Source organism: Ictalurus furcatus, chromosome 18 (assembly GCF_023375685.1).
Source record: "Ictalurus furcatus strain D&B chromosome 18, Billie_1.0, whole genome shotgun sequence".
Lineage (NCBI taxonomy): Eukaryota > Metazoa > Chordata > Actinopteri > Siluriformes > Ictaluridae > Ictalurus > Ictalurus furcatus.
In genome coordinates this window covers 2168377-2240465 of record NC_071272.1, presented here as the reverse complement: position 1 = coordinate 2240465, position 72089 = coordinate 2168377, and the positions used below count along the sequence as shown (strand labels likewise).

Here is a 72089-nt window from a genome sequence, read left to right as displayed (position 1 = left end):
GTTGTCTTAACATTGTTTGTGTCACTGCAGGATAATAGTGCTCTAAATGGCAGTTTTCAGAAACACTAGCAAAGCTCTTCACTGTGTAGCTGTACACACACACACACACACACACACACTGCTCTAAGTTTCTCTATTCTATTCTCCCAGTAGGAGGGAATGATGTTGATGGAGTTCTATAATGGAGTTTGTTAACTGAAGCAGCAGAAGAACATACTGTACAGCACACACATACACACACACTTACAGTAAAATCCACTATCAAGCACAAAACAGTACTAACCTTTACTGCAGACACACACACACACACACACCATTAGATTCCACCACCATCAGCACAAACAGTAAACTTCACTGCCATCCATATACACCCAGACACATGCTAAACTGTGCCAAACTGTGCCATCATCATACTCAGACACACACTCACACACACCTTTAAAATCTACCACCTGCTCTTCTAAAGCGGCTGTGGTTCAGGTGGTAGCGCGGGTTGTCCACTAATCGTAGGGTTGGCGGTTCACGTGACTCCACATGCCGAAGCGTCCTTGGGCGAGACACCGAACCCCAAGTTGCTCCCGATGGCAAGTTAGCGCCTTGAATGGCAGCTCTGCTACCACTGGTGTGTGAGTGTGTGAGTGAATGGGGGAATGAGATAAAAGCGCCATTTAAAATGTATGTATTGTCATCACACAGATGCACTGTGAATCTCTACCACCAATAAAACTACACTTTACTGCCATCAACCTGTTTATAATGCACGCAGACACAGAAATACACACACCACCAAATCCCTTTGCCACAGCTTCTATTGACAGTTATATAGTTCATCGAGCCATTAAACTCTACTGCTATCACACATACACAAACATAAGCACACGTGTCTTACTACCATTGTAAGAACCTTCCACTTATATGAGGAAATAATTAATGCTAAGCCTACACCTCACCTTATTCTTAACTTCTGGAACCACAAGGAAATCTTCTTACATCCTCAATATCCATCCATCCATCAATTTTCTGTACCACTTATCCTAAATAGGGTTGCAGGGAGCCTATCCCGGGGGACACCCTGGACAGGGTGCCAACCCATCGGCACATAGCTTTATTTATGGACTTTAATGTTGTGGATTCTTTATATTTGCAGGTTTCTTGAGTTAACACTGATGTCTGGTGAAAATTTCATGTGAATAGCCTGATTGGAAATATATTTAATGAAAAAAATGTCGATGCGTTCGATACTTATTTCCCCCCACTGTGTAAGAATAGAAGATATTAGAGCAAAGGGAAGAAAAACAAAAATACCTCAACAGTAACAACAAAAAGAGACTAGAAAAAATGTGCATCAACCACTGGCATGTGTCAGACCTACAAAGCTATGTGAACCAGATAACTTCATAAGATAATCAACTCTTGCAGATGTCTCTTAGGCTGTGATGCTGAATCTCTCTCTCTCTCTCTCTTTCTCTTTCTCTCTCTTTCTCGCTCTCTCTCTCACACACACACACACAGTAAACATGCCTCTCAGTGTGCTGTGCCCAGATTTCTGGCAAAACACTGAAGTGTCTGGCTGAGAAGATGTAGCTTGGGGATGATTTCTGTGATATTGTTGCTGTAGTACCAGACAACTTCTTCAGGGAACATTATTGAGGGAATGTAGAATTGAATCTTCCTTGCACAGCATATTTTATCCATCTCATATTGAGCATAAACAACCTGGTGGAAGAATGAAGGAAAATGACAAATATAATGCCAAGGCTTTGAAATGATCTGTTTATGTTAGGATATCGACACACTGGTGTAACTGAGCCCAATTGCAAATCTATATTTCTGAAGGAGTCATTTCTCTACTTGCATGATGCCTTTTCTAACTTTTTAGAGTTTTCCTGTCTTGGGAAAGCTCTGGGTTATACATGTTCGCTGAGAAGGGAACCAGACGTTGCGTCAGCTTTACGCTGTGGGAAGCGCCCTCGCACGTGACCGGTATCTGAAGCTTGTGTAACATCATGCCTATTCATAGGCCTGCCGTGATCGGGTGACGTGGCAGTTAAGCGTGTCGCGTGATATAAAAACGGCACCCGTGAACCACGCCGTCAGAATCTGAAGCGAAGACGCGATTTACAGTCATGCCGCAGTATGACAGAGCTGTGCAAAGTCTCGTTCCGTTCTCAGGGAACAGGGTTACATGTGTAACCCAGACGTTCCTTTTCAAAGGGAACTCAACGTTATGCGAGCTTTACGCTGTGGGAACAAGAATACCTACTTCATCATACTGAGGGCATGGTCTGTTCAAGAGGGTCACTGCAAAACACTTGAGCCCGGGTGGAATGTATATCCAGGTTGTGATATCAAACGAATGTGTGTGGTGTAGACCACCCCGCCACAGCACACACATCCTGTAAGGATACCCCTTTGGACAAAGCATTCGAGGAGGCGTGCCCCCTAGTGGAATGAGCCCTTATGCTTAGAGGCATAGCGAGACCACACGCCTCATAAGCAATAGAGGTGGTGGTCATAGTAGTTGCAGTAGTAGTAACATGACAATGTGTCCCTGTCAAAAGATAATTTCCTCATTTTCTGTCTCTCAATACTGCTCTTCACCAGGTAACCCGTTACTGATGAATCCAGGTCGCTCCGTGTCATATTCGAGCCCCATGTGTTTTCCTGACTCGGTGGATAAAGAGCTCATTTTCCACCCATTACCTGACGTCAAGGTCAAAGTTCACAGCTCCTTCATGATGTCGTTGGGTGTGACTGAAGGAATGGACCCTCGCTCAAAAGCTCCACACCTTACATTTCCTCATGATGGTATGATCGAGGGCAGAAGCAGGAAGGCAGACTTTCCGGTAGCTCCACCCACTAGCATGCCAATACTCAAGACCAGTGGGAACTTTGGGCACAATGGAGGGAGACTTGTGCTGCCACACACAGGTGTGTTTGTGTGTGTGTGTGTGTGTGTGTTTGAGGCATCAGAGAAATGTGTGCACATGTACACTGCTCATATGTACAGTATACATGTACAGTATATTGGTACAAATGACACGTGTGTGTGTGTGTGTGTGTGTGTGTGTGTGTGTGTGTGTGTGTGTGTATACATGGGTTTGCAGGTGTGAGTTTGCTGATTCCTCATGGGGCAATTCCCGAGGACACAAGCTGGGAAATGTATATGAGCATCAATCAGGAAATCACTTGGTAGGAACACACACACACACACACACACACACACACACACACACACAAGTTAACTGCTGTTTTATTATTTAAATCCCATTAAGCTGGCATCTCTCTATTAGAGTTTGTATTTGGGGGGATAATACTCATTCAGGGATCTAGAGCAATCAAGTCTGACAGGTAGGTAATGTCGTATGTGTGTGTGTGTGTGTGTGTGTGTGTGTGTGTTCAAGTTCAAAAATGTAAGTTCAGTGATGGACATTTGTTCATTTATTCATTCAGCTTCATTAACTGCTATATCGTGGGCAGGGTTGTGGTGGATCTGGATCCTGTCCCTAGAACCTCCGGATATAATGCGAGAATAGATCCTGAATGAGACCCATTCAATCGCAGGGCACCATGGACACACACACACACACACACACACACACACACACACATTCACGCACTCATTCGCACCTAGGGTAATTAAGCGTAGTCTGTCATGTTTTGGGAGAAGCTAGCTTGCTAACAAAATGCTAATCAAACACAACGTCCTGTAATTATCAAGGAGAAGATGTTTCAGGTGTTATGGTTGGATGGTTAGATTTTTCAGGTGTGTTTGATTAGGGGTGGAGCTAAACTCTGCAAGACTCCAATATTACCCATCCCTGGTTAGAAGCTAATTTCACAGTTTCAGTGGCCTCTTCCAGTATACTGTCTGGTATTTGTGTAAATAAAACGATGCATTTGTTTTGGGGGCTCTAATGGACTGGAGATGGTGGATTTGAAATGTAATTAATATTAATGTGATGTATTAATGTGTTCATCTGCAGTTCCATTAATGTTTGTTATATAATATGATTAAAGAGAATAAATATATACTGTAAATACTCCAAAAAAAATTCACCAGAATTGAATGCTTTGGTGCTGTTTTGTGCAAAACATTACTTCCTGTGGGCGTGCCTCTACGCCCCATAGAAATTTTGAAGTATTTTTGTCAAGTACTTGAGGGCCCTTGCTCCAAACCCTGGTGCTGTAAAGCAGCAGTGCTATCCACTGCACCACTATGCCACCCTCTGGAATTGTTTCAGTGTATTTTTATTTATTTATTTATCTTCTTCATTATTTAAAACAAGTCCATAAATCTTTCTGATGCGTCAAGATTTTGTACTCAAATCCCCTGAGTTCAGATAGACACCCTAACACGCCCAGCCCGCCGCCTGTCGATCAAACCGTATCCATTCAGCATAGCCGTCATTCAAATTTTTATCATCTGAAGCGGCGGGATTGTGAACGGTAGGCACTTCATTCAAAGAGGAACGTCTCTAGAAACGCGAAAGTGTCATGTAGAGAAAATGAGAAAAAAAAGAGAAAGTATTAAGAATAAAATAGAGGGAGAGAATTTTTTTTGGGGGGGGGGGGAGGGGGAATAGAGAACAAGAGAGAAAGAGAATAAAAGGGACTTGGAAAGTGTAAAAGCAGCAGATGGTATGCAATGCTCTTGAGACTCAATTGCTTTGCCTGCATGTTTGTGGAGTAATTATATAATAGATTTGCATATTTGCATTCATTATCATAATTAACACTGTTCATATGCAATAATCAGTTAGATATTGCACACACACTCACAGAGGGAGAGAGAATACTAGAGTTTAGATGTGAAATTATTGCCTGTCAGCTAAATGACATGATTATATGAGGCCATATATTTGCATGCTTGTTTTTTTTTTTTTGTGATATACTGTATGTATGCGAACACAAAGAGATAATTGTTGTCATCTCCTAGCGAGAGAGAGAGAGAGAGAGAGAGATGCAATTTAAGACTACATAATTATTGCTTAGTTCATAGTGAACTAATAAAACATTAATTTATTATAACTGAGTAATTACCCAGTACTCATTAGTAGTTAATTGTAGTGACTTGGTTGTTAATATAGTATTATCCATTTACTGCTGCCTAGTCCCTATATACTGTCAAAAGTAGAGCGAATCTCTTTACATGGTCTCCAAAAGCACAAATACTAATTGCATTACTGAAGTTGTTTCGGTTCATTTACCATCAGTAAAATGGACTATAACTGACCTTGAGCATTGTTTAGCAGTGTATGCAAGCGTACTCTTTTTTACGTGTGTGTGTGTGTGTGTACATCTCTGAACAAGAGAAAATATTAGTGATGGTTGTAGTACATTCTTCACATCGCAGTAATTAACAAACATTTCTTTATCAAACTCAAGGACAACACACACACACACACACACACACACACAAACTTAAATATTGACTAAATATCGACTTGCAAATGTATTGACCTTCAAACATAGTAATTAAGCTAAGTAAGTTATTAAGGATGCCTTTGTTCTAGTCTTCAGCAAATTGAAAATCTAAAGACAAACCCGATGTTTTCTGCAGATAACTGTGCGTCATCTTATCATATAGCTGCGATCAAAATGATTCGACCCCCAGTGCAAATCAGGTTTATTGTCAAAATGGACAGATTTTCAGCTGTTTGCGATGAACAGATCGAACAAAAGCGATTGAAATGGTTCGACACGGCGAATGCTTCAAGTGGTTTCCTCAAATTCAACTGAAAATGCGACTTATAATGACTTCTCCAGTCTCGGAATTATGTATATTAACAACAATAAATACTATGGTCAGGTACTATGGTCTCTCTTTTTCTGCTTCCTGTCTTCAGCGTTCTCTCTGATGATGAGGTTCTTTTGGGTCCAGAGGTCTCATTTGGTCCACCAGGTGTAATCGTGTCATGTCCCGTCGCCATGACAATATCACACTGTGCAGATGTCTCAGAGGACTGGAGTGTAAGACTTAAGAGACAAACACATGGAGACAACTGGGAGGTCAGTGAATCATCATTATTATTATTATTATTGTAATGATGATAATAATAATAATAATAATAATTATTATTATTATTATTATTATTATTATTATTATTATTGTTGTTGTTGTTGTTGTTGTTATTTATTATTATTACTATTAATAATAATTATTATTATTAATTGTTATTATTGCTATTTGCTATTTATTATTGTTATTGTTATTGTTGTTGTTGTTGTTGTTGTTAGTAATAATAATAATAATAATAATAATATCAATAATAATAATAAATAGCAAATAGCAATAATAACAATTAATAATAATAACAATTAATAAAGTTATTATTGTTGTTGTTATTATTATTATTATTGTTGTTGTTATTTATTGTTATTGTTATTATTGTTATTATTATTATTATTAATTGTTATTATTGCTATTTACTATTTATTATTATTATTATTGTTATTATTAATAGTTATTATAATTTTTTGTTATTATTATTACTGTTGTTATTGTTGTTATTAATTGTTATTATTGTTATTTACTATTTATTACTATTAATGTTATTATTAATTGTTATTATTAATATTTACTCTTTATTATTGTTATTATTATTATTATTATTATTATTATTATTATAGTAGAAGAAAGTATGTCGTGTTTTTTTCATGTAATTTCAGTTAGTAAGGCTAAATAAGGCTATGATTTACAAGCGGGCAAGACTTACTCTGGTCATCAGACTCTAGTTATTGCCTTCGAAGCTAGTGAAGTAAGTTTGAGTATATATATTTGTAAGAAAGAGTTTGGTAGGAGGATCATCTTTTTGCCTAAAGGACACACTCTCACTTCTAAATAGCTCTGGGCCAGCCTGCCTTTGTTTTTTTTGTTGTTGTTGTTTTTTTACGTATTCTCATGAGTGTTCTTTATTTCTGAAAACATTTATGACGATATATACTTTACGTAATAAGACATGATTTTTATCTGTCATTTTCTTATTATAATGTTATCGAGAAGAATTTATACGTATACTGTCTTTTACAGTAAAATGTGCTATTTGTGTACAAAATATGTCCCGTGTGCATTAATACCCCTTTTTTAATATTTGATATAATAATCCAATACTTTATTTTCACAGGATGTGACGTGGATGAAAGAGGACAGCTCTTCATGTTACTGCGTGCTGGAGTCACAGCGCTGCTTTGTGCTTGTGGATCAGCCGGGCCGCTACGCTCTGGTCGGAATGCCGATCAGCGAATCTGCAGTGAAAAGACTTCGTATCGCGGTGTTCGGAAGCTCAGAGGGCGATGTTTACACGCTCCGCGTTTACTGCATGGATGACACACCACATGTCTTCCAGGTGACATGCAAAAACACAAACACTTTCAGTCAACCTATTCTTACAGTATTTAGGTGTGTACATCAAGTTTTTATTATTATTATTATTTTATTCTGCCTGTCAATAACTAGCATAGCAGCCCTGTATCCTAACAAGAAACCCAAGACTTAACCAGAACACCGGCAAACTGAAATATAAACTGAATAAATGAAGCACTCAGACATTTCCGCCGTGCCTTAAATTCAGCATAGATTTCAGGTGACGGAAATCCGCCATAGTCATGTAGATGTCGGTGGGAATTCAGTATCAGAGTCAGAAAAAGTTACCACGTTACCTACTGGCTATTCATGCGTTGGACAGAACTCCACTAAATCCGTTGTGTGTGGCATTTGTTATACACCGTACCTTTAAAAGCTTGACAGAAAGCTTGAATCAAAGGTAAAGTTATGCGGCTATTTCTTTCAAGGCTGTGAGTATGTAAGGCTCAAAGCCAGATGTGCTCGAGGCCGGGTGTAATTAAAACATTCTAGCACAAAAACATGTTTTGTTTTTTTTTTTTTAAAAAAAAATGTTTTTAGTGAACACTTAAAAAAAAAAAAAAAAAAAAAAAAATGGAGCTTGTTCTTTACACATCCCTCTTTTTATTAAAGCCAGTTAGCAGTCACATGGTATATCGGACATATCCTTTCTGTATTTAATAAGAACATCATTTATTTACTTTCACATTGTCATTTCTTTATATTATGGTTGTTACTCTATGTGCATTTCATATTGAGTCCTGAGATTTTTGACGGCTCTGGCTGAACTTTTCACCACTTCACAGACGCTTTTAAACTACAGTGTGCGCCTCACGCAGAGGTAATGTCGTAGGCACTCCCAGGTGCGGTCTGTTTGATGAGCTCCAACTATGGAAAATGAATGAACATTAATTTCAGAAGCACTGCGAGAACATTTTGCGGCGTTCTGTATCTGTACCGCGCCTGATCGCATACGTACTGGCCCTCGGCCTCCTTCAATCGACCTGTATTTCCTTGTTTCTCACCTCCCTGCTTTTCACCACACTTCTCTCCTACTTACTTTCTCCTAACACTCCCCTCTCTCGCTCACTCACTCGATCGCTCGCTCGCTCACGCTTCCTCATTCGAGCGTACACTCTCCTTTCACTTCCAATTAACCTTATGTTCTATCCCTCTCTCGCTTTTCTCTGGCGTGTAGGAGGTGTTGTGGTCGGAGCACGCTCAGTGCGGTCGTCTCCTGGGAGAGCCGAGCACTCTGTTCTTCAGTAGGAGTTCCTCGAACCTGCAGATCTCCATCCAGGATGTTTCACCACACTTCCTTTGGAACATCAAACCCTTTGCCACCTGCCAGGTCCCACCTCAATCGATGCATATTCATTACGCCACGGAGTGTGCTCGATATTAATATGCAGATCAGTACGCAAATATTCATGAGCTTCAGGTAGTACGGGACGCTAGAGGGACATTTTTTTTTTTTAAACTTGGAATTAATATGCAGAGATCATGCAAATAAGTCAGAGAAACACAATAATAGGTACACAAAGAATTTTTACACATACGGAAGCCCTAAGCGGCCATGCATTAATCTTGAGATTATTTTAATAATAACTTTTCTTTGTCGTTTCCTCGTGTTCTCGACTTGATTTTTTTTTCCGTGATGTCGACACGGCGATGAGTTGAAAACGACTTTCGTTGTGTCGAGATCACGAGAAAATTGAGTCATGATATGATCATGAACAATTAGGGAAACGCATCTGAGAAACTTACACAGGAAATGAATGGACACCTGTTGCTTGGTCTCTTGCTTGTATGAGAAAATGTTATACACACGTCCGTTAAGACACTGGAACGTGCACTTACCATAACCTCGCTCAACAAAACCAAACATACATACACACACTAGCCATTTGATCAGGTACACTTACAGTACACATGGATGCATTTTCTTAGTGAACCCCATCCATCGGTGCAAAGGGACCACCACGGGACCACTGCTGACCAGATATTATCTGGGTAGTGAACCGTTCTCAGCACAGCAGTACAGAATTATTGGCTTTTTAAGCACTTCCTGTCCCCTTTATTACACAATTATTATTATTGTTCTTCCTCAAGCCTGTAGCTCATCTTTCACATGCACAATGTGTGTAAATTACAATTCACCAGTGGATCTAACTGCAGGGGGGAAAAAAAACAAAAAAACATCCACAGGCCAGATGTTTTTTGGCTTGGTGTAGGGTTTCTCAATCTCCACCAGGCCGTCCACTTATACCAGGGTCTCACACACACGACTATGCCAATACCATCCCAATGACATTTTTGCATTGAAAATATCTGGTCAGTGGTCAGTCCATTTCCATCGATGACCGGGGCAGAAATTGTCTGAAGTAGCAACTGTACAGCTACGTTGTTTGGTAGGTGAACCTTATAAAATGTCCTTTAATCCGAGATCTCTCGACATTTCATACATCTCTCTCTCTCTTTCTCTTTCTCTCTCTGCAGGAGTTCTCTTTCACTCGGGTCTGGTGCAGTACTGCATCTCCTTTGCGTTGTGCCTTCTCTCTGCAGTGCCACAACCCAGCGGCCAATCAGCTCTCGTGTAAGATCAGCGTGCGGCAGATCAAAGGTCATGCGCAAATCCTGCAGATCTGTACCACTGTTTCCGAGGTGTGCAGCATACACACACACACACACACACACACACACACACACACACAGAAGCACAAACAAGAGAAATGGTTCCACACAGTCGTACAAACACGAAAATATATGGACATTCAGTAAACAGTGTCATATTCAGAGTCGAGTTACATGCGCGTAATGAGAACTTCATGCATGAATCGTGCACATCAGTATGTTTAGGCCTCGTACATAACTACGTATGAATTTGACCACCCAAAATCGTGAATTAAAGTCATAGAATGTCATTTTAGTCGATCGAGAACTTCTTAAGGCAATGATCAGATGGTCAGGTGGACACGATTATGGTTGAAAGGAAAGTCTTCTGGAAGGTAGATCTCCAGGAACGGTGTCTGTGACCACTGCTGTATATTATACGTATATAAACAGTAGATACACTGTTTTAATCCTATACCTGAGCTTCAAGCTTTCGGCTGCTGTAAAAAAAAAAAAAGAAAAAAAAGTGCTGGATCAAGTGCTATTTTATAAGCTGCAGAATAATAAGGGTGGAGGCTTTTATTTTGTTAAATCAAACCGAATTTGCAGTGATCAATGTGAGGAGTACACCCAGGACTATTCATGCATACATACATACTGGCGATATTCCAGACTCCTATTAGATGTTCAGTTCGCATTTCTGTCAGGATTAAAGGCAAGCGCGTCTGATTAAAGGCAGTGCGGAAAAACCTGATCCTGGAAACCTGTACTCTGGAAAAATTCGGCAACTTCATTTTAATCATTTGAACGGGACACACCTGAAGAAGCATAAGCGATATGAAGATCTATCCATGTTAAATAGTCAGCTTTGAAGGCATCCCACTGAGAAGCCCTCACGGCTAGGAAAAAAAAAAAAAAAAGATTCTTCTATTTCTTAATAAATAAACATACAAAATGTCCATTCAAAAATATATTCAGTTGTACTTTGTTTTCTGTCCACTCCAGCAAGGAAATACACGTTTTGTCATTTCTGTGTGTTTATTTCTTGAGAAATAGAAGAGTGACTCTCGAATGTGACTTTATTCTCAAAATATTACAACTTTATTCTCGTAATCTGTATTTATTTTTATTTATTTTTTTTACATGGCACTAAAGCGCTGTCGTAATTATCTGTTCTGTCCTTTGACAAAAAAAAAAAAATTCATAAATTCTTTCCAGAGCCAAAAGGAGGTGCCATTTTTCTCAAAGTCAGATTCTACCATTTCCTCTCAGAAGGGGGAAAAAGCTTTTAAAATCCCCCTCTCCATACGGCAAAGGATCTGTGCCACCTTCGACACAGCCAATGCCAAAGGCAAAGACTGGCAGCTCCTAGCTCAGAAACTGCACATAAACAGGTGAGACACACACACACACACACACACACACACACACACACACACAAAGTGGCCACATTAAATCGTGAATGGCTGTATCCTAATCACTTACTGTCATCTTCAGTGTCCTGAAGAAAGGAGGCCAGATTAATATCAGCCAAATATTAATTCAGAATCAGGGGCACACATCCAGTGGCTTAATTTATTTTAAAATCTGTTTCCATCCCCCATGGAAAGTCCTCACAAGGATTTATTCCAGACTCCGGAGTCCTGTGCAGTGAAAATATTGCAGAAATGTTCTTTGCTCAGTATATACAGTGCATCGTTTGATTTCTCTGACTGTCTTTGTGAATCTTCTTTATCTTCATTAGGAAAAAAATAATGAGGTCTCTATACGAATTATAGATCCGCCGCTGTATAAATCTGCCACTTGCTCACATGATGTATGAAATAAAATAAAAAATGCAAAATTTCATACCAAAAATGAAAAAAAAAAAAAAAAAAACTACACCCACTGTAAATTTATTCATCTTCCTGACAGTGCGCGTAAAATCCGAAAGTCTATTTCAAAAGGAAAGACACCAGTCACCGGTATTTTTCCATCCGCTGTAACTTTTCAGCCAAACTAGGTTGTCAAATCAAAACGGTTGAAGACGGAATGTCGGCCTGTTTTTCTTTGAAAACCGCACACATCTACACACGTGCTTTTAAATATTGGAGGATTTTGCTGGATTTTCCACCCATCCAGCGCTGCAGGCAGCGTGTAATGAGACATGCTTCCTTGTTAAGCGGATTTCAGCAATTATCTCTCCAGGAGGTGTGTGAGGTGATTTATCCTGAGAGAGGTTGTAATGCTGAGAAGAGTGCAGCACCGCCTCCTGCTGGACAGAGAGACACATTACAAGCGTTTTATTTATTTATTTATTTATTTATTTATTTATTTAGCTTGTGCCAGATTTTGTCTTGGCTTAATGATGAGGAACTGAGTGTTGATAGTAAATTTAGGGAGCAGTTTATTTCACAGTATGGACGGTACCTAATGTAGTCAGATTTTAGCAGTTACTAGTCATTTTCTCATACTTACCTATTAAGTATTAGCTACTTTCCAGACTGTAAAATATAATGCAATCACAGAGAGTAAGCCCAGCCAAGGAACCTCATTTACGCTCATGACCGTAATATTTTGGTCACTTCTCATGACCATAGTTGGTTAACAGAAAGCTTCATCTGAAAACTGAGCTACTGCTTCACCTCCACCGGTCAGTACAGGGACTTTAACGCTGCTGCTGCTGCTGCTGACCCAATCGGTTTGTCGATCTCGCTCTCTCTTTTTCGAACACTTTGTGAATGAGGTACTTAAACTGTTCCAGCAGGAGCAAGGTCTTCCACCTCACTTGAAAGGAAAATTCCAGACATTTTTCAAGTAGAGAACCATGGCCTCTGTGAGGAGTGTGAGGTGCTGACTTCACACTTAGCAGGAAAAATGCTTGTGTGAAAATCGTTATTCTACATCAAGACGTGCTAAAAAACATCTCCATCTGAAATAACATGGATGTTACCTTAGATCGACTTCAAAAGAATAGAAATTTCCGGCTGAACTGAGAGCATGTCTTCTCAGTTAAGGAGTTCCTCAGTACTCCTTCCATCTCTCAGCAATATACCCAATAGGAGTCAACGCTCTCCCACTCTTGCTCAAGAGAGCGATATGTATGTTCTTGTCTCCTCTGAAGGCTCCTAATCTTTTTCTATGGCCTCTCAGAGCTTTTGCTTCTGCAATTGATTTTGCTGTTTCTCTCTCCCCGATACCTTTCATTTGAATCAAGAGAGTTTTCTGTGAGAACAAGGCCTCCTTCAACATGATTGCTTCCCTGATTACTGGTGTCCACCAAAGCATCCTAAGTAAACGGTAAATCGCGCACTTATATAGCGCTGTTATCCAAAGCGCTTCACACGGTGTCTCATTCACCCGTTCACACGCACACACTCACACCAGTGGTAGCAGAGCTGCCATGCAAGGCGCTAACCTGCCATCGGGAGCAACTTGGGGTTCGGTGTCTTGCCCAAGGACGCTTCGGCATGTGGAGTGGGCCGGGAATCGAACCGCCAACCCTACGATTAGTGGACGACCCGCTCTACCACCTGAGCCACAGCCGCCCCTTCCTAAATTTTCCTCCTTACAGCCACCGACAGCCTTACACCAATGGCTTCTTGCTGCTACCTCTGTGACCGAGGACCTGAACATGGTCCATTCAGATTCAATGTCTCTGACTTCACTCATTTCAATGGAGTCTTTTTAGAATACAAGCACAAAATCGCTCAGTGACATTTGACCCAACATGCTCTGATACCAATGACACTAATGAGCAACTTTGTGTCCAAACACAATGTTTGTTCTTGGCAATCCATGGCTTGCAAAGAACGAACAATTCTCCAAAAGGGTTCTAGATCCGGGTGTCTATTTCTCCCAATCCCACCCCTCTAAGTATCTCCATCATTCCCAGCATGAGCACTAAAACCTCCCAATAGCACTATGGAGTCAGTAAGACATATCCCCTGAAGCACCTGGTTCACCTTCTCCAAAAAATCGAATACTCTGAACTGCTTTTTGGTGAATACACATAATCAACAGTCAGACGTTTCTTTCTTGAGGAGTCAAAATCTTACTGTCCTCTTGTTTGGACTGGGGAGTATCCTCACACCCTGAGACATGTACTGTCAGACTGCCAGAATACCAATCAAGAAGCTTGGTACCAGAGCACATGCTGTGTGTGGATGCAAGGCTGACAATATCTAGTCCGTACCATTCTATTTCACACATTGACTCAGGCCTTTTTGCTACAAGAGAAGTGGCATTGCATGTTCCCAAAGCCAGATTTGGACTGGGAGCATTAAGCTCTCAGTGACACAGTATCATGACGAGGTCATGATCCACGAAGAGGCTCATTTTAATGCTAAATTGTGTTGCTGTTGTGTTCTAATGCTTTAAAATCAGTTTCTTAACACGATTAGCACAAGTGTTGACCTTTCTTCTCCTTTATGCAAGAGCCATGATTATTTATGTCCATCCTGAAGCTCATCATTCATTCATTGTCTCATGAGTTTTGTCCCTGGTATCTCTCATCTCTCTGGTTGGAGTACAATGTGCTAACGAATATGACCTTATTGTTTATTATAATTCTCATTCTACAGGAATCTGGGTTACTTTGCACGGCAATCAAGTCCCTCAGCGGCGATTCTGTGCTTGTGGGAGGTTCAACATCAGGAACGTGGAGATCTGGACTCTCTGGCCAGTGCCTTGGAGGAAATCGGACGTGTCCAGGGCAAACAGTCTGGCATTATATGTAATCAGGACCACCCCAAACAGCAGAGCATCATAGGTAACATGGACGAAACCAAACACCCAGCCAATTCCCTCACCTTCAACTATTCAAAAAACTCATCTAACATCACTATCATGTTGGACAAGTCGGAAAAAGTGGATGATATTCTTATCATGGACCGGTCAAGACACGATACAGGCAAAACTCCAACGACTGACTCCACTATTGGTCTTTACAACAAAGACTTAGACTCAGACCACACCTAGGAAATGTTATGCAGAAAACAAGCAGCCAATAGCAACGTCTACTGAAGAAAAGGGTGGAGACCAGGAGTCGCTCTTCTCTCTGTTGGACTGTGGGGAAAAGAAAAGTGTTGAGAAATTCAAGGTTAAGGAGATAAAGCGACGCAGCGTTTGTGTTTGTCTGTGTGCGTGAGAGAGAGACACACACACACACGTGAAAAGGTTAAGTAACTTTTCACACTGGATTTATAGGTCTGGACGATACAGGAGCCTGAATTGTGGCAAAGAAATTACTCAATAAATCAGAACTGGAATTGTTGAGGACCCCTAAAAGGGGTGGAGTCAGACTTTTGAACTCCTGCCCCCTTTCACATCCATCTCTGACACCCCCTAGTGGCTTGCGAAATATCGCCGCGCCATCATTCCAAATATTTGAAACCGTCTTGTTTGACTTTTTTGCTCTTTCTTTCATTCACAATCGAGACAGAAACGACAGATGAAATGGATGGAGAGATGAGCAGATAAGACAAGCGGACAGAGCATTATAACATGCACTCACGTACATTCCTATATAGTAAGCAGGAACTTTAACCTGCTATGATGTCTGAAGATGGACACGCACTAGAGTATGGACTTTATATATGGAGTATTATGGAGAGACAGAGAAATGGCAGTATGTGAAATTAAGAGATTTTTTTTATTTATTAAGAGATTAATAAAAACAGAAGAGAGATTAAAAAGAAGAAAATGTCCTATGCCGTTAAAAAAAGGAGTTGTGATATGAGACTACATCGAAATCATGCATTCGCACACTTTATGTCCGTTAAAACTAGTAGATGGTCAGATGTTCCTGATTGGCAGGTCAGCTAGGACCTGTAGTACTTTATGCCAGTGGTGTAAAGATGTGTGTGTTGTGGTGCAAAGGGTATATGTTTTTGGATCAGTGTTATTTCTGCATACCCAGGTCTCTTAATTTCTGAAACAAAAATGCACAAACCAGTATGGAGGACCACAGTAAAGAAATAAATTACTATGATAAATAGAACATCTTGAAAATGACCTGATCCTTTGATCAATTTGTCATACAGAGAAATTATACGTATATAACGCAGATTCACAAAGGCTTCAGGAAAAGGAAGAAGCTACTGAATGTGGCATAACCAAACTGAATAAAATATTCCTGACTTAAATAAGAATGATATTTTTTTGCCAAATAAATAACTAACAATTTTTTAATTATAATACTTACATTTGTTGAGTAATATCTAATAAAAGTTTACCAGTTATTTGTTTATTTTTCCCCGATATGCAGTACCACTACAGCCCACTGTGGGGCTCCAAAATCTTTGTTGCTGATTGCTGTACACTATTATAAGGCAAAAAATGAAGGGGGGGGCAAACGAATATGCAGAACACCATAAATAAAAATTTAATTATTTTAATACATGTTCTCTTTGTGTGTGTGTGTGTGTGTGTGTGTGTGGATCAGATTTTCACACAAGTCCTAAAAGTAGACAAAGAGAACACAATTAAACGAATGAGACAAAAACATTATACATGCCCATTTATTTATTAAAGAAAATGATCTAATATTACATATCTGTGAGTAGCAAAAGAAATTAGAGTCAGACGCTTTCGATCCATGGAATGACCGTCAGTTATGAGTGAGCGCCCTGTTGTATTTAAAGAACATCGATCTATCGGAGTCTGATCTCCACAGCGCTTGTTGTTTCCTGCATAATCCTCACAAATGTTTGTGGAAGTGTATCATGGCATGAACAGTGTAGATTTTGAGGACTAGAGAGTTGTTGATGCTCATCAGGCTGGAAAAGGTTACAAAACCATCCCTAAAGAATTTGGACTCCACTACTCTACAGTCAGACGGATCATTATTAGTCAAGATCATTATTACTTTCCCCAGGAGGGGTCGACCAACAGAGATCACTCGGAGAGCAAGACCACATATAGTCCACAAGGTCACAAAGGAACCCAGGGTTGAACTTCTAAGCAACTAACGGCCTCTCTCACATTGACTAATGTTAATGTTCACGAGTTCATCATCAGGAGAACACTGAACAACGATGGTGTGTATGGCAGGGTTGCAAGGAGAAAGCCACTGCTCTCGAAAAAGAACACTGTTGCCTGTCTAAAGTTTATTAACAATCACATGGACAAGCCAGAAGTCTATTGGAAAACTGTTTTGTCGGTGGATGAGACCAAAATATCATTTTTGGTTTAAATAAGAAGCGTTATGTTTGGAGAAAGGAAAACACTGCGGTCCAGCATAACAACCGTATCCCATCTGTGAAACATGGTGGTGGTAGTGTCATGGTTTGAGGCTGTTTTACTGCATCTGGGCCAGGACGGCTTGCCATTACTGATGGAGCAATGTTGTGGAAAGACCTGAAACAAGCAGTTCATGTGAGGAAACCCACCAACATCCAAGAGTTGAAGCTGTTCTGTACGGAGGAACGGGCTAAAATTCCTAAAAAGCCGACGTGCAGGACCGATCAAAGGTTACCTGGAACGTTAAGTTTGCACTTAAGGCTGCACAAGAGGGTCACACCAGATACTGAACGCAAAGGTTGACGTACTTTTCGTAATATTTTCCTCAATAAGTAAATGGCCAAGTATAATATTATCTGTCTCTTTTGTTTAATTGTGTTCTCTTTGTCTGCTCTTAGGACTTGTGTCCTAAGCATCTGATGGTGTTTTAGGTCATATTTATGAAGAAATGTCGGAAATTCTAAAGGGTTCACAAACTTTAAAGCGCCACCGTATATATAAATGCAGGAAACGAAACAGAAATAAATGCAAAAATAAATAAATCAATCAATCAATTGGGAACAATTCAATTAAGAAAGCATAAACATGTTTTTTTTGTTGTTGTTGTTGTTTTTTTTTAAAAGAGTATTTTTTAACAAAAATTTCTTACTATTATTACTTTGTTTATTAAGTCGTTTACTATCTTTGTTGTAAATTTGGTCCTCCATGCATGCATGCATGCGTGCACGCACACACACACACACACACACACACACACACACACACACACACAGAAACACAAGTCAAGTGTCATTGTTATATTCATCTTATATTCTTTTATTCTTACAGACTTTATCTAAGGAATAAAATGTATAAGATTTTACTCCCATTGAAACGACTTAAATGTGTGATCATTAATAATTAATGATCAGATCACTACGATCAGTCTTGAAATAGAACTACATGGAGTAACACATACTTAAAACTTGAAGAGGAAAAAAAATCGAATCATGCTTGAATTGCAAAATAAATGCCAATACCTTCCAACTGTCATGAAAAACATCCCTGTGGTACTTCCTGCGGCCGGTCGGGGTCCGTTTGTGTTTTGTCAGCATTAACATTTTTTTCCTCATGCTATCGCACTGCTAATGTGCCTGAATTATTGATTTGCAGGTGGTTTGTTGTTGTTGTTGTTGTTGTTTTTTGTTGTAAATACTGCAATTACACCCGCTACAATAAAAGATCCGAGCCACTTGTACGAAAACAAATCAGCGCTCATTAACAATTAGCATTATTTGCCAAAAGGAAGATGCTGTGAATTCGGCGAACAATGCGAACAGAGGGTAGATTTGTTTGTGTTTACGTTATTTCATAAGCGTTAGAATGAAAACTGCTATGATTTGAATAAATAGGAAAGCAAATTGTGTAAAATGTAAGTGTGAGAATCTGTTTGGAAAATGTGTAAAAAAAAAAAAAAAAAAAAAAAAAAAGGATTGTGATGGTTTGAAGATGGTAAATGGATTGACCCCAAACTGGCTAAATGTGGATTTTGAATACAGCCTAGCACGATGGGTAGGAGGTGATGCTTGTGAAGGTGAACACCCTGCAGTTTTGACTGAAAAGGTGCCATGTATCTTTTGAAAGATACCATGTATGCACAGAATTTTTGTATGCAGTGTGTGTGTGTGTGTGTGTGTGTGTGCGCGCGTGTCTCAGGTGTCCGATTGTCCATCTGTGTGGTGAAAGAAAGCAAGCTAGAGCTGAGTGTTGTTTAATTCAGGTAAGAACAAGTGTGTGTGTGTGTGTGTGTGTGTGTGTGTGTGACGCCACATGTATTCTCCGTCATCTGTCCATTCTCCATAGGAAAGAAACTCTGTGTGGGTTCAGTATGAATAAAGAAATATTTGTTTAACAACAGAAAGCTACTGTTTTGTTGTTGTTGTTTGTTTGTTTTTGTTTGTTTGTTTTTCATCCTTCAAATGACTGTGAATTCAGAATATTACATCTATGACCTACGTAGTTTCACCATCATGGAGGGATTAACGCTTTTTTTATTTTACGCTGTAAAGTTTTGGGGGAGGAAATTTCTTAAGAACTTGTCTAAATAAGCATCTTTGTTGACGTTTAAAAAAAAATAGATCACGTCTGAAACTAGGACACGACAAACGTGTCATACGGCCGGATTTGTATGAAATTAGAAGAGATGATTTTATTCATGACTAATTAGCCTGTACTTATAAAGTAAATAAGCTGAAGTTTCTTCTTGTTTCTTCGGGTGTGTATATATACGCCACACACCACCAAGTGCAACAGAAAACATGTTATTGACTTTTATTTATTTATTTATTCATTCGTTCGTTCGTTCGTTCATCTTCAGGAACCGCTTTATCTTTGTCTGGCAGGAAAACACTCTGGATAGGATGCCAGTCTATGCCATGGCATCACGCTCGCACATATTCACACGCTTGTTCGAACCTTTTAGCGTAACCAATCTGCCTAGTGGCATGTTTTTGTACAGGTGGGAGGGAACCCACATGGACACGTGTAGAATATGGGACTATGTCAAATATTGAGATGGTTACAATCAACAGTTCGCGACGACGATGATGTATTGGAAATTGTGAATATGCGTAGTCTTAGTTTAGTTAGATATCTTCATTTTTTTTGATGGGAATCTTCTCAAAACATTTAGGAAGCTATTTTAGTAGCACAACTAACCTCTAGTATTAGGCTTGTTTATTTTCCTGCGTCCTGGAGGCTGGTGCAGATCAAACGCGAAAGATGGCATATTATACACGCTAAATGGCTCATTCGAGTGCCCGTAGTGTTTGTTAGCAATAAAAGAAAATGTGCAGATTTTTTTTTTAATTAGATTTTTCCTTTTTTTTTTTTTTTTTTGAGGTTTTTTGTTTGTTTGTTTGTTTGTTTGTTTGTGACGTGAAGAAATATTGTCATTCTCCAGTAAGGCAAAAGGGTTTGGTGAATGAACTGGAGGCTCATGGGTCACAAAAGGTAGCATTATAAACATATGGCTAAATATTACAAACTTAAATAGCATAGAGGAAATATAAATACAGTCAGGTCCTAAAGTATTTGGACAGCGACACGATCTTGATCATTTCGCCTCTGTACACCGTCACAGTGGATCTGAAATGAAGCAGTCGAGATGTTTTTGAATTGTAGACGTTCAGATTTAATTCAAGGGGTTAACCGTTTAGGAATTACAGCCAGTTCCTCCATTTTCTCTGGCCAACTCAATAATTGGACAAACTAACATAATCATAAATGTTAATGCTCGGATGCAGATTCTTCGCAGTCAATGACTGGCTGAAATCTGGAACCCAAGGGTTGCTTTGCCAGGCGTTTACGGCAGCTTCCATCAGTTGTCGCTTGTTTGTGGTTCTTTCTGCCTTCAGTTTTGTCTTCAGTAAGTGAAAAGCATACTTAAATGTCCAAAGACCTCAACCCAGTTAAGAACATTTCATTTCTTTGATTCAGGAAGGTCAGTGTGAATGGTTTTTCCACGCCGTACACATATACCTCGTTCACATGAGCACGCCTCACACACAGTTCTAATGGTTGTTGTCTTTTTAACCACTCACTCGCGATTGATAGTGCTATCATTATTTCTTTCAGCCAATTAAAAACCTACTTACTTATATTAGAAAAGACCTGAACCATGCTGTCCTGCTGCTGGGATGACTGCGCTAACTCAATTAAATATGGCTCTTTCACTCTCTTCTTCTACCCCCTCCCTCCCTTTCCTCTCTCACCTCCTTTTCTCTTTTACTCTCTCTCTCTCTCTCTCTCTCTGCCAGATGAAAGGTCTCTCAGACACCCACTCCATTCGCATACCATTCAGTCCAGCACACACAAGACGCCTGTGTACTGCTGAGAGTGAGACAGAGAGAGATAGAGAGAGAGAGAGAGCGCTGTCAAGGAGTGTGAAACAGAAAGGTCACAGCTCAATGTGCAACAGTGGTTTTCAGAAAACGACAGATGGGAGAAGAGAGAGAGAGAGAGAGAGAGAGAGAGAGAGAGAGAGAGAGAGAGAACAGCATAACACCCAGACAGACAGATAGAGGCATAAAGTGAGATGGTGTGAGAGACTGACAAAAAGAGAGCAAAAGCAGAGTCATGTGAGGCTCATGAGAGTCTGAAGAAAGGCCTAAATACTTCACACACACACACACACACACACACACACAAAGAAAGAGCACTGCTTTGGACATGTTTTGGAATTTACTTCCTCTGTAGCTTGGATACAAGTACATGCTTCACTTTCATCCATTTTATCACTGATCTACACGAAGAGTCTCTTCTCTTTCTTTCTTTCTTGTTGCTCTTTTTCAATTCAATCGGTGGCATTCCGGCAGCTAATATAGATACATTTTGTTTAAAAAAAAAACAAAAAAAACCACCGTTTTGACCTTTTCATTCGTTCTCCTTTTCTCCTTCTTTGACTCTCTCCTATTCATTTGATTTGTGGAATGCACGCTCCCATGATCTCAGTGGAAATGTGACTCAGAATAAAGAGCGAGAAGAAAGAAAGAAAGAAAGAAAGAAAGAAAGAACAAAAACCTGTGAGAAAGTATGCTGCACTGCATCAGTGTGCAGTGCGGTACAAGCAAACAAACTGCGGATAAACAGATTAAATTCTTGGAGATGCTGAAAAAGAGAGAGGAGAGAGAAGGAGAGAGAAAGAGAGAGTCAGACAGACAGACAGACCGACAGAGAGAGCGAGTATTATCAAGGAGCAGGATCTGTTTTGAACCCCTGTTTCAAAATTCAATTTGTCATAATTTGGTAAACATAAGAATGCTTCAGAGTGAGCGAAGGAGACAGAGAGAGAAAGTCTCATATGTGTGAGAGAGAGAGAGAGAGAGAAAGAGAGAGAGGGAGAGATTGAACATGTGTGCACCACACACACACACACACTCGGCGGGTCGCATGCTTTGAATTACTGTACATTTGTACCAAGTGCCAACTGCTATAGACCAGACCCACCAAGAGTCTCTCTCTCTTTCTCTTTCTCTCTCTCTCTCTCTCTCTCTCTCTCTCTCTCTGTCACACACACATTCCATTGTAAGTATAAAGTCACACACATGCACAAGTAATTATGTACGCATAGCGATCCAGCAGTCTCCGTCTCTCTCTGTCTCTCTCCTTATTTGTTCTCTGTCTATGTCTGTCTTCTTAGTTCATTACATTGGCACCTAGGAAACTCTCTCTCTCTCTCTCTCTCTCTCTCTCTCTCTCTCTCTCTCTCTCGATCGCTCCCTCCCCCCTCCCTCCCTCCGTCTCACTCTCTCTCTCTCTCTTGCTCTCAAAGTATGTATCTGTTTCAACTATCTATTAACTTTTAATAGTTATTTGGCTAGAAATATGATTTGAATTCAACTTTTTTTTCGAATGAACCATGGAATATAATATCTGCAAGGAAACTTGCTCTAATGTTTCAAATTTGTTTTATCCAGAAATATTTTTTGGATGCTGATAGCTTGGCTTATGTTCTCTTAGAAAAGCTTAAAGGTAAAACCCAGAAAGGTTCTTAGTTTGTCTTTCTGGGGAAAACCTTTCAATGGTGCTATGGAGAAGCCTACACCAACGACAGAGAGGATTCCAGTGAGAACCGCTGTAGGAAACAAACCCTCGGTCGATCACATTTTCGTATTTTTCTACTTCTTTTATTTTTTGCCACCTTTTTGTCTGTTTGGTCATTTGCATATTCCCACCCACCAGCTAGCCTACTACACTACTACAGACGATAAAGGATACCGTCATCCTCCGAGACATCTGAAGCCAGTAATAGTGATGGAAAGATCGGATCATTTCACTGACTTGGATCTTTGAATCTCGTTCGGCAAAATGAACGAATCTTTAATCGAGTCGTTTTGTTCATTTGAGCGGAATTAAATGAATATGTTTTTCAAAATTTTCATTTTCGCCAAATTCCCCCAACACGTCTACTTGCGCAAACTTCGATCACATTCCGAATAGGGAACGATTATGAGGATAAATTATCCATCCATTTTCTGTACCGCGATCCTACACAGGGTCACGGGGAGCCTGGCGCCTATCCCATGGGACTTGGGGCACGAGGCGGGGGACACCCTGGATGGGGTGCCTATCCCATCATGGGGCACAATCAAACACGCATTCACTCAATTTGGAAATGCCGGTCAGCCTACAACGCATGTTGTTGAATTGGGGAGGAAACCGGAGTACCCGGAGGAAACCCTCAGTGCACGGGAAGAACATGCAAACTCCACGCACACAGGGCGGAGGCGGGAATTAAACCCCCAACTCTGGAGGTGCAAGGCGAACATACTAACCACTAAGCCACCGTGCCCCCCAGGACAAATTATGAGAAACAGAAATGATTAATTCACCACTCAACTGGGTCTTCTGGTCCGAGTCGTTCATTCTCTTGTCACGTGACGCTCTGTACAGGAAACAAAAATGAGTCCCTAATCCAGTCAGAGTATTATGTTCATGTGTCACGTGACCTCTACTCGGCTCAGCATCTACAGTCAATTATACTAATGTAATTGTATAATTATAAATGTAATTCCTAAATGTAGTAAATGTCATTCCTAAATAAATGTATTTATTTAGGAATTATCATAAAATTATCAAAAGACGTGCAATAAACATTTTCCCTTTTTTTTTTCCCGTCCAGCTTGTTTGTAAGGAAGGTTGGGAATTATGAGCTTATTTCTGTATCCAATACAGAATATATGCAGCTGTCACGTCACGAGACAAATGACCGAAAAGACTCGGACACGAGTAGGGACTCGGGAGGTGAACTGATCGTTTCTGTTTCCTGTACGGAGCCTATGCGGTTTTCACATGAATGAATCACTCTCTGAGACGACTCTTTTTTTTTTCCCCGAGTCATATAAAAGATTCGTTCAAAATGAACAAATCGTTCATGAATGACCCATCACTAGAGAGTAACCAAGGAAAGCACTATCTGCCCTCTTCCTCATACACAAGCTCATGAACACCCATGATTTGCTAGTGTTGCTCTGATTGACAGGAGAGGGTGTACCTCCATCCGTCCAACCGAAAGAAAGAAGCAAATTAAGCTCTCTCGGACTCCCAGCCGTGGATTGCTGTGGCATTGTCAGGATTTGAGCTCTCATACCCAATAGGGTGAATGCTTTTATATATATATATATATATATATATATATATATATATATATATATATATATATATTTTCACTGAACCCTTGAACCCAGGAAATGGGGGCAGGGTCATCCTGGAAGAGACCACGCCCACTGGAATAGACATTTTTCATAATAGAATAAAGGTGATCAATGAGAAGAACTCAAACTAACTGTGCTGGCAAAATGCCTTTCACGGCATAACAAAGAAAATTAGTTGTATGTGTAATTAATAAGACATGATAATAATACATGCTTCAAGCACACACACACACACACACACACACACATACACACACTACAAAACTGTAACACTGTAGTGAATACACTGTAACATTATAACACAAGGATGTTTTCTTAATCACCCTGTCTATAAAATTCCTTCCCCCAATTCCACGATGCTTTGTGTGGGAAGATGGGTGTGTGTGTGTGTGTGTGTGTGTGTGTGTGTGTGTGTGTGTGTTTGTGTGTGTGTGGTGTCTGGTGACTGATCAGCCCACATATCTAAGTGTGTTTGTTAGCAAGGCTCCGGCCAGGATCCATGCTGTGTCACACAAAATCACACACACACACACATACACACACACACACACACACACACATACCTCTTAAACCTTTTACTACAGTTTCCTGCTCTCCACTCATTCTCTCCACTCCCTTGTTATTATCTCCTGCTGTCGTTTCTTTCGCCCACACAAGCATGTCAGCTTCTAATGTAGCTAATCTTTTGGCATTGTGTGTGTGTGTGTGTGTGTGTGTGTGTGAGTGAGTAACTTGAGAGACGCTGGACACAGTGACCCATGTTCAGCAGTTCTCTATAAAGACCTCAGGCCTCAGTCTTACAGCCTGCAGGAGGATGGACACACACATGCGCGCACACACACACACACACACACACACACACACACACAGACTGAATAGGGGTCAAGGCCAGTGAAAGAGATATTGCAATGCTGTTGAGTCTGCTCCCTACTGATAGGAGCTAATGTGTGGGTCTCACATGCATAAACACACACACACACACACACACACATTTTATGTCTGAAAATGTTCCAGACTAGATGAAGCCAATTCTACAATCACCTGCGAATTGTATAAGACCATGCTTCTGCGTTAACGAAACATTATTACTTTATCACGTCGTACGAAATGCACAGGGTTGTGTTTTTCGATCCCGCTCCGCGGTAATTCTGATCAATCCCGCCTAATCTCACAGCTGTCCTTCAAAAAACGAAATACAATTTAAATACAGATCCTTGCGCTGTGGCACAGTGAATGCTCTAGTAACCAGCGCTGTGCAAAAAGCAGGCGTTGAAAACAAAATCCCACTCTGCTAGTTTAGAGTCAGATTGACTCAGAAGCTGACTCATTTATTTAGTTATTTTTTTTGGATGCGACTGACGAGCTGGCCATTCACCTCCCTGGTCATCAGCCTGGAAAATCCACCCACAAGCTACTGTAGACATCCTCCATGCAAGGATGCTTAACGAACTATAAGGAATCCAGTGATGGACACGAGCTTCCATGCTGCGCGCTCTCACGTATTTATTTTTGTTATTAATAGTACAGCTGGAAATGTCGTTTGTATCCTGTGTGTGGCTGTTTAACGCCGTAAAAATACCGGCACCCTCGATCAGTTTTTGCTTTAACTATGGGAAAGATGACACGGCTCTCAAGGATCAAAAGTCGAAGCGGCAGCATGGCTTTCGTAGGACCAATTTGTTCCTCCACGCTTGTGCAGTACTGCACTGTAAAACCGGATAAGTTCGTTGAACTCAAAAAATTCGAGGAAACTAATTACCTCAGAATTTTTTACGTTGATAAATCGATCTCTTTAAGCCGAATATACTTAAATATAACAAGTTTGAGTGAAATTTCCGTTATATTTAAGTGCATTTGGCTTAAAGAGATTGCTTTATGAACTTCTAAAAAATTCTGAGGTCATTAGTTTAATTTATTACTGTTTGCTGCCCTTTATAGTATTTTTTTTTTTAATGCAGAAACATTTAATTTCATTATTTATTTTTTTTAAAGCAACTTTGATCTACAAGTGCCTAAGACTTTTGCACAGTACTGTATGTCTGTGATGTAGATGGCAAAGTTCACGATTAAAAGCCTATCGCGTTTGTATTAAAGCCCGATGTGTGCTTGCGTTTGTCCTTGTATGTATGTCGATCGCCGTTTCAAGTCAGGCCGCGGTAGATTTTTCCTGCTTTGATCATTAGATGAACGTCTAGTGGTTCTTCGAATAGGTGGCCGCATAACACAATGACATTTTGAAATGCCCAGGAAACTAAAAAATGGCGTTCAAAAGCCTAGCATCTGCGCCTGTAACGTCATAGGAAAATTCGATGCAGATCATACGCAGATAGGAAACACGTCCCTGTCCTTTTGCCATCCAAACTCCACCCTTCTTACCACGACATTGTTTACACTGTGCTAGTAGCTGCAGCATACAATGCTATTTAAAAAGGCAAAAAGCCACGTTGGAGAAATCCGACTCGGACTGGTTCGGACGCACAAGATGAGACGTCTGTCCGCCAACATCGAGTGACCGTTGACATGACTGAATCCGAATGCCGCGTTGTATCGATCTGTACTGTAGGTAATCCGGATTTGTTGAAGTAGACACGAGTGGGATTGGGCCATCTCAGTCTTGTTTGGTCATATCAATTTGCCATTTCATTGACAAATCAGTCCAAGCTAATTCCTCGTGGAAAACCCTTCTCACGGTCAAATCTACTATATATATTTCTGAAAACTATGCTACAGGTTTCTCATTAGCATTTCTTTCAACCAGATCTTAAGTTGTAGCATTGTAAAATGTATTAACTTCCAAAAAAATCAATCTCCTTATGGGAAAAACAACAACAACAACAACAACAACAACAACGATAAACATTAATGCGAAGTGTTAAAGGATTAGTATGATGAGTATGATTTGTAAGGTTTGCATTTCTTATTAAAGCTGTACAGGGGCTTTGGGTGCATTCATCTACTTTTTACATAGAAATTTATTCATTTGAAAATGTATCCTTATAAGTAACATAACTGGGAGTGGAAGTAACGAACTATGTGTACTTTTGTTTAAACTGCTTGAATAAATGATTCACTGTAACGGTACTTTTTGAGTGCAATTAAATCATAGTATTTTTTTACTTTTATTCAACCTAAATATGTTTTTTTGGGTTGTTTTTTTTTTTTCCCCGACCTAAATATGTTTCATTTTGATCACATAGTAAAACTATTAAAAATGCATTTAACCCCAGAAGTCTGTACGCCAATTAAAATGACCGTATGACGCAATTTTAAATACTTTCATTCCGTTACCCGCTGAACGTCTACACTTCGGGCGCGGAATCCTTAAACATCTGGAGCAATGTCTGAGACAGTGGAGACAGATAAGCATCCCTGACCCAATTTATGAGGTATCTTCAGTTTTGAAATGATTCAAAGGAAACAGTATGCAGTATAACCATTAGCAAATCTTGCGAGCCAAAAACAACATCCAACCGGTGGGAACATGTACAGGTAAGCCATGAGCTATACTTTAAGACATTTCAGGTGGTTAAACTTCCATCCATCCATCCATCTTCTACCGCTTACTCCTTTTCAGGGTCACGGGGAAACCTGGTGCCTATCCCAGGGAGCATCGGGCACAAGGCGGGGTACACCCTGGACAGGGTGCCAATCCATCGCAGGGCACACTCACATACACACTCACACACCCATTCATACACTACGGACACTTTGGACACGCCAATCAGCCTACCATGCATGTCTTTGGACTGGCGGAGGAAACCGGAGTACCCGGAGGAAACCCCCGCAGCACGGGGAGAACATTCAAACTCCGCACACACAGAGTCACGGGAATCGAACCCGCAACCCTGGCGGTGTGAGGCGAACGTGCTAGTGGTTAAACTTATAAACGAAAAAATGTCTTAAAAATGTCCGTAAACTCGACTCGAAGATGACTTTTTTAACTCAAAAAGTTACGTTTGACAATTGTTTTTTTCTAGTCGAGACGACGGATTACTTTGAGTTTTAATTTGGGGAAATTTATAAACTTCAGTTCAATATCCAAAACCCGTCATGACAAGTGGAGTTAAAGAGAAGAAGTAAGTTCGCATAACTTAATGGGGCTATCATGTTTTACACTGTCTGAGTGTGCTAGACTCTCTAGCCAGATTTTCTGATGTTTTAAAACTCTGTATTAAACTTAAGATGCCACTTTAATGTTCAGTAGTACATCCTGTAGGTAAAGCTCAGGATAATGTTTAAGGGGCATTCTTTGCTAGATAGCAAAGTTCGATTTAAAGTGAGTTAGCCTGCTAGCTTTATATTTGTTATATGCTGTTAATTGAGATGGTGTTCAGTCACATGGTTGGTTAACATAATAATTCAAAAAATGCCTTTCTAAGATACGGAACATTTTCAAATTCCAGACAAGTAAAAAAAAAAAAGTCATTTGTAAATTATTATGTTAACTAACCATGTGACTGAACACCATCTCAATTAACAGCATATAAGAAATATTTTTCTTGATCAATACTTTAACTTTAACTCAACTGAATGATTACTACAGTCGAAGGACTTTGTGCACTCAAGTCAGTGTGCATAACAAAAACCTGTCGGTGAAATAATGTATTCATGGAACTTTTTTTCTTTGACCCTGATGTATTCTTCCAGCTCATTTCAACTGGAGTGTGTTTTCGTATCTACCTGTACTTGTGCGCATTTTGCTTGACGCGTAAGACACCTTCAGTGAAAATGGCAGCGGGATAAAACCTGGCTGAGGTGTAAAAGTTGTCATACGGATAAAGTGAAAATGTAACAACGTGCGATGGAAAGAAATGAAGCGTGTACTCCTGTGTCCCCGTGACTGTGTGCGCTTGGCGGACGCTCATCTGATGATGTCAGCGTTTGCTCCTCTGTAGAAGACTGAACACAATGTAGTGGATGGAAACGCATGACCTTTCGCATTACTTTACCACGGCGTTTTTAAAAAGTCGCAAGACGTCTGGAAGGAAACATGCACGCGGTGAGAGAAAGCCAGAGTTTAGGGACGATTATTAAATGAAATGTTGATGTTGACGTGCTCAGTTTGAGAATAACAGCTGAACAAACGACGTGACACAGGAAAAAACATGTATGAATCACCGGCAGCAGCTCAGGAATAACAATCCACTCGCTCTCGGAAAATGGCTTCCTCTTTTGGCCATGGCTTCTTCACTTTTCTGGACAGCCACCTGCTTTCACTAATAACAAACACACTCTGTTTCTTAGAAGGAAAAAGCAAAATGAAAAACGAATCCCTTAAAGAAGGGTCAACCGGGTGTTAATTTTTGTTTGACTCAAATAATTTGTTTTTTTAATATGTCCCCTAGTGCAACCGGCTCAATTTTATGAACGAACGATTCACTAACCCCGTAACAATACTCTGTGAACGCACTGCAAAGTGTGTATGCTTTTAATAATGAGTTTGAACATTGAAAATGCTGGGAATTTCGTTCCTGATTATGGACCATCTTTATTAAAAAAATAAAAATAAATAAAAAATACAATCAAAGTCAATCACGTAACTTAATTTCTGGATGATTGACTCCTGTTTTGTCTACAATCCCTTCACTTTTTAAAAAAAAAAAAAAAATCATTTTAGTTTGTCCTGTAGGATCTTATTTGGTTCTTGAAGGATTCCAATAAGAAACTTGTACAGGATTCTACATAGAATTTCGATCCTATTTTGGAACCGTTCCTTTACGAGTCCTACAGGAATTGTCTTATAGGACAAGACATAAATTTCCTGAAGGACCACTTCTACAGGATTTTTTAAAAAATGGGATCCATTTGGGTTGGTATTCAGGTCTGTATGGGAATTCAATGTGATATTTTTAAGAATCCTAAAGGTGCACTTTTCCACTGCAAGGTCTGTAATTCTCAGCATAGTATACGTAAGCTTTGAATAAAAGAAATGAACGGTTTAAAACTTTGTGATCCATGAATCCATAATATGAATATAAACACATTATGATTAAAATAAATAAATAAATAAATCGGCTTTGGGTACCAGTTTAGGTGAAGTTCAAATTAAAAACAGCTTCAAGATGCTAAAAACCTTGATGTTAAGAATTTGCACTTCATGTAGTCTTGTGTACTGTACTGCTGTATTGTTATGTGTTGCACCGTGGTGCTGTGGAAACGTCATGTCATTCCAATTTATACAAGCTACTGTATATAGAGGTATAACACTTTTTTCAGTTGTCGTTGTTAGGGGCCAAGTACCAACGGTGTGCTGGTACCTATTCTATTCATTAGTTAGTGGCCAAGCACTGAAGGTGCGTAGGCACCTATTGTATCCATTAGTTTTCCTATTATTATTATTATCATTATTATTATTATTATTATTATCATTATTATTATTATTATTATTATTATTATTATACAGCTTCTTCTTCCGCTCTCGAGTCTATGGCAGCCCATAGAATCGCTTGTGGGAAAGTTATGAAATTTGGCACACAGATAGAGAACAGTCTAAACTGTTAATACAGTGAATTTGGAGTCTCTGTCTCAATCCCTCTAGCGCCACCAACTGTCCAAATTTGCACTCATGTTTATGCTAATATCTTTTGAACTGTAAGTGCTAGAAACAAAATTCTTTTTTTTCTTCGGACTTTTTCCATCAGATCATCTTCAGACAGTGATGGGAAAAAGTTATCAAAAGCTTTTTGATAGACCTAGCTATTCTCGTGTAGCGCATCAACAAATACGACAGAGAGCATGCCAAAATGGACGTGAGGCTGTATCCCCACAAGTGAAACTTGGTACCTGTCATCACAAGCATGTCCTGAGGGTTCCTGCACAGTAGAACAATGGATAACTTTGCTTATAACTTCTGAACAGTTTGACCAAAAATCACCAGACTTGTCCCATTAGATTCGCTACGGCATACCGCTCTCTCTCTCTCTCTCTCTCTCTATATATATATATATATCTATATATATATATATATATAGAGAGAGAGAGAGAGAGAGAGAGAGAGATAGTAATTTCTTGATGTGTCTGTCCTTTTTAATCCCCATTTTTAATAGGGATAACTTTTTTACTGCGCTTACAGTGGTACTGAAAGGAATAAAAACAAGTAGGCAAGCTGTATTTTTATCTGAAATGATGATTTACTAGATCTTTAGCGCAGTGTGAGTGGCAATTAGTGATGTGTAATCTGGCTCAGCTCACCACACTCATGAGAGCTTATTCTTTTGTCTCTCTTGTTTATTCCCCCAAAATCAGCCAGAGATCGTGGCCTTTGCCAATCAATTGCTTAGTGAAACCTCTAAACATGTGATTATCTAAACAGCATTATACCTTGTGTTGTGCTTGTTATGAAATCATTTAAATAAATGTGAAAACAGCAAGGTGTTACATATTTGTGTTGCTAATATGCCTCTCACACAGAGAAGAGACTCAAACGAGTCTTATTCTCATTGGAACTGGCTGTAAAATGTTATGTCAAAGATGTTGATAAGGGTATTTTTTGTTGTTATTGTTTTTCTGTTTGTGATTAATGGGATTAACTAATCTTGAATATAGAATGTAAATGAATTTCCTTCGAAAGCATCAGATAATCTATTGTCTCGTCCTTAACTTTTTTTTTTTATATTTCTTCAAAAATGTGAGTTGGCTCATAATGTTTGCCTAAATGACCTAGATAAATTGTTTTATTAATCCCAAAAGCAACCCGATACAGGCCGTGACACGAGTGGAGGCTCAACCCTAGATGCTGATGTTGCAGAGTGGACACACTACCCACTACACCATCGAGCCACTGATTCAAAGAGTCAGTTTGTTTACATCATTAGTGGGAATGCGGCAGGTTGTTGCTTCATAGGCCACAAAACCATGCACACTTTCTCTCTCTCTCATATACACACACACACACACATACACATATCGGTCTTACTATCTTTATAAGGGCCTTCCATTGACATAATTATTAGCCTTTTGTTAATGCATGGGGGCATTTGGTCCCCACCAAGATCTAAAAACATGCCTACACACATATATATATATATACACACACACACACACACACACACACACACACACATCAAACACACGGGCTTCTATAGGAAAACTATTTTAGCCCAGCTTCGAACTCCACTTCTTTTTTTGTCTCTCTCAAACACTTGAGGAACAATGAAGTGCAGGCGTCACTAGATAAATCACTGACGCTCAGGAAGTCCTAGCTTCCGTTTATTTCCACTCCTTCTTCCTTAAACCCCCTCCTCTTTCCAAGTCTAGTCCTCCATCCCTCCACCCCTCCCTCGTTCCCTCCCTCTGTCACCGCTATCTTTTTCCCCATCTGTTCACAGAGGAAATGCAGATTGATGGGTTTTTGTCCGATGATATTGCTCCAGACTAAAATTAGCAACTTAATCAGCAGCCGGAAAAGGAGTAACTTCGCTGATCACGTGTGTCTTATGTAATATGATGATAAGCACGTTTTCTAAGTTTTCCTCACGTGCTTTTCATGTTTTTTTTTTCTTTCTGTTATCCCAAGCTCATGATTTTGGTAAGTAAATTTTGTTGGAAAAAATCACTAAGAGGACTAGATTTTTCACCCATTCTGATTTTTGATGTGAACATTAACATTAACTGCATTATGCTTCTGCCACATGATCGACTGATTGGATCATTACATGAATGAGTCGTGGTGCACATGTTCCTATTAATGTGGCTGTCGAATATATGGATGTATGTAATGTAAAAATTACTTTATGTATTTATTTTATTTATTTTTTTCAAGTGATGACAGCAAGTACGTCTGAAAATTTATGGTTATTATTAATTCATTCTTCCTCAATAACCACTTTTTCCTGCTCAGGGTCGGGATGGATCCGAAGCCTGTCCCCGGAACTCTGGGCACAAAGCGGATACGCACCTTTTATGGGATGCTAGTCCATTACAGGTCCATACTTGTAAACGCAATGACTAGACAGGTGTGTATGTGTATTGGGCAATCATGGGCAAAAGTGAACTTGTACTAGTACGTGAAAGTGTGTAGGTGAGCGAGTGATTCATTCCTTGACACTTTACAAAACAGGAAAAGACCAACCTTGTGCTTGCCAAAGCATGAGTAAATACACACACACACACACACACACACACACACACCTAAATGTTTCCATTCACATGTCTACACATGATAAATATGATTTTCTCTTTTGAGAAACGATTTAAAAAGCCCTAACATGCAATAATATATGTATATAGACGTGAGGCTAGATTTAGAATGAGGGATGGAAATTTTATGATCATTTGTCATCGTGTGAAAACTGGAAAAAAGGAAAATCCTAATGTCACTCTTAATACCTGATTGACCCCAAAACAATAAAATAATAACATGGTATCTGGACTGTATTATGTCTTGATGTGTCTGTTCCTAGACTTCAGAGAGCGTATCCAGGTTTGTATTCAGAAAGCAAATTAAAAGGTTGATAAATGTCAGTTTAGATAACCCTTTTCCACCAACATCCAACTATCACGTCTCCTCTTCCCCGTAAAAAAAAAAAAAAAGAACAATGAATCTTCTTGTGTCTATTAATTCTTCATAAACCTATTCGTGTGAAACATCAGGGACAAGAGGATGATGTAATCACCAGCTGAGCTAAAGAAGAAGAATCAAAAAGAAGAGCTGTAAACACTTAAACACTGGCCATTCAATGTTTTACATTGTAGTTAATGTAAGTTTGCTAATGTAAGTTTTGGGTTTTTTTTTTTTTTTTACACTGTTAAGTACCTCTTAACTATCCAAAGATCTCTTGAAGAATCCTTAATAGATTAAGGGTTGTTGTTTTTTTCTATGAGCGCACTGACATTTGACTAAGATGAACATAAAGAGGGAGAAATCTGACCGTGGATAAGTTTACACTATTCCAAAAGGGTTCCTCTGAGGTTCTTGGAGTAGGTGAACCCCTATCTGAAAAGGAAATCCTCTGTTGAAGGGTTCTCTTCATGTGTCCTTATGCGATTTGTTTACACACGCGTCAGTACACATCTAAGCAAATGGCTGTGTTAAAATGTTACATGAAGGGTTACTCCACAAATAGCTGGCCGAGCTGGTTAGGTGAGTGTTTCGTGCTACGAAGCTAAACCAGCAAGAGAGGAAAGATACAGGAGAATTTGATTGTGATGTCATTTTTATCCCAACTGAGAAATTCATTCGAAAAGATGGCAGAGAATTGATTCAGGGTTTGTTTCTGACCAAGGTGACCACAAACAAGACGTACTCTCTTGGCAGTCTTATGATGCCCAGACACATGGCCTAATTGAATCTTAAGTACATGTATAAAAGAGATCATGGTTCTCAGGATCTTCATTTTGAGGATATTTTTGGACCTGGCTTGCTCTAACATGCCAGATTCCAAGTGATTATCAAACCCAACAGTCAGGTGTAGGCTGAGTCAGGAGGGAAAACCCAACATGGTCTTCATGATAGCAGGACTGATCTGATCTGCCATTTTAGCTATGAGACCTTCCAAAGTCATATATATATATATATATATATATATATATATATATATATATATATATATATATATATATATATATATTGCACAAGTATACAACTGGAAAACAAGAAAATTAAATACTACTCTTAATTTAGATTGGTAAAAGAAAGGTGGTGAATAACTACCAATTTTGTAAATAATTCTGTGGGTATCTTTAATGATCTTTTATGTACTTTATTTCACTTCAAAATGAGCGGAAAATATCATTCTAATATGTTTACATGATGCATGATGTTGCAATACAGCAAAAAAGAGAAATAAACAACAGGAGCGGGTGTGAATACTTTCTGGAGGCACTGTACATATTGTTAACATTTTCATGTGTGGTATGAAATATAGATTAGTAGCATTATAAAATCACCTCTACACAAATTTTTTTTAGCATTATTAGCATACTCTATTGTTCTTACCATGCGCTTGAATGGATAAACGGCAAATAGTCAAGTTACTTAGGTCATTTTCACACTTGCGTTTTTTTTTTTCTGTTGTTGTTGTTGTTTTTTCCAGAGTTGGGGTCTCAGAGGTTTGGTGGACATGACCCCTGGACCTGTTTAAAATGGTGGGTTCCTTTCAACTCAACTGTGTTTCGGCCTGTATCAGGTATGGAAGCTATCCATAAGATAGGGTGACCATACGTCCTCTTTTTCCCAGACATGTCCTCTTTATCGGACCTTAAAAAAACATCTGATTGGTATTTCTAAAATTTGAGAAAATGCCAGGGATTTGGCTTTAGTTTCATTATAATGTGCTTATGGTCTTATTACACGGTCATTCAACTGTGTAAATAACTGCAGAAGGTACACTCGTGACATCTGTTATTTTATTTTATTCCACGGACATTCAAAAGAATGTAGGAAAAATGTCAAACTTGGGTAGAGTGAAACCAATTTTATATATATAAAAATATACGGTGTCTTCTTTTTGGAAAACCAGAATATGGTCACCCTGCATAACATGATTACTGTAGTTCAACTTGTTACATTACTTTCGGTTTGTACTTTCACCATGCCACGGAAAGGGATATTATGTTTGTTGACATACTGCCAAACCACACTGGAGCACTGTAGTTAGCTTATCTTTGTGGTGTGAGTTCTAGTACTGAGAGAAAAAATACCTGTCTTTTGCCAGCCTAATGCATGGCTGAAAATCTTTGTGTATGGGTATTCCTGCAAATAAAAAGAGCGGCGTTCATTCTTTTAAACAGCAAACGGGTGAAACTAGTGTCACTAAATAAACTAAATTCTTTTCTTCACATTCCCCAGCATGTCAGGAAGTTGGGGTCAGAGCACAGGGTCAGCCATGATACAGCGCCCCCTGGAGCAGAGAGGGTTAAGGGCCTTGCTCAAGGGTCCAACGGTGGCAGCTTGGCAGTGCTGGGGCTTGAAGCCCCAACCTTCCGATCAGTAACCCAGAGCCTTAACCGCCAAGCCACCACTGCCCCAGTATTCAGTATTAATACATTGCAATTGCTTATTTGTGGACCTTATAGTAAAGTCCAATAATTGTAAGCACTGTCACTGTCATCTGTTTTCATTTCTCTTATGCTGCTATTTATGTCAGCTCTAGATATCCCTGTGTAAGTTGTTATTATAAAAATGATGAAGCTGATGTGATAAAAAGTTAATCAACACCTTCTCACTAATCAAGAATTCAATTCAATTCAAGCTATATTGACTTATTTAACTTAAAGATGTCATTCATATTTTTACATTTGAATAGCATTTTTTTTTCTTTCTCGTTTTTGGCAGCAACAGTAGGTCAAATTTTTTTTGACATATGATGTCAAAATTCTGACACATTATCTCAAAATTCTAACTTCTGAGACAATAGGTCAAGAGTTTGAGATAAGTCAAACTTTTTATATACCGCTGCTGCCAAAAATAAAGAAACAAAAATGTTATCTGTGGAAGTTTTTGTGAACTGACACCATCGCATGTAACCCCTCAAATGTCTTTAGGATTTTAATAAAACTCTGATTGTGCCTCGTCTACTCTCCACCCAGAAGCTGCATTAGAATCTACATTAATTATTTTCATAGAAATAAATGTAGTGAAGTGGCATCAGGCCCTGACTCGGCCTCCATTACTCCACTATTTCTAACTATTCATTGACAGAGAAATGACAAAACCGGTGTGATTTATATGACTGTTCTCACAATGGCCTTGGCCCGGAGAAAAAAAAAACGAAGGATCTCCCTTCCAGAGGAAAAAAACAAAAATGAAGACAAGGAAAGAATGAAGAAAATATGGAAGGAATCTCCTCCCAGGTCAAACCACAATGGTGGGAAAAGTTTGACTTGCTCCAAAAGAGAGAGATTTGTCTAAAAAGTTAGCGTTCTTCCTTTTCTTCTTTATCCGAGTCTAATTGCTTTACTCTGTTGGAAATAAACAAAGCTGCTTTTGTATAATGTGAACGCTTCAAAATAACCTTAGGGATGTGGTGTGTGTGTGTGTGTGTGTGTGCGTGTGTGTGCGTGTGCGTGTGCATGCTGGCTAATAAGAAGCAGCTCAGTGTGAAATGTAACAGCTGGATGCACATAAAACTTCAAAGCTAGGCTTAATCAGAGATGTTACCATTTCTGGAGCGAAACATAAAAATTTGCTCTTCCTGATGAAAATCCGCTGTGTGCGGAGGTGGAAAGTACTTAATTACTTTGTTACTCTGATTAAGTATAATTTTAGGTGATTTGTACAAAAATACTATAGTTAAGTTAGACCTTTGGTGACATGCTACTTGAGTAAATTTAGAAGCTCCTATTTACTTTTCTACTTGAGTTAAAGTACAAAAGAACATGCTTTTGACTGCACTTAAGATGAAATGTACTGAAATGTAAATAAAATGAGTTATTTTATTTTGATGATCAGTTTTGATGAAAGACTTTTCTGACTGCAGACCAAATCCAAGATGGTACTTTTCAACCGCATGCGGTGCGAATATCTCCTTCCACTACCTTTGCTAGTGCCACGCCTCTCGAGGGGAGTGTCTGTCTCTGATGTAGGACCTGTCAATCATTATACTGTGACCCTATCATTAATTTGTTTTTCTCATGTCAAGTTGCCTTTCACGTGTAGGCCTCAGTTCAGTGTTCCTTTTCAAGTCACATTAAGATAAATACCAGGAAGGGTCATTCCATGTTTTACAAATGTCATAACAGTGTCATAAACAGAGCTGTGGCGTTGTTTCTCCTAACAACTGAACCCAACTGAACACTGTACTTCCATATTTAGATAAAATCTATTCACATATACCAACTGTACACCTGTACCAACATGATAGATCAGGCTGGTTCTTCAAATCTGTCCCACAAGGTCTACTGTCCTGCAGAGTTTACCTCCAATCTCAAACTCAAAATTTTTACAGTAGAATGCTATTATAGAGGACTTATTTCTATCAAAATTTCAGCTTTGTATCTGGTCCCCCACCAGGGATATTTAACACGAATATGAGGACTTTTTTTTTTTTTTTTTTTTTAAACATTGCACATTCTCACGCCCATAAAACAAGAGAAGTTTTAAACCTGAAATGTTCTGCATGCATACATACCTAGGTACTCCTTAAAAATTTAAGACTGAGACTTGAACCCTTCCCAGTATAAATTGACCCTAAATGTGGAAATGTGAGCAACCTTTAGCATTACATTTGGACTTAAATTCTAAATCTAAGGAACAAGAATGCGCAAAATGTTTATATATGCCCACATACCTTGTAACATGTTCCAAGGAGCTAGGCCCATCTTGAGCCGAGATATTAAGGTTTACGTAAACAGCTGTATAACCAAAATTTGTTGTGTGCCATGACACAAAGATGGCCGTCGTAATTAAACAAACTATTCCAATTATTGATCCATTGAGATGGAATGACCCAGAAATAAAAGCTGAAATTCTAAACTCTCTTCTCATAATCGTCTTTCGATCTCAAACCCAAATGGTAGTAGAATTTTAGACCCTTCTCTTGGTAGATCTATGTATAGTCACATTTTTTTAATCAAATTTTGATCTCTTTTGGTGGGAACATAATTTTAGGGATTCGTCTGTTTGTGAATGATTTGTTTTGGGGGTTTTTGGGGGGTGAATATAAATGATCATATAGACATAGTATTATTATTATGATATTCTGTGTGTATGTTGTGTTTTAATCCTAACAGTGAGTTTCCATATCCTACAATAAATTAAGCAGCCAAACAGCTCTTCTTTTATTTTAAAGTTATTTGAGACCTTTTCATATATATACGTGTTTAAAAACCTTCCATCTTTAAAATATTCAAGTTTGAGCATTTTTTAACAAATGTGTTTCTATTTTAATCCTACATTTGATCTGTCATCTGGCTTAACCTTAGATGAACCAAACACAGCTGCTTCCAGCCCTGTTTTCACTCCTGAGCATTACTCTGAGATTGTTTTCACACACTGATGGCAAAATAGCCATTTGGTTGAATTTGGTTAAAGCACTGAAGAACTCGGCCTATTTGGGAACTTTATTAAAAGCCTCCTGGGTGAACAGCCATCATGAAGCTGGTTGAGAACATCATAATAGTGTGCAAAATACTGGAGAACATAAAACACATCATAGTTGTTTTTTTTTTTTATTGTTGTTGTTGTCGTTTTTACACTTTTCTTGATCACTGCATAATGTCTTGACCAGTACACAATTATCAAGAAAATACTTTTGTAGCATTCTAACAACAATGTCAAGTACAAATACAAACACCACAACAGTAGCTAGAATTATTGCCATTTCGGAGCATTCTTATAGTACTACACTTGGTAGCCTAGTGATCTTGTACTGTATATTACCCATAATGCACTGAAAGCATGTCAGTTTTTACACTTAGAAATGGCTTCAAGCAACAAGTATGTAATTAAATCTTGTTTAAAGTTAGTTACATTATCTGATATACAGTACTGTTTAAAAGTCTTAGGCATCCTATTTTTTTAATTATTATTATTTTTTTTAGTACAAACGTATAGTTATAAATTTTTAATTGATGACTTCAACATTTTCGAGTCAGAACAAAAACATTTTAGATTTCTCAACATTATTTTTCCAGTCCAAAATGAAATGTTACAGAAGAATGTTTGTATGTCAGTAAAGAAAGCAGCATTTTATGTAAGAGGCCACTTTTCAGAAAAGAAAAAAAAAAGGAAAAAAAAAAACATAATGAAGGTCATTGGGTTTTGCTGTAAAAAAAAAAAAATGAAACAAGTGCGACAGTCAAGGTCTCTAGAAGAACTGTATCTGGTTCTGCAAGATGCTCAGTAAAACCTACAGCTCATTTCCTTATGAAACTGCACACATTGTACCTACGACTACTATTTTTTTTAAGCAAAAGGTTGTCGCACCAAATATTTACTTTGTCTCATTTATTACCGTTTACTGCTTTTTATAGTATTTTATATATATATAAAAAAATATACAAACATTTAATTCCATTATTTTTGATGGCATGGTTCTCTTCAGCATTGGCACTCTGTCCAGGGTGTACCCCGCCTTGTGCCCCATGCTCCCTGGGATAGGCTCCAGGTTTCCCCGTGACCCTGAAATGGATAAGCGGTATAGAAGATGGATGGATGGTTCTCTACAGCATGTGCCTAAGACTTTTCCACAGTACTGTATATCCAGAGCTCATATGCTTGTAATTAGCTGATATTCTAGCAGGCTTTAACTAGCTATCAAATAAAGTGCAATGTTATGTTTGGTTTTATTTGCCACCTATTTTGGTACACTGTCCCAAACAATACGTAATGGAAGTCTTATTCACAACAGTTACTTGTCAAAAACAACTAGGTCATGTGAGCATTTATGATTCAGCCAGTAAGGTGTGAGCGGGCAGGTCAAACTGGTTAAGCATTTACCCAGATTATTTCATTATAGGACATAAGCTGACTTTCTTTTGTTTTTATCATTGTGTGTCGTCAGAGGCAGCTGTAAAATACGTCACCTCGCTCAGGTGCGAACACAGCTTTCTCATGATATTAATGCTTCCTTGTTCTCGAAGCATCCAAACCCAAGCCTTTATTCCCCACATATGCATTTCAATGACCACGGTCTTTGAGCATCATATCTGACTGCACTCTCTTGCGTACATGGCAGTAAATACCACCCCACTTTTGGCATGTCCTATGAGATCCCGGTCTTGATGCCCCTCCTGTTCGTATCTGTATTCGTATTCATTTAGAACACATTATGTCTTCATTCTGAATAATATGTTCATAAATTCGTATGTATATGCTATGTTTATGTGTTTATTTGGATGTTTTAATTCCTGTTCTGTTTCTCTATTAGCCACTCCTACCTATTTTAAAAGACTAGTTGGTATAGGTTTTGGGTAAAATTCAAGGAAGATTATGTAAGCAGGACAAAGAGAGAAACTGTTATCTTACCATCGGACTCTTAGGCTTGAAAATTGTGTTTTAAGACATGTAAGCTTTCACAAGTGAAACTGGAGCTTTACTTATCAGGTGTTTAAGAACATAGGCTTCAGGAATTAAAATGATTTTTTTCGTCTGTTTTTGTGTATTTTGTGTGTGTTTGAATGAAGCTGCATTTGTTTATGGATTTCTAGCCTCGCTCGTGCCTTAATGAGTAAGAACTTCATCTCCTGCATTATAGAGTAGATACAAGGAAAGGCCATCTTGGACCTTGTCTCTAAAGAGGTGCTGATGCATTTTCAGCATCCTTAGTAACTGCCTGGTCAGGGACCAGTGCTTTAAATAGGGCTACGATTTGGTTATATTTTGAGTAACAGAGCCAACTAAATTCATTCCAAAATATTGTGGGCGGGTACAGATAAAAATAATAACTAAATTTAAAATAAAAAAAAAAACAGTCCCGTGCATATTTCTTGAGAAGTGTTACACCCGGCTGTTCCAGAATTTCCAGTTCAGTTTAGTTTTTTTCTATTTCGCGCATGTACAGTAGGCCTACACGCCGTCACAGATAAGCAAAAGAATCAACAAATTTGATTTCACAACATTTAGCTTTGTTACATCAGAGCTTAGGCAGGAAGGGTGGATTCAGACATTAGTGCAACTCCAGTCCTGTGGACAAAACTATATGATTGCCATTCCTGAGCTGCTCCCTTCAAGATTTGCACAAAATAAGGAAACATAGAAGACAGATGTCTTATGCTGCTTTCTGAATGAGACAGACTTCTATCAAGAGCAAATGATGATCCCGCCCACAAACCTCCTCCCACAATCACTGCATGTGTTCTATGATAATAAAAAATCATTCAGAAAGAGGTTGAAGCATAGTTGTTTACTAAGGAAAGAAATGCTATGTCAATTTAAAAACTCGCTTTGTTATTGAGAGAAAGGCCCAGAGGTCTTAATGAGATTCATGTTGATTCAATTATAGTAATAAGTATAATAACTAGAGTAACGTTTGCTAAAGTAATTACAGTGACCTCAGACCACTGCAGAGCTTGACCAAACAGAACAATTTTATCTTGGAAAAATAATAATAAAAAAATTAAAAAAAGTAAAAAGAAGCACAGAGGGAAAACGTAAAGGAACAGCTTTACCTTTGACTGTTACAAAGCGGTGACATTCCAAAAATGCTAACTAAGCACGTCGTTAAAGAAAACTTCATCATATCAACAATTAAGCGTATTTTTAATCCATTTATTTGGAGCGCCTAGCGTAGAGAATTAGCTGTCACTGTAGAAACATTAATGTAAGCTATTAGAACAAGCATATGAATATAAGTCTGTGATATTCCTTGCAGTCTGATCTAAGCTGAACTAATCAGATTTGAGAATTCAACATCTTAACATCCTGGCTTGGGGGCACGGTGGATCAGTGATTAGCACGTTCGCCTCCGGGGGTCGAGGGTTTGATTCTCATCTCGGCCCTGTGTGTGCGGAGTTTGCGTGTTCTCTCCGTGCTGCGGGGGGTTTCCTCCGGGTACTCCGGTTTCCTCCCCCAGTTCAAAGACATGGTAGGCTGATTGGCGTGTCCAAAGTGTCCGTAGTGAATGAATAGGTGTGTGAGTGTGTATGCGAGTGTGCCCTGCGATGGACTGGCACCCTGTCCAGGGTGTACCCCGCCTTGTGCCCGATGCTCCCTGGGATAGGCTCCAGGTTTCCCCGTGACCCTGAAAACGATTAAGTGGTATAGAAGATGGATGGATGGATGGATGGATGGTTCTTGTGTGATTTCTTCATGATGATCTCTCAAGCGATAACTATAATTCCTGTTAATTTTGTTTACTAGATTCTCTGAGATTCTTGTAGACATCTTGTAAACAATTTGCCACAAAACACTGTTTGCCAGACAAGTGTTTTAACTTCTGTAGGATGTCATACATATATTAATACAAAAAACAACAACAAAAAAAAACACTACGAGTCTTAATGCACTATTCTTAATCTTTCTTCAATAGTTATTTGAATGACTATTAATACTACAGAATCATGTTTTATAAGATACAATACATTTACTTTACGTACAGTACTATTTATTGCGGTACTATTCAGCTTATTGGACAAACACCAACTGTGTAAATAACAACAACAACAAACAAGAAAAACCAGGCGCTTATAAAATGGCGGCCCCGCCCCTAGGCCTGAGAAATCCCTGCACGCGCTCAGTGCCGCTCAATGATTGGCCGAGAACCCGGCGCGCGACGTGAGTATGACGTCAAACTACGTGAAGCCCAAACTTTTCGGCTAAAGTTTCTCAGCTGCTGAACGGCGGGCGCTTCGTGAACACACAGTCGCGGCTCTGAGTTTTCAGTTTCGCTCGCTAAATATGACAAGAAGTGGATAGTAGGATTCGATACGGATTTCGGTTGAGTTGCGGAACGGAATTTATTTTGTTCTGGGCGTGTTTTTCAAAGGGAAAACTTTTGGGAAAAGTTGTGGGGGGGAAAACAAATAGGACCCTCCGTCACGGAGCAGGATGGGCAAAGAGCTCACGATGGAACACACGGTATGAACACACACACACACACACACACACACACACACACACACACACACACACACTTGTGACAGTAACATTAGTATCTGTTTAATTTCATTTGTTTATTTGTACATTCATGGCACAGCTATAATGTAACCTAATATTTCCACATTGTAGCACAAAGCAAAGGAAAGTAAGGACCTTAACAATTAAGCGTTATTGAGACCTGTGAAATGAATGCAAACCAATCAACCTCTGTGTGTGTCTGTGTGTGACTGTGTGTGACTGTGTGTGTCTGTGTGTGACTGTGTGTGTCTGTGTGTGACTGTGTGTGTCTGTGTGTGACTGTGAGAGAGAGAGAGAGAGAGAGAGAGAGAGAGAGAGAGAGTTTTTTGTACCAAATGTCCCCACAAGGATAAGAATATGACAGTTCAACCTTGTTGGGACATTTTGCTGGTCCCAACAAGGTACCTTTCTTTCTTTCTTTCTTTCTTTCTTTCTTTCTTTCTTTTTATCTAATCCATCTATGTATACTATTATTAAAATAACACTAACCTTACCTTCAGTAACCACTGAAACCCTACAAGAAGCTAAATGTTTGCTTTTTGCCCACTGAGGGTAAGATTTATTGTTATTTTAAAGAAGCATTAACTGTCTACCTTAATAGGTATGTCAGTGGAATATCCTCACAAGAATAGTAAAACAAGTGTGTGTGTGTGTGTGTGTGTGTGAGGTGAGAGATCATCCTGATTAATTAGTGATTCAGTATGTTTACATAAATCACGACATTAGATAACATATGACGCATCCAGTTAGGCTTATCTGCACCTCAAAAGCTGCTTTTAGACCTTCTACTGCTTTGTCTTATTATTATTATTATTATTATTATTATTAGTAGTAGTAGTAGTAGTAGTAGTAGTGGTAGTATTATTAGTAATAGCATTTGTCATTATCACATAGTAATTTTAATAATAATAATAAGTAAATAAATAATTACATAAATAATAAACTTATTATTATTATTATTATTATTATTATTATTATTATTATGTGCTCCATTTATAGTGTTCAAGTTATATACCACTCAAGTCTGTTGTACAAAAAAACCACTTTAAAATTCTTTCTCGCACATTTAGCACAATCTGTGAGTTTTACGTCCGTGTTATCTTTTATCGCATCACAAATCTACTTTTGCTGTGAAAATGACCACTTCCTATTTTGTATGGGTTTTTTTTTTCCTTCTTTTTTCTTTCTTTTTTTTTTTTTTTTTGAAGCAGTAGTGAATTATTGTTGTGTTGTGTGCTGAAGCCATGTGCTCATCTCCAACAGCTGCTTCCACTAAAGAAGTCAATAACATCTTCGTCCTCATACCGCAATTAAGAAGGCAGTGCAAAAAACCCCGAGCTTGTACACAAGCGACCACGCAGAGTGTCATCAGATAACGTTGTGCAACACGATAAATATGTCGGATATTCAGAGTAAACTATATATATTATGTGATGGAGACCAAAAAGATTTTTATTTAATCAGACCGGAGCATTTACTTACCAGATTTAAAAAAAAAAAAAAAAAAAATCAGACTGCTAAGATATTTTTCTTAAATGATGTATTATTGAATAATAACTGAATAATTTTTTTTTTATAATCATTTAAATAAAAGTTGTTGCTGAACTTTAGAGAGTTTTGGGCATTAGTGAATAAGGCAGTGTGGAAGTCTGTGGTTGTGCAGATTTTTCAGTTGCACAAGAATCGTCCTTGTGTGTCCTCATGTCTCAGTGTGGGTTTATTTAAACTGGTGTGCTTCACACTAACCGGCCTTGTCCTGCTCTTTCCTCGCACACCTCACTTGGAGGAAGGGATATTTTTTGGTGAAAGAGTGCCAGTGTGAGCCTCGTTTCAGTGCTCAAAGAGCCATTCAGACCCGTGTGTTGGTTTTTCCAGACGCGCTTCGCCAAAATCCGCCGCCATAAATACGAAATCCCGCGGCACATGCGTCTCATCGTCTGCTTTTGCGGTCAACCGTTAGCGACTTTTTAAAAAAAAAAAATTTTTATTGACTTTCCCTCCTATGAAGCCGATCCAAAGTGTTCAGATCGTGTTGGGGTTTTTTTTTTTTTTTTTTTTACACAAATTTGGAGCTTGAGATAAGTGCACTTTGAAAATGGTGCACTTTGAAAATGTTGCTCTTCTCCAAGTTGTTTATTGAAACAAAATAGCTGGGGTGGTTGGCCGTTCGGGTGTTTATGCTACGTGTAAACCGTGCTAGGCGCTGAAGAACCGTCCCGCGTTCTCAGGAGGATGAGAACGGGTGGGAGGAAGAAGGGAGTGGGGGCGGGAGAGGGTGAAATCAGGCCCAGCAGCACTGTGCCGCTCCTATTGTAAACTTCCTGTCAGCACAGATGTTGGTGACGGGAATCAAATCTTTGTTCGCAACTCCCACCCACACATGCGCTCGCGTTCATGCGCACACACGCACGCACACATGCGTTTGGGATGCGATCAAGTACTGTGGTCCTTCAGAAGCTCTTTGCCACTTTCTAGATGTCACACAAACAGATGTTCCCCACACAAACCCCCCCTCCCCCCCACACACACACATAGTTCTCGGCTCTCTCGCACACGCACGGAGGATGTTATCGGAGGGTGTAGGCACAGACAGGAAGTGTGTTTTCTATCTCTTCAGTCCAAACATAGCAAGCATTCCACATCTCAGGATTCCACAAGAAAGTGCCGCCACGTCCCTCAGCTCATTAGGAGCTTTATATCTTCCATCTGATGTTTACATGAACGTCTGGGAGAGGGGCTGAGAGGGTTTGGGTGATGCAATCTGGTGCAACTGCCTATTATCAGAGTGGTCAGGTGTGTGTGTGTGTGTGTGTGTGTGTGTGTGTGTGTGTGAATCTTGGTGGGAACCAAATGTCCCAACAAAGATAGGAATATCTGAGTTTTGACCTGTGTGTGTCTGTTCGGTGGAGTTTGTGTGTGTGTCAGTGGGAGAATAAGCTACTGTTCCTCAGTCTGTATGGATGGTATAGCGTACGTGACCCACAGCTGAATAGAGGTAATTTTCAGCCATTAGAGATGTTTATACAGAGAGGATGCCTCACCCATGTTCTTATCTAACTAGATAATATCCGCTTTCATAAATTTTTCCACCGCACATTTCTGACGTCTTCTCAGCATGGTGGATTGACTCCTTGAGCCCTATATTAAGACCTTCAAACGTGTTTAAGTTGAACGCGGTGCTCCGGTCAGTCAGAAAACACCTGGGTTCACTGTGCTGCCCACAACAGGGCTGATAAAGCTGGCCTCCATGTTTTGACATGCAGGAGTAAGACTGATCGACTCTGGTGGCAAAACAAGGATGATTTGGGACTCTCGATATCGCTCGATACGCCCAGTCCATCAGCTCTACTGCAAAAGCTGCTTTTAGACTCCTTTACCTGTTTAAAATAACTACAACACCAAGCAATAAGTGCTTGGCCTCCTAATACTAATAGCATTTACTTCTTTATCTCGGCACTTATCTGCTCCTACTATGAAAAAGACAGCAGTAGTCTTGGATTTTTTTTTTTCGTTCTCAGTTCCCACACACAAAGACACACTTAAGATACAATTAATAATGGGGTCCTTCAAATAGATCTATCTATATGTACTTATTTACAAAATCTTTTTGTTTTGTTTTTTCAAATTCCATCACTCCAATGGGATTGCTCCAGTTGTTTACGTTAGGGATTCTATTTGACCTCTTGGTATTTGTGTGTGTGTACGCACCAGTCAGCCATGACACTGACGGGTGAAGTGAATAACACTGATTTTGAGGCGTTACAGTGGCACCTGTCAAGCGGTGGGATATATTAGGCAGCGAGTGAACCGTCAGTTTTCAAAGTTGTTGTGTTGGAAGCAGGAAAAATGGGCACAAGTAAGGATCTGAGCGAGTTTGACAAGGGCCAAATTGTGATGGCTAGACGACTGGGTCAGAGCGTCTCCTACCCAGCAGATCTTATGGGTTGTTCCCGGTAGTTGGTATCTACCAAAAGTGGTCCAAGGAAGCACAGCCGGTGGGTGACAAGGCTCTGAGCTCAAATGCTAAGCTACACCAGCTAATTGTAGCCCAGTACAGAGAACTTTATTTGAACAGCAATACTGAAGTTAATCATCAAGTTGCCTTATGTTGAAACATGAGGACGTTGTGATATGATTCAACAGCGTAGGGTTAGATAAACAGGACCGACGCTGGGGTTTAGCAACAGTATGGAAATGACAAGGCTGCTATTTGGTGAATCTGGTTTGCATGTTTTACTTAATATGGGCTGTAGACATTTTCACTGAGGGTTTTTTTTAAAGAAGGATTTACAGACACACATTTACAGCGGCACACGATAAATAACAAGACGTCTGGGATTCTGATTTTTTTTAATATGTATATAAAATATGTCGGATATTAAACTACCGAAAAATACTTTCCGAAATGGTTTAAATGTCGACCCCCGGTTTATATTAGCAATTGACATAGTAATATCGTGTATTGTGCATTTCGGAGCTATGATTCTCACTTCAGCAGCAAGCTATATATATATATATATATATATATATATATATATATATATATATATATATATATATATATATATATATATATATATAATATTATATAAAATTCTAATTTGTAGATTGAAACATGAATATAGCACAGAGACTAAACGACTTGAGGAGAAATGACTAAACGTCACTGTTTTTCCCTCCTAACGAGGGATTAGATATGATTTGAACGGTCGATGATTATCGATCGTTCAGAGTAACCTCGAGAAACGTTTTCGATCGACCGCCGTTTCTCATCAGGTTTTTCCGAAGGACGGGGCGTCGTAAAAGCCGACGACAGTGATTCGTCTCCTCCTAAAGTGAATGCAGCTTTAGAAGTTGAGCTCTGTGAGGCGGGATGCTTTAAATGAGGTGCCCTGTTCCGAAACGCTCTCCGGTTCTACATGCGGCTTTGAGAAGCGCTTTACAGAAGCCGCGCGCCTTTTGACACGGCTGTAACTCGAGATCTCGGCTCTCCGGCGCTCGGCTTTTGTCCTCTTCAGAGCGTCTTTGGGGAGGAGGCTTTGTCAGGAATAAAGGAAAGCAGCCGCACCCTTCGCTGGAAGATGATGCAGGGAGGGACGGTGTGTTACACGTACAGATAGTGCACCTGTTGTTCTGGTAGCCTGATACACAGCCCAATTTAGGGAGAGAGAGAGGGAGAGAGAACGTGAGCGAGCGAGCTGAAGTTCTACTGTGATCATCCTTCTCGTTTTATTTCTTGGTTCTTTCTCTATGTGTGGCCTTTATTCATTGGTGCATTGAGGGTGCGTGTTTAGAGTAAATATGAGTAAGTGAACGCGGCTGTCGTTGAGGATTTTAGTTACAGTCCGTGTGTGTAACTCACAATAAGATGGTGTTCGGTTCCAGGGTGGACCGATCGCCCACGTACCGATAAATTCACAATGCCTTGCGCTCATGCACGTGAGTAAAACACGACTCGTTTCAGCCGGTCAAAACATCATTAAGTGCCGTGTTCGTGTGGCGTGTCCCGATGTGAATATAGCTTTGTGCGTTTGTGTGTGTTGTAGTTAAGGGTGCTTGCTTGTTGTCATCCGATGACGTAAACTGGAAGCCGGCCTACGGGTGGAGGTCCGTTGGCACAATAGGGTTTTACGGCAACAAGCATTAATGCATCTCGTATCGCTTTGAGCAGTCTACGTTTGAAGTTTAATCCTTTTGTCCGTCATAATTGCTCGTTTAGTTAGCTAGGTTGGGATCCTGAGAATAAAGCTGCGGGTTGTACCATCTCAAGGCAATAGCGGTAGTACGTGGTACAATGGTTTCTTCCAAACTGCCTGAGCTTTTTGCAAATAGCAAAAGGAGGTGTTTGTCTGATGCCAAATTAGCATATATTTGTAATCGTTTGTATTAGGAAGTCTCTTGGTGTCTGATTCGGTGTCCGGTTTGTTCCAGGGGTGTATTTACTCTATCGTGGGCATGAGTGAGAAGTCAAGCTTGACATGTTTATCAAGTTTTCGGGACAAAGAAATGATTTAATAATTATACACGAATTATTCATTCATCCTTAGTAACTGCCTCGTCAGGGTTGTGTTGATTTATTTATTTATTTATTTATTTATTTATTTTTTCTAAACCTTCCCTGATCTTGCTGATCTTAGGTCAGTGGTTAACATGGGTATGCAAAACAAAGGTCCCCTTTATGTCTCGTACAAAAGCAGTAACGGTTTGTAAACGTATGTATCCGAAGGTCCCTCCTGGTGCTAAGGTAGTGACTCATAAAAGAGATATTTAGCACAAAGATCAGTGGCCAATGGTATGGTTTGTAGTCACCACTTGGCTGAGCCTCAATAAGATTTATTCCAGGTCAGTGGCTAACTGTAAAGACACAAACATCCCTTCAAGTAATTGAAATATAACAACTGCCTGTATAATTCCATGTCAGTGGCTAATGCAGTAGGTATGCAGCTCCGAGTTCCTCGCAGTCTTCCGCCAGTCGTTCATATCCAGATGACTGGCTAATGGTAAAGGTATGCGGTGTAAAGTCCGAGACCCTAAATGCCTGGTCCAGGATCAGTAGCAAACAAAATCTTAGTGTCTTAACGCGTTGCGCTGAACATCCCTCCCTAGCTGGTTAATGAGTGGAAACTGTCATGTAACCGGATGAGTCACTCAGTGCCTTTCTTTGGAAATTAGCGATGTCCTTTGGAAACCTGTCGAACTGGTGATTGTCTGGGAGGACTTTGAACTCTGACTCATCCTGGGAATATTTACGCCTCCAAAAGTGCCTCAGTGGAGATACATAAAGCACGAACTCAAGCACTTAATCCTTTTTTTTTGGGGGGGGGGGGGTGTATTAAATTGGTTCTCTTTGAGCCATGAGTTCCATCATCCTGCCTGGCGACTGATCTCATAAGCTTGACTAAACACGTCTTAGTCGACTCTAGCAAAGTTTCTCTTCTTTTTTTTTTTTCTTTTTCTTTTTTTTTTTTTTAATTGTAGTCCTAGTTCCAGCATCACGAAGTTGATTGGACAAACAAAACCATCTATGCGCCGGCTTTAAACACACACACGCACACACACACACACACACACACACACACACATGAAGCCTGATATCTAGCATCATCATTGGCTTTCCAGTTAAAGAAACGAGAGTAATTGCTGCAAGTCCGCTAGCCCTTTGTTGGTTTTATTTATTTATTTGTTTATTTTTTATTTATATATTTTTAATCAACACAAAATAGGAGTTTTGTTTTGTTTTGTTTCCACCCTTATCTGCTTATCTATTGTGTGAAGTGTGGTTTTCACACAGGAAGTGCACAGTTTAAAAAAAAAAAAAAAAAAAAATCAAAGCTTTCCGAATCTCTGTCTTGCGTTTTAAAGTCTTTCTTTCAGTCAGTCTGCGTTGTTCCATTTATTATTTTTTTTTCTTTTTCTCACCGTTGCATGATAGTCGATCTATTAGACGCTGAAGTCAGACGCCAGACGTCTAAAACTGCGTGTCTGAAATGCAGAAGGTCTGCATGGCTGTGGCTTTCCTGCGCTATTAATATCCTCCCACGCTATACTCTCTCTCTCTCTCTCTCTCTCTCTCTCTCTGTCTCTCTCTCACTCACACACGAACACACACACACACACACACACACACACACACATGCTTGTGGAAACCCGCACAGCAGCACGATTAAACTTCCTATAGCTGGCAATTCTGATCCGATGTAATAGCGACGTGTAAAAAGGAACGGTTTTAAAGCCGCTCAGCCATGTGTTTGGATTTGTGGATGTTCCTCTGGAAGCTGTGTCTGTGTTAATAAAAATGCTTTGTTTTTTTGGGTTCTTGCTCTGCTCGTGACTCGGCCTGTAGACCTTAACGGATCAGGACTGTTTAGCTCCCGAAATACTGACAGCTGAATGAAAACAGAACTTGGGTTGACCGGATTAACATTTGTTTCAAAGTGCAAAAGGTCAGAGTGTGTGTATGTGTGGAATCCCTACATATTAATATAAGTATGTGCGTGTGCATGTGCGTGCGTGTGTGTGTGTGTGTGTGTGTGTTTGTGTGTGTCATGGTTGTTTGGCCCTCATGTGAAGCCTCTGCATTGTCTCGGTGCTTCCTGTGTTCCCCGAGAGGATACGTTCGCAAGGTTTCACACGCTCCCCCTGAGCGCGTGTGTACGTGTGTGCATGCGAGCATCCGTGTTTACATGCGTCCGTCCGCCGTGCGGTTTTGTGTGTGTCTTCACATGATCTGTGGTTTGGTTGATAAACCTTAAGCAACACCACAAAAGTCATCTGTCACACTGCTTGACCTTTTTGCAAGCTTGTGTGTGTGTGTGTGTGTGTGTGTGTGGGGGGGGGGGGGAGGGGGTTGTGCTGGTTCCCATCCTTTTCTTAACTGACCTCTCTTCCAGTCCTCAGCCAATCTGATCGGAGTCTAATTCTTCCAAGTTTCTCTCTCTCTCTCTCTCTCTCTCTCTCGCTCCATCTCCCTCCTGTTTCCCATATCAGCAACATCCTGTGCAAAAGAATAAGAGGCAGTTTGATAACGAGACTCACATGCTTGGGAAGGAGCGATTCCTGTGCCTCAGGATTAATGAAGAATGGTGTGTGTCTGCTTATCTGAATCAGAAATCCTTCCTCTCGTCCAAAACATCTGTCATTCCAAATAACTAAGGCAAGATGTAATTGACTGTAACAAACTGTACACTTATTCTCTCCACATACAGTAGAATAATGCCAGTCTGTACATGACGTTCTACTGTTAGGAAGAGAAGGGGTGTGTGTGAGGATATCGTTAGTTTATCCAGACAATCGCCATCTCAAGTATTAATTCCAACCAATCAAAAAGTTAGGAATCGGCATAAACGCACGCACGTAAAGGTCGGATGTATTCGCTCAAGCTTTACGCAGCCGACCCTCGGCTTCCTGGTTCCAAGTTGAAGGCACAGGAAACGCACGCTCGTTTCCGGTGTATACTTTTCTATGGTGGGCCGCCATGTGCGTCTCATTTCGGGTCCTTTCACCGGCCGGGTTGTTTGTTTAGGCACCGGACCACACAACTGTATACAAAGTCGAAATGCTTTTTATCCTTCTCTCATCTGGAGAACGTTTTCCCGTTTCATTAGGCACGCTCCAGCGGGATCTTTTTAAATTGTGCCTCGAATGGAGAATACAGTAAGGCAGGGGTCTGGGTCGTTTTACATAACTGGGTGGGGTGGGGGGGGGGTTAGTAGACCAACAGCACACCAGCGACCCGTCTTAAACGTGTTAATTTATCTGACGCTACATTGTAAATGCACAAATGGAACCAAGGTGGGGGGAAAAAACTGAATTAGGTTGTACATTTTGTTACAAGTAAATGAATAAAAATAATAGGAATGTACGGTGTAAATATGGCGGAAATGTATCATAACTATTGAAGACATTGTTGAAAGACACATGTATCACAATCAAGGACAAAATAACAAGGGAAAGGAGTGAACAAAATGATCAGAGGTCAGATACCGACAATAACGTCCATCCATCCATCCATCCTCTATACCGCTTTATCCTTTTTCAGTGTCACGGGGAATCGGGCACAAGGCGGGGTACACCCTGGACAGGGTGCCAATCCATCGCAGGGCACACTCACATACACACTCACACACCCATTCATACACTACGGACACTTTGGACACGCCAATCAGCCTACCATGCATGTCTTTGGACTGGCGGAGGAAACCGGAGTACCCGGAGGAAACCCCCGCAGCACGGGGAGAACACGCAAACTCCGCACACACAGGGCGACGGTGGGACTCGAACCCCCGACCCTGGAGGCGTGAGGCGAACGTGCTAACCGAATTGTACTAAAATTCACCAATAGTGAAATCGTATCGTTACATCATCCACCCCTGTTTGTAAGCCCCTTCGAATAAAAGCGACTGGAAAGTAAACAGACGCAATGTATTTTGTATTGAATTAGGGCGTGTGTAGCACGCGTTGTAGTTGTGTACTACGTGTGCGTCATGAATGACTCGCTCATTAGACACGGAGAACGAATGGGCTGAAAAAGCCAGTCCGTCTAAGCTTTTGTGTCTCTTGTGCTGTGTACTTCCAAACAGTGTGCAGTATCCCACAGCTCGAGGATGGCTCAGTTATCGTGAGTTGTATAATAACCTTTATACCGCACCGCTGTCGAACGCACAATTCGGGTTAATCAGAAGGTGTCGATTAATTTTCCATAACCGTGTTTCTCTTGCTCTTTCGGTTGGCTTGACGTGTCTTGGAGGAAACACGTGTTAGTCTGAACCCTCTCCGGTTGGTAACTGTTGTAAGATAAGGGAGCGCTAGCTATGATGACAGTGATTCTCCTTCATGTCCACCCCCATTGATTTGATTTTTATTTATTTATTTATTTATGTTTACTCCTTACTTCTGTTTTATTCCATCACCAGTGGCTTGTAGAGTGGGTCACTTCGGGTGACCCGCTGTGTGTTCTTCCCTCATTATTTCGCTTACAAGTAAGCAGATAAAAAGTAGAGTAGGAGTTTATTTCCATTCTGGTATTCACGTTTAAGAACCTGTCGCTCGCAATATGAAGTCCAAAGAGCTGTCACGGCCAGTGAAGCAAGCCACCGTTAGGCTGAAATATCAAAACGAACAGATCAGAGAAATACCCACATTAAGTGGGGCCAAATCGACTATTCTGTACATTCTTAAAAAGAAAGAACTCTCTGGTATATAAGAAAAAAAAAAACCCCTTCACAACAGTTGGCCAGATCAAGAACACTCTCCAGGAGGTAGGCCTGTCTGTGTCAAAGCCAGCAATCAAGAGAAGACTTCACCAGAGTAAAGGAAGAAACCCGGTGTCTGGTGACGTCTGTGCGTTCCAGACGTCAGGCACTCGTCGAATGCAAAGGATTTCCGACCGAGTATTAAAAGTGACGACGCGATCAGTGATGTTATTCCGAACCGATCGCGTTTGGTACAGGGTTCACCCGATCAGGATGCAGATACCTCCGATCAAAGCTGAACGTCTGCACTCTGAGCTCATGTCAGCTAAGATAACTTTTGCCAGCGTCCAGATATTTATATACCTGAGCGTATTTCTCATACAGAGTGACCGTGCGTTCCTTCCGTGGTCATTTTGTGCTTTGACGTTATAATAGCGTAAACCTCCACGCAATTCATCAGAAGAGCAGGGTGATCGTACTGCTTTTGCTGCGCAGACGACATGCCGCACTGCTTCCGCTTTTATCCAGAGTAGAACGTTGTAGAAGGCAGCTTCTTTTTTTTTGTTTTGGGGAAATCGAACGATTTAAGAAACCCCCGATTAAGTCCATTCGAGTTCGGCGTTGTAACGCTACACGGCATTAGAACCGTTCAAGGATCTTGTGCAAGGCGCTATATTACGAAGTGCCTAGTTTTTCCTATTGTGCTCTGTGTGTGCATAGTGATGTGCTCAGTGAAACAGTAATGTATTGTGTTGCTATGTTGTGGTTCAGTGTGATGTCTTTGAGTGCTAGTTTCAAGTGTTTGTGGCTTTTTTTCCCCCCACGTGGTGGAGGTTAAGGTTACCACGCTGGTCTACAGTCTGACCAGCTATTACAGCCTGGGCTACACCGCAGTCTGGGCGAACTTGCTTTGCAAGCGAACGTGTGTGTGTGTGTGTGTGTGTGTTTTGGTGCGCGTGTGAGCATGTTTCCTCTTGCATCACAAGCCGTGTGTCATTTTGATTTACACTAAACGTAGGTTTTTGGTTTTCGTATCCCGACAAATTAGACGCCAAAAGACGGGAGCCAGTCCTAGATTCCTCGATCCGTACACAAGGATCTAGGGCTGCATGGGAAAACAGGAAGCGTGCGCGCATGTGTGTGTATGCGCGTGTGTGGTTCTTGGCATCCGTTTTAATCTTCGTGTCCTGCCTTATCTTATTCGCCCCTGGTCGTGTCTGCTGGCTGAACTGCGTTCTCTCTGCCTTGAAGAACTTTCCTCTTGACTGACACACACACGCACACACACGCGCGCGCACACACACACATATAGACGATATCTATAGTAGCGAAAGACCGTGTTGCGCATGTTTCCGACTAAAATGTTGACGTTCTACGTTACTTTAGTTAATGAATCGCACTGACTGAGAGTCTCCAAGCACTATTTCAACCGTCAGTCAAAATGGATTTCAGTCTTATGACCTCACTGTACCTTTTCGAACCTGTAATCCTAATGGAGGGAGTTTCTCTCTCTTTTGATCTCTTCAGCCGGTCAAAAGAAGCTCGATTTAAAAAATTCTCCTCGCCTACAGGGTGGTTTTGTTTTTCTGCCAATTCACTAAATCTGACTTTATGAAATACCCCGACACTGTCCGAACACCGTTCAGTCTTCAAGCCAACGTTAATGGTACTACGAAACTTGCTGTGTTTGACTAAAAGTCATACCTTGGAATTTCTGACCTTCAACTAGGAAAAGCCAAAAAGGAAACGCCTAAAAAATTCCTACTCGGAAAGTCGAGAAGGTCTCCTCAAATCCGAGTTCGGCACGTGATGTCAAATCGACGTGGCTGTTTCTGACAGTAAGTGTTTGGTTCTTTTAAACCATAGAGCGTCATGATCGTGGGTGGTCGTGATCATGTACTCGTTTGTTTTATCTTTAGTCTGTATTAATGCACTTAACTATCTCGCCATATATTATTAGTCGGTGTGCAGGCATCCAAAAAGAAACACAACTGGGCAGCACCGTGGCGCTTTTACTTGCCCGGAGGACTAGTTATTGAAATTATTATTCGTCTACCACTGAAGCTCGCTCCATATTCGAGGAATCGGGTTAAATTCTGCTCGTATGCCATCCGCAATATTCGTCTTTTGCCTTGAATCGTTTTGAAAGTGAACGAATGAGCAGCTTCGTCCATGAGGAAAATCTCCTGGATGTATTTTGCAGAACGCAAGACGCCTGCAGAACGTGCCAGACACAAACGTTCCTTCTCGGACCGGATTGGACTTTCATTGGCCATACGGCAAATGTACCGACTCGACAGGAAACCTAGACCGGCTGATTGAATCTGCTTCGCGTAAACTCTAAATTCCACTCGTCGATTTCAGTCCATTGGGCCGAAAGCAAAATGCCCGATTAAAGCTCGAGTTCCTTTCTTTCTTTGCCCATCGAGGACTCGTTTCCCATGCTGACGTCTGTGCCGTCACCGAATTCGCGTGAGCGAGTGTCGGCTTGACACGAAGTAACCCAGCTAGAACTTTAAGTAGGATCGTTCTGAAATACTCAAACCCAGCCCATCAGGCACCAACGACCGCACCGTCGTCATGGTCACCGGAGATCACACTTTTTCCACCGTTCTGATGTCGCGAACATCACCCGACTCTCACGATTTGATGACACACAGTCGCTAATTGCATGCACAAGCAGGGGTACATGCATGTGTTCCTAATGAAGTGGCCAGTCAGTGTATATTATACAGTGTAGTTGTTTTATCTGTCGGGATTTTTTACGGCTGATTTGCGTACCGTATAAAAATGTTGCTTATGTGCAAAGCGGCTTTCCCTCCCCTCCCCCCATAGCTGTGCGCGGTGTGTGTGTGTGTGTGTGTGTGTGTGTGTGTGTGTGTGTGTGTGTTACGATTGGTACAGTGCCGCTGGGTGAGACGGCCAACCCTTCTGTATGGAATCCAGTGATTCACCCAGGCTGGAATGTGCGGGCCCTGCACAGGAAGTGAGGTCATCTCGTCACTATCTCCTGACTTTTATTGAAGGATGAGGAAAAAGTGTGCGGTTTGTTGGACTGTGCAGCTATGCACATGAAACGAATGAAAGAATATAGTCTAAAAGGTAAGGTGCAAATAAATCGTCACGGTTTAAATATCCCCAGCCGCGTTTTTGCCACGCGTGAGGTCATCGGGACGTAAACAGGAGCGACCTTTGACCCAGATGAGTCAGTAAAGGGCGCATGTGCAGTGGAGGAGGGAGCACAACAGGTGCGGCTAATTCCTTTGGATACTAGACATTTGCTCCGTTGCATGTGAAGCATTTAGCGTCTGGAGAAACGCTCTAAGCTGTGTGTGTGTGTGTGTGCGTGTGTGGGTGTATGTGTGGCTCATTAGGAGGCCTTTTACAGTTCCTTTCAGCTGAATAGCCGCAGTGTGTTGCTGAAGAGGGAGGAATCTGTGCTCTCCTCTCCTCTCACTGCATTCCTTTTATTTCCTCCTCCTTATTCTTTTTTTTTTTTCTTCTTTTCTCTTCCTCCTTCACTCGTTCCCTTCTCTCTCATGACCTCTCTCACACTTTCACACCCCGCCACCTTGGACTTCCTTAATGCCACAATTGTTGAATATCTGCGACGGAAGAATAGAGGAGAAGAGCGGGGACGGCAAGCAGAAAGTAAGAACGTGTATAATCGAGAGAGAGAGAGAGGGAGAGCGTGTGCCGTTGGAAACTCTGACGCGAGCGGGTAGAGTGTGTCTCGACAGTGCAGCTAAATCCAGGAAACTCCCTTAGATCAACAAGGCATGGCCACTTTCCAGAGAGTTCCTCTGGAGCAGACGCACACACACACACACACACACAGACGCAAAAAGTTAACGTCTTAATATCTTTCGCATGCACTTTATATGATCTTTTCTTTCCCACTCCCTGGTATTCACTCCCGTACCCCCTCGACGTCTTATTTTCTGGAATCATTCCTATAGAGAGTGATGAGGTTGTTCTTCACGTTCGATTCTTTTCCACCGCAGCAAACCGGGTCTCGAACGCTCGTCGTTACGTCTCCCTTGATCAGACGAGCAGGAGTGCGATTACATCCATTTTACTCGATTGCTGTTATCACAGGTCGAACTGAAGTAAAATACAGCTTACATGTAAAGAACTTCAGGTGAAAATAGAGTACTTCTCGTTTGTTTAACGCCGCCTACACGCTTCCTTTTACTCCGGATCGAGGAGCTATGTGTAGGAAGGTTAAGACAGGTTAAGTTCGTCACACTGTCGGTTTTTATTTTATTTATTTATTTATTTTATATATGTATGTGTGTGTGTATATGTGTGTGTGTGTATATATATATATATATATATATATATATATATATATATATATATATATATATATATATATATATATATATATATATATATATATAATAAAAAAAATTGTTTTTTCTTCCCCGCCATTCAAGAATCTTCAGGGTTACATTTCCACGTAAAAAAAAAAAATCGTGCATTCATTTTCCATCCGATACGCGTCAGAGTATACCGACCACTGCATTTCCACAACAAAGTAGCAGCATCTGCTTCTCTTGATTACAACATCCTACCAGTGCTGCCTGCATTTCGCAATTTTCATTTTAGGGCGTTTAATCGTTTCCAACTCTTTTGCCTTTTTAAGCGCTTTTTACACACCCCGGGTCGTGTTCTAGCGGATCCCGCTGCACCCCCCCCCCCCCCCCGTCTTTGTGCTGGAGGATAATGGGAAATGTAGGCCATTGGCGGTGTAATGTTTCCTGTGAGGTGTTCAGTGACCGTCAAAAAAAAAACAAAAAACGAAGAAGAATAAAAAAAGGGGAAAAAAGCAGAAGGAGGAAGAAATGTGGGTCATTTGAAGCGGCACTGTTGAAAGAGGCCGTCTCTTTGTGACCGAGCTGAAAAGATGGTGAATAGACAGAAGCGCCTGAGGGGAAAGTGGACAAAAAAAAAGCGCTCGCGATAGAACAGTCTCACACTCTCTCACACACACACTGTTCATGAACCAGCTATTTATTTTTTTCCTTACACTTCAAACACTCACTTATTAATATATGAATGCTCACCACGGTTGTAAAGAGTGGCTTCGAGTTACTGTAGCCATCCTGTTAGCTTGAACCAGTCTGATTTATTTATTTATTTATTCATTCATTCATTCATTCATTTATTTTTGCTTTGCACGACTCTGTGTAAACCAGCCCATCAACCCTGCCACAGACAAGGTCACTGACCACATTTTTTCCCCATAACAGTGTTAAATGTGAACATGACCTCAGTTATGACAAAGATCACGTTCTTCTGATGCTGAGAATAATCCAGCGGTTTAAACGAGCGGTTACTTGGAAGCAAGCTCGACCAATCAGAATTCGATTCAACTTCACCTCAGGCAACGGCAGCGAAGAGCGCGTCTTTTCCGTTTCCTGAAAAGCAATGCTTCTCAAGCCTCCGCAACCCGGCCAAGCGCACGGAACTCGAAAATATGTAAATAAATAAATAGAAGGCCCCGTGGAATTTAACACAGGTTATGAAAGTGAAAGGGAGAGGAAAAGTATCCCTTCCTGGAGAGATGTATCCGACAGGTCATGTTCACAGCTCCGTACACACTCGCTGTGACGTTACCGTAAACACTGTAGCTTGCTACATGGCTACCTAGTGTACGTTTACCTTTCTGCCGCGGAGAATCGAGTTTATTCAATATGTGCTATTAAGTTGTCTTTCGTAATTTCAGACAGCATGGAAGCAGAAACTTGGACACGTTTCTTGAGCTCGTAGCGCTTGGTGAATTTAAAGCAATGAACGGGGGCCGTGCAGGCTTGGCGGTTAAGGCTCTGGGTGACTGATCGGAAGGTCGAGGGTTCAAGCTGCCACTGTTGGGTCCTTGAGCAAGGCCCTTAACCCTCTCTGCTCCAGGGGGCGCTGTATCACGACCGACCCTGCGTTCTGACCCCAGCTTCCTGACATGCTGGGGTGCGCGAAGAAAAGAATTTCAGTCTGCTGTAACGTATACGTGATTAATAAAGACTCGTTATATTTATCGTCATCATTAAAGCGACTTGTTCTACAACTAGAAACGTAGCTAATTATTTCATATTGTGATTTAAAGAAAGTGAGACGCCTTCCTCTATTACAGCTCATGTTCATTAGTCACTGGGACAAGTCCCTTCAGGCATGATACACTTCTGATGTTGATATATGAGCTGATACAACACTGATGAGAGTATATTGCTTCTAAATCATTATATTTACACCACAATTTGAAAAAAAAAAAAGTGTCCTTTTTTTCTATCTGGATGAAATGAATGACAAACCATATGACAGTGCTTAATATCAAGCCCCGCCTGAAGCTCTTGGCCTGTATCGGCGTCATTTTATGGATTACACAGCCGTCAAATGACTGGCCGGTTGGGTAAATGCGTGAATGAGAAGAGGCACAGGTGTTCCTATTAAAGTGTCCTGTGAGTGTATACACTACACTTATATAAAGTGCCCGTGAATACGTGTTAAAACCTCGGAAATGTGTCCGTTACGGTTTCCAGGCCCCTACGCCATATGTACGTGTGCGCGTCTATGTGTAGGGATGTCTGTAACCATGGTAACAGCACGTGTCCTTAGCTTATATTTCATCTGGGTACAGTAAAGCCCCCCGCTCGTTAGCTTCCCTACATGGATTTGCATCCCTGTCTTTAATCTTCCGGGTTCTCATTTATCAAAGCGCGTGTAGAACAAGTTCTAAATCTGTGCGCAGACTAGCGGCGGTACACACGAGTGGCGCTTATCGCACGTGTATATGCAGCGCTGTACGTGGTGGGTGTCGCTGATAAATCCCGTACGTTCTAAATACGCGTCCCGTCTGTGCACGACCTCGGAAGTTTCCTCTACTACTTCCAGTTGAAGTAAGAAAGGTACGTGGACTGACCTGAACGCATTTGTCTCACCAGGTTTTTCTTCTCATGCTGGCTCTGACGGCGGTGAGCAGCCGAGCAGCCGAGCCCGGCTTCCAGTTGAACCAGACGGCCAAGCAGCACGTGTGTCTGGAGAACCAGCAGTATCCTCATAAGGGGTTCTGCTGCGAAAACTGCGAGGCCGGTGAGTAGGAATGAACTCGGAGCGCGATGTTTCAGTGTGAAAATAGCAAACCCTGTTTGAGACGTAGTTGTTTTTCCTGTGTAAAATCCATTAAAAAGACATTCCAGCAATCAAAACGAAACGCTTCGGACTGTAGCACTTAGCAGCCAGCCCTAACAACATCCATCCATCATTCCCATATGGCTTAGGAATGGAGAAGTAATGCGTGTTGTTTCGTTAGGGCTAGGGTTGCCTGTGGAAATATCAACGTACAATAACTGTCCTGCTTTATAAATATTTAGTACTGGGTTTGTTTAAATTCAGCTTCACTCAGGACAGAGTTTGGTAATTTCTCCATTTAATCACAAAAGTTGGCTTGTTAAGTAATAGCAAGGAATTAAGTGTGTGTGGGGGGGTGTTTTTTGTATTTCTTGAACAGGCACCTACGTGAAGGAGAAGTGCACTGCGGATCTGGAGAAGGGAACGTGTGAACGATGCAAGGAGGGCACCTACGCCGAGCACCCGACCGGCATGGACCAGTGCCTTCAGTGCAGTCCGTGCCCTGCAGGTAGCTTACTTCTATATCTGTCTATCACGGTATTATTATTATTATTATTATTATTATTATTATTATTATTATTTCCTTTGTAGCAAGCACTGACCCAGCACTGAAGATCAAGATTGAGTGATTTATAATACAAATAGGATTTTTGTGTGTTTTCGCTTAGGAGAAAGTTTTTGTCCCTGAGGCTATGACATGTTGCAACAGATTTGCAGAGATGGCCATTACAAAAAAAACTACACTAAACGTGGCTGTAAACTCTATGAACCAGTCGCACAGTGTCCCATAGGACCGCTATAGGACTCTAATGGACACTCGTGAATAGAGCCGCGTTTCGGGTTTCCTCAGCCATGAGAAACCGATCAGCTACTGTTCCACAGTCTGGGTGTGGCCATTGTCCATCACCCCTGCTGTTTTTGTGATTTTTCTTTCTTTCTTTCTGTGTGCGTGAGAGAGAGAGAGAGAGAGAGAGAGAGAGAGAGAGAGAGATAATGGAAACTGTTGCTGACTCATGTAGGGTGTGTGGATGAGGACTTGAGGAAAATCAAAGCTCCCTCACTGCTTATGGGAATCTGCACTGTAGTACATGAACGTTCTGTGATTTCTGTTCTGATAAACTCGTACTCCGTCACATAAATCATGAAGATATCTTGCTAGAATATTTATTGCATTTATTTCTCTTCAGTTCCATGCAGTATTAAAAAAAAACACACCTGTTGTTGAACAGGTGTATTTATTTATTTATTTATTTATTTGGTATTAGGCTTGATATTCTGTGGTTTGATTTTCTCACTCTCTCTTCCTCGCGCTCTCTTCCTCACTCTCTCTCTCTCTCGCTCTCTCTCTCTCTCTCTCTCTCTCGCTCCCCAGGTCAGATAATAACAGAGGCGTGCACAAACACGAGGGACACGAAGTGTGAATGCAAGTCCGGGACTTTCTGTCTGCCAGATGAGCCCTGTGAAGTATGCAAGAAGTGCACTAGGTACATTTTGAACACTTTGTTCACTGTCATCTGTACGGAGTTTGTAAGCACTGTTTTCTGTTTTGATGATGATGAGTATGCGATCCACTTACAAACAAAATGAATGAGGTTCATGTCAGTCTCGCAATGCGCATCTAACTATCTAACAACATGATTTTTGGCCAAAACCTTATTTTTTGCCATTTTGCCAAGGAGACGCTCCCTTTCTCTGTATTTAATGCCCATCACTATATACTCTTAACAGTTCAATATGTAAATATATATATATATATAATGTTAACTGATGGTTTTCGTCTTCTTACGTGAAGTCAAATAGATTAGTTATAGTTATCGTTTCCCATCCTAAGCACATGTAAACAAGACAATAAGTGTCCTATTTTTTCATATTATTTAAATACTTCAAGTCGGCTTTGATGTCGATAACGTATCGAAAATGCAAAACCGACGATATCCGTAATAATAATTCTCACTTCTGTCTCAGGTGCAAAGCGGATGAAATCGAGGAGCGTCCATGCACTCCGACCTCCAACACGAAGTGTAAAAAACGGCGTTTATCACCTCATGACCCCACCGTGACGCCCACAATCTCACCTGCACCCCGAAATGAAAGTAATGGGACCATAGGTACAATCACATGACCACACACTCGTTTCTGTTATGAGAGTTTAGCATTTTAGGTTGAAACCATTGGGACTAAAATTTCCGTAAATATTGAGACTAAAACGAACCTTCATGCCTGTTACGAATGCACATTCTGACCGTGATTTTTTTATTTTTTTTTTTCCCCTCCTTTCTGACAGTGATTTTTATCGTGATGGTTTGCGTGCTTTTATGCGTCATCGTTCCCGTCGCTCTGGTGGTTTGGAAGAAGACACGACTCTGTGGAAAACGAGGTTTTTAAACTACTTAAATTTCTACTATACGATTAAATTATTCTCATTACAACCGATTCTCATTGTCGCTATAAGAAAACTCCTTAACCGACGGTCTAAACACAGCTGATATGTACGGTCTAATGTGTGTGTCCATGATCGGGGTGCCATTTGTGACCTTTCACTCCCATATGTGGGCATAGAATTGTCTAGAATGTCTTTTGTATGCTGTAGCATTAAGACTTTCCCTTCACTGGAACTAGTGGTGTAGCTTAACCCTGTTCCAACGTGACAGCGCCCCGTGCACAAAGTGAGGCTTATGAAGACATGGTTTAACAAGGTTGGTGTGGAAGATGTCGACCTCAACCCCACTGATCACTTTCGGGATGAATTTTAAACGCTGATCGAATACCGGGTCGTCTCACCCACCATCAGTGCCCGACCTCACTAATGCTCTCGTGGCTTAATGGGAAATTTCCTACAGCCATTTTCCTTTTTTCAAAATCTAGTGGAAAGCCTTTTCAGAAAAGAGGAGGTTATTATAACATCAAAGGCGGGGGAATAAATCTGGAATGGGACGTTCGGAAAGCACATACGGGGGTTGATGGTCAGGTGTCCACATACTTTTGCCAGCATATCGTCCTATTTGTGTTGTGATTGTACATAATGTTAACACGTAAATAGTTTTAGACTATAAACAAGGTTTATCATTTATTGATATATTTTTTTTTCTCTCTCTCTCTTTTCAGCAAGCCCGGTGGCTCAAAATCATGACGTAAAGATTCCAATAGTAAGTCCCTTTTTTTACGCTTCAGGTCAATCGACACACCCCATAAATAATTGTGTTGATGATATTGATATATATATATATATATTTGTTAGTACAACTTCTGATCAACCATTGATTGTGTCTTTTTAGGACGGTGTTAGTGTCCGTACCTCTGAGGAGTGTGAGAACAGCCATAACGCGGGATTAGAGGAGGCGGAGCTGCCTCGCACTGAGCTTCGTCCGCTCCTGCTGCAGGATACGCTTAGCCCAGGGGGTAAAAGCATCCCGGTGGAAGATGAGGACCGAGGACTTGGGGACAGCCTACCAAACACCACCAGCTCCTCCCAGACCAGTCTGTCAGCCCTGCCAGTCAACATGTCACCTTCTGTCTCAGCAAATGAGAAGGAGGTGGAGCCATGGGCCAAGGTGCGTGAAAACAGTCACACTGAACACTTTTTATACTTTCACGGTTGCCTTTTCTGTGTCCCGTGCACTGTCTGACTTCTACCTCATACTGTCCAAAACGAATTCCAAAATGCCCGCAATTATTATTATTATTATTATTATTATTATTTTTATCCATGTAAGCACACATCTGTCATCACTCTGGCTGTTCCCATCAGCACGTTTGCTTTAATGCTTTGAAGAATTAATGCGACTCATTTAAACACGTCATCTCCGTGTCACGAGCCAGATATTATAGAACCAAACAATGCTATACACACCCATGTGTAAAATCCGCACACTCCTGACAACCTCGATCAGCTGGATTGGGTGTGTTGGATCACGGAGCGAATTTAAACCTCAAGACGCAATTTTTATTTTTCCATTAGCAGGATTGGGCACTCCTGCTTCAAATAAACTTCGCCATTTACATGTCAGACTTGTTCTGTTATGATCCTTTGAGGAATTCAGAAACAGCCCAAATGAGTCATGGTAAAGTCAGCAGTCTCGTACTGTACTGAAGAGACAGATTTTCGTTTGTTTGTTTGTTTGTTTGTTTGTTTGTTTCGGAGAGCAGAACATTAATTCTCTTTTGGGGTTTGTTTGTTTTGGTTTTTTTTATTTATTTATTTATTTTTAAATAGGAGGATGGCACACCCAGAAGACTTGTTCCATTACTTGGTAAGAGACTTCAGTTTTACAGCTGTTCTATCTCTTTCACAGACACACAATGCTTTTCGTATGAATACGCTCACACACACACACACACAGCTCAAACTGTCCGTGTGTTCTAGAGAGATTTGCTTCGTCATCCTCCTCCACTCAGGGAACGTTTGTATTTGGGCTGATTAAGTAATTAGCAACATCAGGGTTGTTTTTCTTCATTCCACACACACTACACTATCTATACTATCTGTAAACGTTTGGGCTTAAAATATATATGATTTTTATTTCATTTTTTTTTTTTACCTTTTGCTATTTAAAATTGATTTATTTCCCCCCACTGCATGAATGAATTACACATTGTATTTTACCAGTGATCGGTGATCAGGGATTGCTGCTGTTGATTTAAAAGGTCCTTGAACGGTCAAATCCGTTTGATCGTTAACACAAAATCAAGCAAACTCCACGATGTCCGGAGAAGCTTGTAATTTCTTCCAAATTCTCCGCAGATTTGGGCCGAGACGCGTCATGCGACGTCATCCGAACGCGTGTACCGCCAAAGCCCTCGGCGGTTTGCGCGTGTCGAACACGAGTACAGTTAGAAAGGTCTCGTTTACCAGCAAACATCACCGCGAAAGACCGTGCAGAATTATTTCGTGCAGTTTGCGATTTCACCAATTCAAATAGTTTTTCACAATAAATAAATAAATGAAATTTTGAAGAAGAAAAATAAAGCAACACGATCACAAAATAAAACTCCCCGAAATCCTGCATGGACTGAGCGGTACACGTATAAGTGTTGCATTTGAAAACTGAGCATTAGCATATTTAACAATAATGATTAAAAAAAATAAATAAATAAATCTGCAATAAATATTTCTAGAGTGAGAATCGTAAATAGTAGAGTGATTTAAGCATTTGAAATGGCTTTGTTGATGAACGCTCATTTGAACGTTTGGAAATGATTTACAAATATATTTGATATAAATATCTATGTACGTATGTACCTGTATGTGTAGTTCATTCCGAACGTCCTCTTTCTCTCTCCACAGCCGAGGAGGTGTCTCTAAGCAAGAGCTTTGACCTGTTTGACGTCCTGGATGTGCGCGTGCACAACAAGTTCTTTCGCAGCATCGGCGTAAACGATAACGCCATCAAGCTCGCCGAGTCGCACAACGCCAGCGACAAAGTGTACGAACTGTTGCGCGTGTGGATGCAGCGCGAGGGACTCCGCGCCAACATCAACCACTTGCTGCAGGCGCTGCTCGACCTCGACCAGCGCTACTCCGCCGAGCTGATCGCGTCCCGCTCGGTCGAGCGCGGATACTACAAATACGAGTGATTTTTTTTTTAAAGAGGAGAAAAGAAAGAGAAAAAAAAAATCAATTGTAACGAACTTGTAAATCGGAAAGTATCGCGCCTTTCCTTTTCACAGCCTATAACGGACTGACGGCGCGCGTGTCGTTTACGATGAGCTGGTTTTAATATGAACAAAACTCGTGTAAACACTAGACTTGTGATCTATAACAAGCAACCTGGCATTCGAGAGTCATGTGGAGGAGCTAGATTTTTGATTTTTTTTTATTATTATTATTTTTTTTTTTTTTTTGGCTGCTGTAGCTGAACACATCTTCGTGCCTCCCATTACCTCTTAAGTCTATTAAAGAAAAAAAGAAAATGCATGTAAACAATCGTAAAACTGTACCGCGGAGGACGCGGTTGCACGCGAGAATCGGAGAGAAGCGATACTTCGTTCGGCTCCTCTTTCATCCGCACGTGCGCACTGACGTTCCGCAGATCGTCACGGCAACATTTTCTGCTTTTACCAACCAAACACCGGGCTGTGAATATATACATATATATATATATCGATGTTAAGTTGATCGAAACACGAGAGCAGTCATGATGAAGAGAATGTCGTGTTTGAGACAGCCAGAGGGCGGAGTTAACCTTTTGTTTGTCTCCTAAATCTCAGTTTGTAGCATTTATTTTTTTCTTTTATTTTTTGGCTTTATTGAAGCCAACACTGGACTCAGCGAAGATTCGCGCTAGGTAACAGCGTGGCTTTGTCTTAAATTGTGCACTGGCCTCAGGCGATTTTTTTTTTATTATTATTTTATTTTTATTTTATTTTTTTGTTGTTGTAAACTACAGGTTGCTCCGAAGCCCGCAAAGAATTCTTTTTTTTTTTTTTTTTTTTTCAGCGGTGACGGCGAAAAGCAGCTGTAACTATAGCGGACGAACGTTTTAAGTTTTTGACTAATTGGTTTTCGTGCACATTTATGGTCGAAACTACAGGCAGTTGAACCCCTAGACTACACTACACGCTAGTAAGGATTTTTGTCACGTCTTTCTATTCATAGATCTCGACCGTGGTGGAACGGAGGGAGGGAGGAAGGAAGGAAGGAAGGGGACACACAGACGATTTGTACTTCGATATAAGTCAAGGCCTTTAAAGCTCTCTACCATAGACTCGCTCACGCAAATCGACTATGGTCGTTCAGAAAAGGAAAAAAAAAAGATTTTATGACGCAGTAGCAGACCGTAAGGATTGATTTACAGTCACGGTTTAGCATAGACGGAGTCTTTGCTAAGGGATCGTCACCCATTCAAGGCCATACTCCGCTTCTTCAACAGCAGCGTGTGAATTGTGAAACGTGAGCGTCTTCTGTCAGTTACACAAACACCTCTTCAGCCTCTTCCATTTCCTTATTTATGTAGAATTTGGATGTATTTATTGTCATAGTAGAACTATGTTTAATTATTTATACCCGTTAACCATATCCGAGTGTGTCGTCGTGTGTATCGTTTATCCATTTACCTTGCAGTGTAAGGCACTACAACTGCGGCAAGTGGCGTGTTTTCGGGTTTTTTTTTTTTTTTTTTTACATGCCGAAAGCTCTTACATTTCCTAATGGGTGCCCCATTGCTCCCATTCGACACAGTTTTTTTTTTTTTTTTAAAAATACTCTCAAACTATAGTAAACCATGGATGTGTTGGTACGTGTGTGTTGTTTATTTGTTTTTTTTAAGTTCTCATGGAAAGATCTCAAGTCTTTTTCCACTCATTGAGATTTGAACTTCATTTCTTTTTGGCCTGAGCTGTATATAGTCACAGAATGAACGGTTATAATGTCAAAAAAAAAAATTGTAGATTATATTATAAATATATATATATATGCATCTATAGAAACCAAGAGTGAAGAGAATGAAGTATAGCGACATCCTACAAACTGAAGGAACAAACTGGCGGCTGAACGAGTCCGTGATAGGAAATTATAATCAGGTAACTTCATTTCATAATGACGCTATCATACTGTGTTTATCGTCGTTTGATAAACATTCTTCCAAAATGGTCTAGACTAGAAGGATGCTGTTACAGCCCACGTCGGAGTTAGAATTATTTATTGCTGATGGCGTCATTAGAGCGTTGCCGTTCTGTAATTTTCTCTATATAGACCGCTCCCGTATTGGCTCATTTGTGTGATAGTAGGTGACCTTTGACTCAGCTATGTAGGTAGCGTCATAGCTGTATAATCTCTAGTTGTAAGTAAGAGTGTATTCTCTAAAGAGACTCTGTTCAGTGTTCATTCAGCTCATAACAGTGCAGGCACTGCCACCTAGTGTTTTCAGGAGTGAAATATTGTTCTACCGTGGATTTGATACCGTCTGGTCCAAAAGTCTTAGCACCGCTTTCAGTCCAAAGTCCAAAATTTGTGTCGTCGCTAACTGAAAAGCTACGGGGATGATAAAGTGTAACGCGTTGAGGTCCTCGGATTTTTTTTTAAAGATGAATTTTAATTGGCGTTTTCTTGGGAAATGTGCTGTCCGTTGGCTAAAGGGCTTCATTAAAACTTTTGGACCAGATGTCCATCAATTCCAAGGGACCTGTTTTTCTTTTCTTTTTCTTCCCCATCTTTTCTATCTTCATGCACTTGTAGTGAGTTGTGTGGTGTTTTTTTTTTGTTGTTGTTTTTTTAAATACAAGAACAACTCCTTCAGTAGATAAGCTCAATTTTTTTTTTTTTTTTTTTTCCATTATTTCTCTACATTATTTACTTTACTCATAGTTCAGCTTTATTTCTTTTAGCACATCTGGTTTTGGGTTTTTTTGTTTGTTTGTTTGTTTGTTTGTTTGTTTGTTTTTTCTTCCTACATTTGCTCACCCGTGTTTTGCTCTCTTATATTATACAAGCAAATGTATTTGCCCCCACTTAGAAAATAGTTCGCTCTTTAACAGTTTAAGGTATTTGCTGTTGCAAATGCGTTTGTAGAATGGTTTTAATTTTTTTGAAATAAACATTTCTTACTAAATGCAAAGTGTAGTTTTGTGTTGAAAATTAGGACGTGCGGAAGTCTTCCCACTTCCTTCACTGTTGGAAATTGAATAAACATCAGTCAGTAGCCACACTCCCGAGCTGCCCGGTATTTGCCCCACTGTCCTAAAAGCTTACGGGGATCCTTCCTCCGTAAACTGGTGCGTTTCCACGAGAGACACTGGAGCAGGGCTTGGACAGTGGAGGCAGAGAGGAAAGCCATGTGAAGGAGGCGACAGCTCCTCAGGGAGAAGATCCACGAAGAGGCTTCTCCGTCTAACCAAAAGAGACAACGTGGTTCTTATGGCCCAGAACCATACTGAAACCCAAACCAGTGAGAGAGCAGGACAGGACAGAGAAATCTAACAGTATCATACAAGGGGAAACTGAAGAACCACACACAAGCCAGATGGGGATATGTGGTCTCGATACTGAGCACTGCAGGGAGGTTCAATCCGTTGGAATGGCAAGAATACCTTCTGAAACGGACACCATTGCTGGGCAACCCGATAGAGGACAAAACCCATGCGGTCAGATCATGAAAGAATTGCAGACCAGGACAGCAGGCGAGTTATCACATGAGAAAGAATGTCAGCTTCTTGAGGACTGTAGACCAGGCGAGTCATGTGGTCTTCATCGAGATCGAACACGACGAGTGACACTGATGTTCGACATCCGTATCGGAAAGCATCGCGTATTCCCGATAAACAGAGTCCCTTACTGACCGGTGACCCAATTCAAGGCACAGAAAAATGTGAGGAAAGCTAAACGCTATCGGCTGTTTAAAAAGCGGGAGGAGCCTCTCAATATGTCCCGCCCTGACTTCCAGTTTCAGTGGAGATTACGTCAACACGTCGAGTAACGCCACGCGTTTCAAGGCGCTTCACAGAGACTTTAACCACGTTTGCTAGTTTGACCTTTTGACCAAACGGTTGCTTTATTTAACTTCTCATAATCGCATGCGTTTTCTCTGACGATCTGTCCGATACAACAAGGTCTGATTTATCCTGCTCCGTGTCTAAAACACTTCCACCGTCTGACCGAACAAAACAATTCCTTCAAACATTTTCTGCGAGATTGATCGGTCGAACTGTTTCTGGAACACGGCTATCGCTCCAAGCACGATTACAAGTCCGCTTTGATTTTCAGTTCGCGCGGTGACGTCACACAAAGGACGGCTTCGTTTTTTGGCCATAAAAAAAATCAACACGTAGATATAAACAAGGTGCCTTTTAATACAATAGACACTATTAACAGTTTTCACAGACGTGCCAGATGACTTTGTCGGACGTTTTTGAAAGACAGTAAACGGTCTCGATAAAAGCCCTGTCTGAGAACACGTCTTCAGTAATTCCCAAACTTTATATTGTTGCAGAAGGCACTGCCGCTGTTTGATCCTGAGTGTGAGTTGCTGTCCATGTGGAACGTCCGCGTTCTTCCCTCGTCCTTGTGCGTTTCCGACAGGTTTTCCGGTTTCCTCCGACCTTGCTCCCATGCTGCTATGTCTATCGGCTACTCTGAATTGTCCATAGGTGTGTGAACGTCAATAGTGTATTACCACCGTGTGCTCGGCTCTCCTGGTATGAGCTCCAGAGCCACGACCGTGACCGGGATAAAGCTGCGACCGAAGGTGCATTCGGTGAAGGAGCGTTTGCGTCGATTTCACAGTGTCTTCTTTCTCTTTGCGTACGGAATCGGGAGTCCGATGTGGCTCGCTATGTATGAGTTTCCCAAATGCTATAACGGTTTCTATAATAAGGATGGTGTAACCAGTGTTAGGAACAATAAATGTGCGTTCCGTGCACACTAATTCTCGCATGTCGGAGCACGAACGGTACGTTTGGATGTGTAAACC

The 72089-nt window shown here is 40.6% G+C and overlaps 2 protein-coding genes and 1 long non-coding RNA gene across 3 annotated transcripts in view; all 3 read left to right on the top strand.

The window, feature by feature from the left end:
- The window catches only part of unc5da (unc-5 netrin receptor Da), a 144610-nt gene extending 129162 nt beyond the window's left edge, over nt 1-15448 (top strand). Inside the window, exons 10-17 of the mRNA XM_053648163.1 lie at nt 2605-2931; nt 3108-3192; nt 5850-6012; nt 7128-7349; nt 8544-8696; nt 9845-10009; nt 11177-11352; nt 14521-15448. Coding sequence (XP_053504138.1) covers nt 2605-2931; nt 3108-3192; nt 5850-6012; nt 7128-7349; nt 8544-8696; nt 9845-10009; nt 11177-11352; nt 14521-14917 — 1688 coding nt within the window. The 3' untranslated portion in view covers nt 14918-15448. The remainder of the gene's footprint in view (nt 1-2604; nt 2932-3107; nt 3193-5849; nt 6013-7127; nt 7350-8543; nt 8697-9844; nt 10010-11176; nt 11353-14520) is intronic.
- A 17224-nt stretch (nt 15449-32672) lies between these two features.
- On the top strand, nt 32673-36885 carry LOC128622864 (uncharacterized). Its single transcript, XR_008388454.1, has 3 exons — nt 32673-33326; nt 35406-35457; nt 36161-36885. It is a non-coding gene; the product is annotated as an uncharacterized LOC128622864 (long non-coding RNA).
- Nucleotides 36886-43597: 6712 nt separating this feature from the next.
- Nucleotides 43598-70238, top strand: tnfrsfa (tumor necrosis factor receptor superfamily, member a). Its single transcript, XM_053648461.1, has 10 exons — nt 43598-43828; nt 61500-61647; nt 62066-62194; nt 63059-63170; nt 63652-63794; nt 63971-64063; nt 64792-64832; nt 64962-65237; nt 65900-65936; nt 66971-70238. The coding sequence occupies exons 1-10, from the start codon at nt 43799-43801 to the stop codon at nt 67258-67260; spliced, it is 1299 nt and encodes a 432-aa protein (XP_053504436.1). The 5' UTR covers nt 43598-43798; the 3' UTR covers nt 67261-70238.
- Nucleotides 70239-72089: the final 1851 nt, after the last annotated feature.

What these genes read in the sequence shown, in the direction of transcription:
- tnfrsfa (XM_053648461.1), top strand. Translation starts at nt 43,799, where the DNA reads ATGGGCAAAGAGCTCACGATGGAACACACG. An exon ending in CTGCGAAAACTGCGAGGCCG is followed by an intron (nt 61,648 to 62,065) that starts GTGAGTAGGAAT and finishes TTTCTTGAACAG; the next exon opens with GCACCTACGTGAAGGAGAAG. An exon ending in ATGACGTAAAGATTCCAATA is followed by an intron (nt 64,833 to 64,961) that starts GTAAGTCCCTTT and finishes GTGTCTTTTTAG; the next exon opens with GACGGTGTTAGTGTCCGTAC.